Here is a 72,089-nt window from a genome sequence, read left to right as displayed (position 1 = left end):
CAGCATCTAAAACTTTGGAATATGAATAAGACAATTACATTTGCCATTGTCTACATGAAAGAGAACAAAGAGAACATGGAATTTCTACAAGATGGATTTTTTTTTTTTTGTATTAGAAGGTCACTAGGTTATGCCAGATTTTTACTTTGAATATGGCATATCCTATGTGTTTGCTATTTAACCAATTAGGTTCACATCACTGCTATTACATTCAATACTTCATATAAATTCATTTTTTGGTTTGATGATATTATTATTAAAGTAAAGATGAAAAATCATGGTTGTTTCTGAGGGCACAGACTAGAACTTCAGGAATAGAAGAGAAAATCAGGGCTGAGGTTGTAGCTCAGTGAAAGCACTTGCCTACCATGTATGAGGCAGTAGATTCGATTCTCAGCACCACATACAAATAAATAAAATAAAGGCCCATCAATAACTAAAAAATATCAAAAAAGGAGAAAGAAATAAAAGAGAAACTCAAACCACCTAGTGATTTAATTTTAAATGTTAAGGAGGAAAACATGATTCAAGATGATCTTGAACTTTTTTCATTACCAAACATAATATTTAAAGATTAAATACATTAATTCCAGAATTAGAATGTGAAGAATTGCCTGTAGGAAATAAGGTAAGATTTATTGAGAAACTGACACAAGTTTTGTGTAATTATGTCATTTGTTATTATTTTACTTTGTTTTTTGCAATCCTGAGGATCAAACCCAGGGCCTAGGGCATGCCAGACCAGCACTCCATCATAGGACTATGCCTCCAGGTAACAGATCTATTTTACTGATGAAAAATGGAGGCTTTAATAAATTATGTACTTTATCTTATGTCACAGAATTGGTGAAATTAGGATTCTAATATGAGCCTAACTCACTCCAGATCTTATCATCTGTCCAAAATACCACACCACCTCCCTTCCATGATTCTAATATACTGAGAGAAGAATCCTAAAAACAACTGAGAACAAGTTGGCTTAGGGAACTAGCAACAAAGTAGACTCCCTCCCAAACTTTCCCTTTTTACTATTCTATCCATATACTTTCTTTAGATAATAATCCCTAAATCTAAAGTAGAGGGTGGGTTAGGAGATGTTTACATATAGACAGTCTCTGTCATTCAGAAAAATGTTTAAAAGCTGTGTCCTGAAGGAATTACATCCTCCTTTTATTCCTGTGTGCCTGTGAACACTCTCCGCCTCCTCAGTTAGTCCATTTCCTTCTATACTTCTGGTGCACTCCTTTTAATTTGCTGGGTTGACTTCTCCGACTAGTAATTTATTCCTAATCTTTCACACAGGCTGCATCGTATCAAAATATGAGGTTCTATAGGGGGAGTGCTAACAAGTCAGTGAACTACATTTAATGATGTTTGCAACTTCCAGTAAAGTGTTTGGATTTTTTACAGCTTACTTGAAATACAATAGGTTACATATATGTAAAATATATAATTTGAGTAGTTTTACTTTTATACACCTGTACAAACATCACCTTTAAGAGGATAACAGATATTTCCACAACTCGGTAAAGTTTTCTTGTGCCTCCTAAAATACATCATTTTTTTTCTATTTCTGTCCTAAGGCAACAACTGATTTGCTTTCAATTCTTAGACTTTTGTTTATAATATCTAGATATTATAGACTCATAAAGAATATAGAAATGATATTAATGTCGAAAAGCAGAAGAAAAGTTGTTTAACATTTATAGCCATCAGGGAATAAACACTAAAATAATGATGAATATACATGTATTTGAATAAGCAAAATTGAAAAGATCAATGACCATATCTGTTGACAAGGAGGTCAAGCAACTGATGTGGGAATATAAAATGTTACACCACTTTGGAAACAGTTTGACCTTTTCTTAAATAGTTAAACATATATCTATCATATGACCCAGTCAAGATATTAACACAAGACAAATGAAAGCATATGTCTAAATCCATACTTGTGCAAGGATGCTCATGACAACTGAATTTGTAATAGCCCAAACCTTGAAACAACTCAAATGTCCATCAGTATGTGCAAGGATAAACAAACAATGACATATTAATACAGTGCAATGTTACACAGTGATAAAAATAATGAACTATTGACTGGTGTAACACTATGGCTGACTCTTAAAGAGTTTACATTTTTAAAGCCACTAGCCTGCTTTGGGGTTCTCAGTGAGAGAGAAGGAGGCGGAAATGAAGAAGGAAGTGAGATCTAAATTTATTATAATAATGTTAAGATCCGTCCCCCGCCCCCTGCCAGATGTACAGTCGAAATAGGCTCCATTATATCAGAAACAGAATACAAATAAAACTATGTTAGTAATCTCTCTTCCTGTATCCTCTGTTGTCCTTCTTTCAGGAAGTTTTAAACATGGTCCTAGGACATCTAGAAACCTTGAACTTTCTTGGCATGTCTTTAATCAAACTACGCAATTCTCAGCTCTTAGAGTTAATGCTGGATATTGACAACATTGAAATGTCTATAATTTTGAGGCTCCAAAAGGAGAGACTCATGATGAATGACATCTAAGGAAACCCTCTGGAGCAGATAGGTTTACTTGAATTTCCAGGGTCTGCATAGGGAGCAAGCAAACCTGACAGCCAGAGTATATTTTCTTTGGGGCAATATTACTTTAAAGTTGTTCTATTTTGAAGAAACACATTGAATTAATGCAAAATATGAGCTATATAAGATATACAAAGTATGATTTCTTTTAAGACTTTTGTTTCTCCATAGCCTAATTTCTTTTTATAATTTTTCATCCTCTCATAAAGCTTTCCTAATTTCAGATATCCTCTGACGATATACTCAGTCAGGGGGCTCTCTTTTTTGCTATTCCTTCTGAACAAAATAATTTTTCTTCTAGTTATTATAAAAATTTCTTAATTGTAGATTTTTTAATGGTATGTTTTTCTAGGTGACTCCTTAAGACTGTGACCTTTATTTCTTCTCATTAATAGCAATTCCTGACTCCTCTCAGGTTTTCAATTAGAGCCATTAAAAACCTTGCTTTTCTTTACCCCTTCCCTTTTCCTCATTGTAATTTCATCTTGCACTGTTCCAGTAAACAAATCCACATAATTATTTCTCAAGCTGATAATATGGCACATCTCCAGTGAATCCTGTATCTCTATATGTGACCTAGATGAAGGCACTTGCTCCTTCAACTGACCTTCTACATTTGCATGCATCTCATATTCCCTGGTTCTATATTTTTGTTTCCTCCAGATGTTTTATAATTGTTCTCATTCTCTCTCTTACAAAAGAAGATTCCATAATATTAAGTAAGAGTGATATTCTGCTTGGATCAGTTAGACCAACATATGACAAATGAAAACCTGAGGTAACTAGAAGACCAGAATCTTTCTCCAAACTTGGAGAAGGCAGAGTATTGGGAAAGGTATGATCAATCAGCATGTACTTGTCACAAACTAGTAGACATCTTAGTAAGTGTGATATCAGACTAGAAATAAAGAGAGATACACAAAAGTTCCATAAACTTAGCTACAAATATGAATACAATTATATTTTGCATTATTTTTAATATGGGAGGCATTTTAATTTGATGCAGTTATTTCTATAAAAACATATGACAATTTCATTATTTGAAACTGGAAAATGTGATTAAGTTCTTAACTGTCCATAATCAAATCAAATTAGACTGAAACAATTTTTTAAATATGTATTATGAGCTTACTATTTATTAGTTGCTATTAATAGCCCTATTGACTCAATTGATCTCTCACATAATCCAAAAAGTAAGATTTCTAATATTATTAGATTTCTTCAAGTAGGAAACTGAATCTCAGAGGAAATAAAATAAAATAAAAATACACATAATTTCAGCCAAGGCCAAAAAGTCATTGTAAGGGTATAAGGCACAATGGAACACATAAGAATAAAAATCTGCTCCCAGAAAGGGTAAGAAATGCCTCTATCTTATCATTATGAAATGCTTCTGGGAAGGAAGATGTCTCTATCTTTGGAAGGAAATAAAATATATAAATTTCCCACAGAGAAATTTTCTTTCTTTTCCTGGCTTCTGCATATGCAGGCATTCCTAGAAGGGTAGTTCTGGAAAGCATTGGCTAGGAATGCCTGGAAATGTAAAAACACAAGCAGATTATGTAGAATTGTATCTCAAATAAAAAAGAAATAGCTGACATATGTTCAACGTATGTATTCAACGTAAATACAAAGAAGACTGAATTCAGGAAATGAACTTGTAGAGTTTGAATTATCTGAGACCTACTTTGACTATGTATAGTGGGATCAAGGTCATAGTTTTGAGAATTTTGTAGGGTTAGCTGCAGGGTTTTGGAATATGAGGAGATATAAAAGCCAGTTCAGGTGGTTCTGAGGATGTTGCAAATTTTCAGCCATTCTGAGAGGGTAGAATCTGAAGCATTAGAAGAAGAAAAGAGAGAGAGAGAGAGAGAGAGAGAGAGAGAGAGAGAGAGAGAGAGAGAGAGAGAGAGAGAGAAAGGAAGGAAGGAAGGAAGGAAGGAAGGAAGGAAGGAAGGAAGGAAGGAGAGGAGGAGGAGGAGGAGGAGGAGAAAAAGGAGGTAATATAGATTCTTCAAAAGAAGAGAGGCACAGAACAGCAAGGGAGTTTGTGTGGAGGAATGGAGAGAGTGAACAAATATGAGCACAGCATAAAGTTATTTGAAAAAACCTCCAACGACTGTAATTCTACAAGTGTCTCCTATGTGGCCAGCACCACATATACCATGTAAGAAACAACTTGCTTTTGAACAATAGAAATTTAAAAAGATGCTCAAGTGATCATAAAGACAAGAAAGCTATCATGCTAACTGTAAGTGGAGGAGGACCTTGACATGCAAGACACTTCTTGAGAAATCATTTTCTGATGACATGGCCCTTAGTCCAAAATCCCAATTTGTAATTCTCAACCTGAGTGAGTTTAGCTGGATAGGCTTGGAACCAAGGATTTCCCAGACTAAGTAGTTCTCAAGGGCTGAGAATTGTTGTTGTTATTCTCCCTGTTGAGTGAGAGGGTTACACCAGGCCTCCAAAAATATTGGGAACCTAGATTTTTATATAGAGTTAATTCCCCCCCCCCAAAGTATCAAAGTGAAATTTCCAAGGAAATGAATCCCAACTAAGGGGTTAAAGAAACAATATCTCAAGCACACTAGAGATTTCCAAACCTTTTGACTTATAAGCTATATCCGGTTCCTGACTATATTAGGTTTTCATTGATACAAATAAAAATGAACAGAAACTTGAAACAACACAAATTTATTATCTTACAATTCTAGTGAATCAGTAGTCAGTACTGGTTAAATAGGTTTTCTGTTCATCATCTCACTAGACTGAAATCAAGGTGTTGGCCAATGGTGTGTTCTCATCTGAGGCTTGGTTCTTCTTTCAAGTTTAAGTGGATTTTGATATGATTCAACTTCCAAGGGCTGCATGACTGATTCTAGCTTATCAATTGGCAATTCTTTGCTCTGCCCAATGTGGTGGAATGCACCTGTAATCTCAGTCACTTGGGATCCTGAGACAGAAGAATTGCAGGTTTGAAGCAGTCTGGCACCTCAGATTCTCAGAAACTTAGTGAGACACAGTATCAATAAAATAAAATAAAACAAATAAAATAAAATTTCTGGGGATGTAGTTCAGTAGCAAAGTACCCCTGGGTTCAATACCTAGTAACAAACAAAACAACAGAAAAGCTTCTTTGCTATAAGTTTGTTTCCTCTGAATTTTATTCAATATTTTTTCTTTATATTTTATTTTTTATAGTTTAAATATATTACGCCTGGATACATTTTATTTCTGGCATTTGTGCTCATTGTTTTCAGATCTTCCTGGATCTTTGGTTTGGTGTCTAACATCAATTTGGGGGAAATTTTCAATCATTACTGCTTCAGATAACTCTTCATTCTCTCTTCTTCATCTGATATCGTTATGTGTACGTTACACTGTTACACTGTGTTTGTCAACATTTGTTTCTGTGATCAAAATATCTGTAAAGAACAACTTAGCCAAGGAAAAGTTTATTTATTCAGGGGTTGAGTCTGTGGTTGGCCAACTCCATTGCTCTGGGCCTGAGAGGGGGACTATAGAAAATCATGTCAGAAGGGTGTAGTTGAGAAAAGTTGTTCAGCTTAAGAGAAGTAGGAGACAGAGAGAGAGAGAAGACAGGGCCATGGACAAGTATAATCAAGGCCATATCACCCAGTGACCTAATTCCTCCAGTAGTGCCCCACCTGCCTACAGTTACCATTCAGTAGATAATTCAAATTTGATTTCAGTAAATGGCTTAATCCACTGATAATTCTTTTCCTGGCTTCTGCTGAGGAGGTTACAACTCATGAGGTTACAGCTCTCATAATCTAATCATTTCACCTCCAAACATTCCTACATTGCCTAACACATGAGCCTTTTGAGGGACATTAAAATTCTAAACTATAATGGGCACCCGTTGTAGCTGTCCCACAATTATTGAATATTCTACTCTGTTTTTCCCCCAAATGGTTTGTTTTTCATTTTGTTAGTTTCTATCGACATATTCTCAAACTAAGAGATTTTTTTTCTTTAGTCATATCTAGTATACTAATGAATTTCATCAGAGACACCTTTCATTTCTGTTTTTTTTTTTTAATCTCTAGTATTTATCTTAATCTCTACCATTTATCTTATTCTCTTGTTAGAATTTGCATTTCTTTGCTTACATTGTCCATATTCTCCTATGCTTCCTGCTTTTTTTCAATTTGGGGCCTTAGCGTATTAATCATAGTTGCTTTAAGTTCCCAATCTGAAAATTCTTATGTCTTCTGCCATATTTGAATCTGATTTTGATGCTTCATCCATCTCTTCAAACTGTGTGTTTTGCCTTTTTAGTGTGCCTTATAGTTTTTACTTGCTAATTGGGTATGATGTATTAGTTAAAAACAAACAAACAACAACAAAACTGAAGTAAATAAGCCTTTAGTAATGTGTTAGCAAGGGGTAAGAGTAAAAAAGATTATAGTGTGCTGGAATGGGGTATTCCTCCTCCTTAAATAAGATCTGAAAAAAACTCCAATAGTTAGGATTTGGAAACATAGTTTCTATTTTGGAACAGAACTTGTTAAAAGCAGAATTCTCTGGCATATTTAAAAAATAGTTCCTTTTCCTCCTCTCTTGTCAGGAACACAAGTTTTTTCTCCCATATTTGCAGTGAGAACACACAAAACTGTGGGGATCCCTTTATAATTGCATATCCCTGGAATTTTTAACTCTTAGCCTTGTGCACACCAAGCCACCCACAATTTGTCAATTGCAGTTTAGATTTTCATACCCCAGAACTGTTTCATGCAGAAGTTTTTGCTCATGGATTTCTTCTCTAGAACATTATAATTTTCTGTATTCACCTATCAATCTCCAATATTTGAGGTAGAAGTTAGAATGAGATTATCACCTTCATGGACAGAGAAGTTCTTGGTGTATTTAACAGGAAAAAAATACATTGAAAGGATAAATAAGAAGTAGAGGTGATTGCTGGTTTGAATTTCAGACATATTTGAAACATTTTCATTTACAATCAACACAACCTTATCTACTTCCTATCAAAAACATGTTGTAAGTACTCACTGCCACTCATGAGTATCACTTTGCCATCACTACAAGAAACATATTGAAAGATCCACAGATCCCAAACCCGGAATGAACCACACGAGATACTGGCTGCAAAAAGCAGGAGGCGTTTATTCTCACACAGGTGCCTGTGGGTGCACAGCAAAACCTCAGCCGGAGCTTCAGTGAACTGGCACACCAGGCTTTGGGGTACAGATTTTTTTTTATAGGAAACAAGCGGGTTAGTTCTTAGCTTAGCACAGCAAACAGCCTTTCTATTGGTTCCTCTGAATCCAGCCATTGGGTCACCTAGGGGGTAAACTTGTTTTTTCATTTTATGCTCTTGGAAAAACCCTAAAATTACATCCTGTCTTTTCAGTTTCTGTTTTTAAACCTAGTTCTCAAGTTTAACCAGTAGGGCTGTCTAAGAGGAACATCTTGTGGTAGGGGGCCCGTTAGGGTTATCTACATGGAACATCTTGTGGTAACATTGTGCAACACCTGAGGTGCTACGTGCTGCTGGAGGGGTTTTGACATGGGGGTTGGGTGAGGAAGCGTCTTGCAGCTTTGAGGCCTAGGGGTTTGGTCACCTAATGCTGGGCCTGGGTCTTGAGGTCCTACAATATCTTTGCCAAATCTTCATCAATGACATCTGCATCATTAATTCCAATGGCTATTTTCCAGACCTCACCCAAATTAAACTTTCTCCATACTTACTAGAGTTAATTGCTATTTTCTGATTTTGAAATATTCTCTCCTCATCACTGCACAATCCCTAGTCTGGATCCTACTTCTTTTATTTTTATTTCCTTTTCAGTATGTTTTATAGTCTCTTCCTCTTTGTTAAGTAATTGTTATAGTTTTTCAAAGCTGTATCCTAAGCTCCTTTGTCTTCTTCATCTATTACCTTAGATAATCTCATTTGCATCCATTGTTTCTATTACAATCTTGATAATTGAATCTTGATTCACAAATATCTTCCTCTAGCTCAGAATTCCCTGAGCACCACACAAGAACTTCCAACTGTGTACTCAGGTCCACTGAGGTATCTCCCAGACTCCTCAAGTGGCTCATGTTCAAAATATCTGCCATGTGCTCTCTTCCTTAGATTTCTTCCTCTTTTACCATTCCTTACCTCAGCAAGTCACAGCCATACCTGAATCTTCTTCCCCACAACTGTCCTGTATCCCTTTCTATATTTAAGGAGATGAAGTAACCACCAATACATGTAGTGTGGGCCTCTAGAACGCACCATACCTCTGCCTACTTTTTTATTATCCACATGGTGTGGCTTAATTCAATCAATTATCATCTCCCTTTGGGATATTTTGAACAGCTTCCCATTCATCTGTTCAAGTCCATTCTTTCTGTCCTTAGTCATTTTTACACACTAGAGCCACAGTGGTCTTTTTTAATGATAAATCTTGTCATGCTATCCCATTACTGAGCACTTGTTTGTTGAGAGCCACAGCCGAAGGGGCCCCAGCAAACTTCCAGCTGCCAGCAAACTTCCAGCTGCCGGCTGATGATTGGCTCACAGCGGCCCCAGCAACATCTAGCTGATTGGCTCCTCTGCGGTGATGCACATTGGGCTGTTTCCCTGCCCTTTCAGACCACGGAGCTGCTCATTGGGGGACTTTTTTGGCTCCGCCCACGTGACCCAGCCAATCGGCCTCAAGAGCAGGAGGATTGTGGGAGGTGGAGAGAGGCTTGTAGCAGAGAGAGAGGCTTGTGGAAAGCCGGTGGTGGCAGTTGAGGCTCTGAGGGTTTTTCCTGAGAGGCTGTTTTGTTTGGCGTGTGTGGTTCTAAAAATAAAGTTAGTTTCTTTTGACAAGTGGCTCCTGATTGTGCCCAGCCAGACTGCGGCACTTGTTTTCAAACTAAAATGAAAAAATCCTTAATGTTTCCTCACTATAGGATGCTGAAGAGCAGCTGTAGCCACCTTGGTCATTTACATGATCCATGGATTTTTTTTTTTTTTTTTGCCTCAGGGTCTTTTGAACCTGCATTTCACAAGGCCAGGAATAGTTCTCTTCCTCCCTTCATTTTATTATTGCTTTTCATCCTCAGTTCAAATTTAGTTATCTGAGTAGCTCACTGTCTTATATGCTCTGTACTTAGGGAATCAGGGTCATTGCTTTCATTAACATATTACATCTGATTTTTTTTGTGGCATTGATTTGTATAATAACTTTATCCTTCAGAGACTGCAAGTTCTATGAAGTTAGAATTTGTGCTTGTATTTATTCACCAGTATTGATTTCTCATTCTGTAATAGATAAATAATATATATTGATAAAATGAATAAGTGAATGACAATGTGGTAAAGGTTGGAAATATGAACTTTATGGCTTGCCTTCCTTACTACAATAGACGACAAAATTTTGAAAACCAACACTTGTCTTATTACATTTTCATCAAATGGTAAAATTTGATTATACAGTTTGTCCACATTTAAACTGAAATAATGAGTGGAAATAAAACAATACAAATAAATGTTTTGTTTAGATATTTAAAGCAATATCTTCCCTACTTCCTGGTCATAAAAATCATAAGTTCTTTTTCCCTGGTAGAGCAGAATCTGGGTAGGAACCCATGAATCTCCACTTTAAAACAATTATCTCTGGTTCTAGGAAGGAAAATTTAAAAAATAAAGTTTAAAACATTAATGCATTTGTATTAATAATAGGTATCATGATAAGGAAAAAACCCAATGACATTGTTCACACATGTCTTATGGGATCTAATTTCCTATCTTTCTCTTTTACCTTCCTTTCTTTCTTCTATCTATATATTCTTATTGACAGATCCTAAAATAAAAAATGAGTTTATTTCCAATTGAATTGCAAATCTTGTCTTCTTTATTCCTGATTAAGAAGAGCACTTGGATTTCATCTGATCCATGTACTTCTAAGGCAGAAACAGGTTTGTACTCTTAAATGATAAGAAAGTCGCCACTTATATCTTGAGGCAGAAAATACGCTCTTAGAGGTTGAATGTGTATAACGGGCTTGTATCTAATAATACATGACTTATCCTAATCCACCATGGTGTTATTTTGTCTCATACATTTTACTGAATATTCTTTTGAGAAATCTTGACCCAAATGCTAACATTTTTCTAGGTTCAACTGTGTGGGTTAAATTGTCTGGAAAATAGCTTGGCCTCGGAAGTCATGTTAAGATTATTACAACACCATTTTAGTGAAAAATTAGAGTGTCAGGGAAGAATTTTTCTCAGATGAATAACCTCACTTTGATTTAATACAAAGGGGCAAGGGAGAGAATCTTTTCTTTTGTTCAGCATTTTAAAAATCATGATAAATCAGATTAATAACATTCTAATGGTGCTGATTTTGGAAGCAGTAATATTTCTGCTAAAGTAGGATTTGTGTTTAAGCATTACAATTCTATAACTTAGATATAGCCATCTTTATGTTCTGTAACTTAAAGATATTCATCTGTACTTCATGCTGAACTCACTTTGGATAGGATGAAAGTCAAGTTCCTAGAGAATGCCAAATGACCTCTACTTACCCACTATTTTTAAAATTTTATTTTATTTATTTTTAAAAGAAAATTGTTTCACAGAATATTTCCTTATGATAGTTAAACTCCATTTGGTATTGGATACTGGCTTAATCCATTATTCAGGACTTAGTTTTACTAGCTCAGGACAAAGACCCCTGTCCTGAGAACTGGATTTTATCAATCACCAAATCTGGTATTTATTGTGAGAAATCTGTTTTCCATGTGTTGTGTATCAAAAGTAATGCAAGTTGTGCCCTTTTTTCACTGAAATTTAGTTTGTGACCACATCACTTTGTGTAGAGCAGAACTGAAAGCTAGTCAATAAGTAGAAAAAATATTTGAGGTCTTTCCCCCTCCTCCCCATAAGCTGTCACAAAATCTGTGCTATAATTTTATTGCTATTTCATATTGTCTAATATTTCCCAGTCTATATTTTTCAAAAATACTAGCTCAGTAAGTAAGGGCTCCAAAAAGTAAAAAGGAATTCTTATACTCCTTCTTTCTCAAAGATACAGAGCATTAAGGAACATGTTTTCATTTTATTTAATCCTATTGTTTGATGAAATTGATCTCCTCACAGAGTCCAGTCAAGTTACTGAAACAGAAGGTCATAGATGACTTACAAACAACAGAAGTTTATTTCTTATAGATTTGAAAACTGTGAAGTTCAAGATCAAGGTGCTGGCAGATTTGTAGTCTGGTAAAGACTCAGTTCCTGGTTCATACAGAGTTGTCTTTTTGTGTGTCCTCCCAAGTTTGACTGGGGACTCCTTTATAAAGACACTAATCCCACTGACAAAGGCACCACTCTCATGATCCTATTGTCTTCCAAAGATGCCACTTTAAATACCATTTCGGTGAGGATTTGGCTTCAACTAATTTGGAGGAATGCAGATTTCAATAGATAGTATCCTTTGACCCTGATTTTTGCTGAAGTAGTTCAATGTGGGAAATTATGCAATAACAACTTGAAAGCTGCTTGGTGATAGACACCTTATGTTGAATGTTAATCATTCTACAGTGACTTTCAAAGTGCCCATTCACAGTAGTTTTTACTGAAAAATCTAATGAATAAATGAATAAATCCGTAGAGGGATGATTACATAGATGGATGGGTGAATATATAAATATATGAATAAAAATAATTCTTTGGCCTAACATAATGAATATAATTATTAATTATAGTGAAGATAAACTAATGGTTGCCAAAGTCAGATGGTATAAGTAAGAGAACCAATATTTTTAACAGATACTTAAAAATTTATCCTGTAACATACTCCTCTTAATCAAAGCATTAACCTTTGAGAAAATGCTTCTTCCAAATTTCTTTTCCTTCTGCCTCATATTCTTTATCACCTTCTCTTCCAGAAGCAAGTCTTGTTCTCTAATTTTATGAATCCTGCTTGATTTCTATCATAAAACATTACATTTGCATGGAACTTCCTGCCCCCTCCATTGATAACAGCTCATCTCTATCACACACCAGGCACTCTTACAGATACTCCATAGACATTATTCCTCTACTCTAAGCTGCCGCTGTTATCATTTTTCTAATTTTATAGATGTGGATAGTAAGGAGTTAAGGAACTCACTTCAGTCTACAGAAGTACTAAGTGAGAGATCAAGATATAGGACCAAATGTCTAACTGAAGGACCCTTATTTATGTTCTCTCCAATAGAAAAGGTGTTACTCTTTGTTTGCTTCTCTCTAAAGGCAAAGATTGTTTTATCCTGGTAACCTAACAAAGGATAAAATTAAAACCACACGTCTAAATTGAAACTTGAGGTACCATTTTATTATTTTTCATTAAGGAGAAACTATATTGAAACTATTATACTTCAGAAAACAGAATATAATATAGTAGAACTTTTCCTTATGATTCAAGATACCAGGGTTTGAAAAGAGCTAATCCCTTCTAGTCTGAACAGCCTTTCAAGTAAGAAACCCCTCATATAACCAGATGGTTAAAAATTAATAATACCCTTTGAGTTCTAGATGGTGCAGTTTTATCATATTGTGTTCCTACAACTTGTATATCAAAACAAGAGCTTTCCCATGTCACAATTTATAAACATCCATACTTTCTTGTTTTTTGATATCCTTTGTTGGAATAGTAATAAAATATGGGTCTACATGAGTAGTAGTTCTTGATGAAGTGATTTAAAACTATAGCATGTTTCTATATAGTTCTAACATCCTCAGCCAGCTGACAGTTGGAGATTAATGTCACAATTAGTATGTGGATATTTAATATCCCAACCCCCTGAGTTTGGAGCACTTGTAAAATGCTAGGGGCTCAGCTGGGTATTTTGTTGTCATCATTCAGAAAGGTAATATAAACAGACATCTGCTGAGCCTCTGAGGAGATGGAGTTTGAAGATAGGCTTCTTATGGAGTAGGACTTTAGGCTAAAAAAAAAAATAGGAAAAGAAAAAGAAAGATTTCAAAGTGAAAATATTGTTTTCAGCAGGTAAATATCAGAATGCATTGTGTGGAATTTTATATGATTATTAGAAAGTCAAATTGTGTACATTCACCATTTAGGCTCTGTGTGAGTTTTATAGATTGCAAGCTGGTTGTAATCTGGCTTGGTCATTATGCATGGGGAAAAATTTGCCTTTTAAATCTCCTTAAGAAAATAAAATGATGCTATTTATATTTTGGGAAGATAAACAGAACGGAGAGCACAAAGAGTACAAGAGCAGTGAAAATTCATTGAATCTGTCTCAGAATTTTTATTTAATCTTTCATTAAAGATATCCCAGGAATTGTATACAAAAAACAATGTAAAACCCTTAATTAGTTTAACTTGAAGTTTTGAGCTTAAGAAGGACTAAGTAAATGGTAGGGTTCTCTAGTATAAATAATACAAACACTTCTATAATCTATATTTTTCAAAGGTGATTTAGGTGACTCGAGATAATGCCATTCATTATATTCAGCCACTTGAGTTGAAACTTTACAGCAAGAAGACAAAACCTTTGTAAGTTGCAAGGATTGACCAGTTTATAAGTGAACAGAATGACAATAGAAAGAACTGAAAAATTTAAGATGATATCCTAAAATTACATGTGTGTGCACATACGCAAACTCAGAAAAGTATCCATATAATTTCGTCATTACTAGAAATGATCATCTTCAGTCATCTGTATCTAAAAAATAGGTGCACAATAAAATGTTATTAAACTGTAGTATTCTCTTACCATAAATGCATGAATATTCACTCAGATTTTTAGTATTAGAGACATTGCTAAACTTTCTCAAGTTCTGTTGATTTTCAACTGAACTTTACCATATGCAACTAAATATTCTTATACACCTCAGTGAAGAAAAAAGATGTTTTAAATGAGAAATTTAAAAGGAAACAAAAGATATCATAGAAAACTACAAATAAAAGCTGCATTATTATTTACTGAATTTGTAGATATCATAAAGGGTTACTAGCCTGTATATTAATTATCCAAGTCACATTGCAATATTGAAGTTTAAGCATGTTCCAGTGATAGGACTTGATAAAGTAAATGGTTTGTAATCTCTTAGAAAGTTACAGAGAGTGAACACTTTTAGTAGAGGCTCCAATGTACTTTAGAACCTATTGATATTTTGGAGAAAATATGTTTTAGGCTTGTAAAATAGTTGAGTATAGAGTTCAGAATCTGTACCTTATTAAAGAGACAAAAGTTGCTCTTAAAAGGCTCGGAGAGCAGGGAAAAAGAATGGATTTTAAAACTAAAGTTATAACTTTAAATAGGTTACCCTCAAATCGTTGTAAAAATATTATTGAAAAGTTAGGAAACAAAATGTTTCAGAATTTCAAAGCTTGATTGCATCATTGTTATGTTTTGTTGTTTTGAAGGTAGTGCTTAATATCTGATAATTCTGCTTTTTAAAAGCTGTTAAAGAAATGATCCCATTCACATTTCAAGGTTCATGTTTCTTGTATGATGGACTGATAGATTATTACAAACTTTTGTGATGTACTGTGGTTGGTCATTCAAAGCCTCAAAATTCATTTGTTTTGCATGTCTGCTCTGGGTTCAACCACCTCATACCATCCCTTCAGGGACAGCCAGACAATTCTCCATCTACAGAAGCATCACTCAGGGGTGAAGGCAAAAATAGTATTGCTTTCTTCAAAATGCCTTTAGAATTCTATTATTCAATTGTTGTTTTCTTCTCTAGAAGTATGTATGTATCTTTATTGACACTAATGAGATGGAGTTAATAGGTCTGGGAAAGCCAGGATTACTGAAATATTTATGTCATCTCATTTGGAATATAAAATAAGTATGTAAGATTTACCAATTGGAAATTTTACCTAATGAATTCATGAGTTTTTTCAGGTCTTAACTGGGTAGAAACAAATGATGCCTTTTTACTCATGGCATGTTATTTTCTTGAGCCTTTTCTATTATTCCTTCTTTCCCTTCCAAGAACATTAATGCAAAACTAGGAAACTTAAAACATACATACATATGCATACACACACACATACACATAGAGTTTTGGGGAATCCACATTACTATACTTATCCAAAAGCATGTTGTCTGTTCTATGTACTAAGGACAGTGGATGAAAAGAATTTACTTGACTTTGTTATTATGGCAAGGTCTATGAGGAAGAAATACAAAGTGGTCAGAGATAGGTAGCCAACACTGGGCACTTGAGGAGAAAATTTCTGAAAAAAATGGAAAAGCCCCAATATTGAGTTAATCAGTTTATGAACAGGGAAAAGAAAGAAAGGTGTTCCAATAAAGATAATGTTTCTCAGAAAATTTACATTTAAGAATAATAGGAAAACATTGTGTTAAAGAGGTAAAAACATGCCAGATCACGGAAAAGATCTAAATATTATAATAATGGAACATCGGTTTGGAGAACCTTGGAAACATTTGGATTTGTGTAAATGTTATACATTTTAGAAAGATTATCCTGGCAGTTGGGTGAAATGGGTTGAAAGTGGCAAAAGCGAAGGCAACTTGGTCAATTAAATATGATGCTCCAGGAATCTCATGATAATGAAGAAAAGCAGATAATTTAAGAATGTTTAGAATGTGGAATCAATAGAAAGTGTTGACTAATTTGAGATGGTTAAGAGGTGTATGAAAAGAAGGGTAAAACTCAATCAGGATTGATCAACTGAGAGAACATGAAAGGAGTGTCTTGGTAGAGGGGAAAAATACATACATTTAATTTTGAATTGTATTGTCTTATTTGTGTGTATGTGTATTTGTATGTGTGTGTGGCAGGATGAGCTTCCTGAGCTGATTGTTTCAGGGACATAGATACATACACATATTTATTTCTTTTTTCCTCAGTTTTAGCATATTCAAATGTAGTTATTTATTCTTGTCTTTTGAGGGTAAGGATTTTTTTGGTTAGTGTATTTTAGTTTGGTTTTGCATTATTTTCATTTGTTTGTTTCTCTGTTGTTTGTCTTTCTCTGTTTTCTTCTGCTAACAGCCAAATTCTATTATTTTCTCTTCTCTCTCATTACTGTTTCTCCTATTCTCCTCTTTCCTCACAATGATTACCTATTACATCTCTTCTGCATTTTCTCTGTTCACTTCTTGAAGTCATAAACCCTTTTCAACCTTTCTAGCGCATCATCTTTTCTTTAAATTAATTGTATTTTTACAATCTTTTAGAAATAATTGTTTTACATAACTACTATATCTGCCCTTAACGCTGACGCAATTATTACTTATGTGGATGAAATAGTTGACCCCTGTTGTTTGCTTCAAAGGCAGATCTAATTTATGATAGTTTTTACTGTTGATAATTGCTGACCTCACCATTCCTAGTTTTTCAAGTCACAATACCTGACTTCAAATTATACTCTAGATCTATAATAAGAAAATGTATGGTACTGGCATAAAGCCACACACATAGACAGTGGTACAGAATAGAAGATACCGAGCTAATCTGTGTCACCTATAATCATCTGATTCTTGACAAAGATGCCAAAAATATACATTGGAGAAAAGACATCCTTTTAAACAAATGATGCTGGAAAAACTGGTTATTCAAATGTATAAGAATGAAACTAGACACTTATCTCTCAACACAAACAATAATCAACTCAAAATGGATCAAAGAATTAGGAATTTGGGATTCCTAGAAGAAAACATAGTGTCAAAATTCCAGATTTTAGACACAGGCAATAATTTTCTCAATAGGACCCTTTCAAAACTCAGAAAATGATGCCAAGTGTTAATAAATGGGATAGTATCAAATTGAAAAGCTTCTGCACAGCAAAGGAAACAATTAGGAATGTGAAGAGAGAACCTATAAAATGGGATAAAAATCTTTGCTACCTACTTTCTTACAGAGAATTAACATCCAGACTATAAAGAGTTCAAAAAAATTATACCAAAAATAAATAAATAAATAACTCAATTAGTATATGGGCAAATGAATTAAACATATTTCTTAAAAAAATAAAATAAAATTGAACAACAGCAGATGAGGTAGAGAGGGAAGATGGGAGGGGAGGGGAGGGGGGATAGTAGGGGATAGGAAAGGTAGCAGAATACAACAGTCACTAATATGCCATTATGTAAAAATGTGAATGTGTAACCTATGTGATTCTGCAATTTGTATTTGGGGTAAAAATGGGAGTTCATAACCCACTTGAGTCAAATGTATGAAAGATGATATGTCATGAGCTTTGTAATGTTTTGAACAACCAATAAAAAGAAAAAGAAAATAAATGACCAATAAATATATGAAAAAAAAATGCTCAACATCTTTAGCAATTTGGGAAATGCAATACACTGAGATTTCATCTCACTCCATTTAGAATGGCGTTCTTAAGAATACAAATAATAATAAGTGCTAGAGAAAATTTGAAGAAAAAATGAACACTTTTATACTCTTTGGGGACTGTAAATTAGTGCAACCACTATGGGAATCAGTATGGAGGTTCCTTAAAAGACTAGGCATGAAACATGACCCCACTGAATTCTCAGCATTTATCCTGAATAATTAAAGTCATCACACTAGTGATACATGCATACCCATGTTTATTATGCTACAATTCACAATAGCCAAACTATGGAACCAGCCTAGGTTTCCATCAGATGGTGAATGAATAAAGAAAATGTGGTATGTATACACAATGGAATTTTATTCAGCTATAAAGAAATATACAATAATGTCATTTGCAGGAAAATGGATGGAAATGAAGACCATTATGTTACGCAAAATAAGTCAAACTCAGAAGTTAAGGGTCATGTGTTTTCCCTCACATGCTGAAGCTAGAGAAAAAAGGAAAAGAAAGATATGGCTGGATCTCATGAAAATCAAAGAGATATCAGTAGAGGAAAGGGACCAAGGGTTGAAAGGTCGGGGGGGGGGAAGAGGGAAATGCTGAGGAGTGATATTGGCCAAATTTTATTATTATATTATGTATTGTGTGCACGCACCAACATGTTACAACAAGTTCTATAATACATCAATAAAATGTAACTATAATACATCAATAAAAAACTGTGGTGAAAAAAAGAAGTGAATGAGTAGGAGCCAACGAAGGTTAGGGTTGGAGAGAGCAGATCTGGCAGATGAACTTGCCAAGTGCAAATATGTGAAGGTCAGGGTCATATGCCCTCAGTGCTGGAAATACTCCTGAAAATTATTGTAGTACAAGGATGATCTCGGCTTCCAGGAATTTAAAAAAATAATTCTAAATTATTACATTTAGGCAACCAACCATACAGAGAGGGTAGAACTAGATAGAAAGGGATATTAGAGTTTAGGATATTTCCATTTCAGGATGAGTCACTAAGAAAATATGGACTCATTCTTTATGAATTTTAACACTTTTGAATTTCATTATATGTGTGAGACACTGTCAGAAAAAGTAGATAGCATAATATACATTATAAAAGTTGCCTTTAGTGTTATAATTATTATTTATTTATATTGTTGTTGTTTTGGTACCAGGCATTGAACCTAGGGGCACATAACCACTGATCCATGTCTTCAGTTCTTATTATGTTGAGACAAGGTCTTACTACACTGCTTAGGTCCTTGCTAAGTTGCTGAGACTAATTTTAAACTTGAAATCCTCCTACCCCACTTGAAGATTAAACACCCAAGAAACACCAAAGCAAGTGTAGAAAGAAAGATTTATTTAACAAAGTATAGGGACAGACTTCCCTTCCAAAGAGAAGGGGCTCCAGAGCTGGGTATCCTTAGGAGCAGGGTATGTCTTGCTCTTATATATACCCTCAAATGCCCCTTTTAATTATTGCTTTCTCTTTCTTCTCCATGTATGTGCCTGAGAGCAGGGACTTCATGGGTTAATTGGTAGCAACTCAGAGTGCCCAGGAGCATGATCACAGAGGTTAATAATGGTGGAGAGAGATGATTTGAATCATGGTCATTTTGACTGCCTTGTGGCTGCATTTGTGCTGGGAACTACCTGTGCAAAGGTACAGGTCAAAATGGCCCAGTTGCTATGGTGAAACCAGCCTGAGGACACTCTGTGCAAAGGTTCACAGTTATCAGTTGAGACCTTGAGTTCAGGCATGAACTCCCAGGGATAGAGAATTCTGAGCAAAACAAGATGACCCTAATGTCTTGCCAGTGCTGTGTCTTTCAGATTGCCTGCTTTGCTGAAAATTTCCCTAAAATAACATTTTGATGAAACCTACACATTAAATGTGTTGACCTAGCTCTGGGTCAGTCAAACTCCAGTATAGTTTGACAACCCACCTTACCCCAGCTTTTTCTCTGTATGTTGATCTGTTTATCTTTTCTGCATTCCACATTGCCCCTTGTCTAGTATCTTCTTAATTAACAGCCAGGGCTGAGAGATGGGGCTGTGGCAAACAACACATTGTTTTCTCTTTGATTACCAGTCCTTATCCTCTCTCAACCCCCATCATCCATTTCCTACACTGACCTCCATACCTGCCTCAGTTTGCTGAGGAATGTGACACATCCTGTCCACTTAGGCCCAAGGGGCTGTAGACAAATTGCTTTCTCTCTGGAGGGGGAGCAAATGAAGTATGTGATCAGCACAGTGGGCCCAATATATAGAATTATTCTCTTAACCTCATGTTTCTACCATCCTCATCTTTCTGTCTCCTTACCCTATTGTATAATTAGTTTTTGAGTGAAAATTTTATATTCATTTCTTTTAAGCATACAATCCAATACTATTCGGTAACCTTATCAAGTTTTCATGTGATTCTTTAATAAAATTTTTATACATCAATCAATGCATTTTCCTTCCTTTGGATGGCAATATGTGATCCACCTGGTTTAACAACAAAATGTTGCCCTTGTGAAAGCATTTACTAGGGGCTATGTTAAGTGCCTGGTTTTTCTTCCTAGGAAAAAAATAACACACCAAAGCCCTCAATTTTAATATGACAATGAAAGGAAAAAATAGCTTTTAAACATTAAGTCATATGCAAATGTTCATTAAAAATCCTTCATACACTAACCTTCCTACTTTTTTTTTTTATGTAATAATTAAGCTTCTCTAGTATCAGCTTTTAAGATAATATGCTAATTAGGAAGATTAGTCTACAATTGTCTGTAGGGACAGGGGATTAAAAATGACCACTTAAAGTAAATGGATAATGTTCAATGTTCCTCCGGGGTTGGTGATAGAAATAGGATTTAAAATCAGTTCCTCAGTTCCTCAAGGCTAGTTCAGGGTTCTCTAGAGTGACCATGTCACCTGTCCTAGCAGAAAAAATATAATTCAGGAACTTATTGTCACAGATTTCAGAATGAAATATTTGATTAGTAATTTGTTTTTGGAGTCTCAGAATTTAACAAATCTTCTAAGAATGCTGAGTCTAAAGTCCAGAATATTGTTGTCCAGGACACTTCCACTACTGTTTTAAGATTAAAATAGAACAAAACAAAAATCTAGAGAAAATCATAGTAAAATAGTATAGCTGTTGCTTAAGATCATGGAGCAGTCATAGGGGAAAAATATCTTTTCCTTAGTTGTTGCTAGGTTAATGGTTGATACTCCAATGACAAAAGATAGGTTAGCAAAATAAAAGCATCCAAATTTACTTAATATAAATTTTACATGACTTGGGAAACTTCAGAAATGAAGACCCAATGAAATAGGGAAAACTGTTTTTATGCTTAGGTTTCAAGAAGACTGGAAAATTGTATAAAAGTTTGATTGGACAAAAGGGGGTCTAAACCAATAAAATGGGATAAATGTAGAAAGTCCTATTGGTTTAGACTCATTCCTTCCCATGGTGTCTAGAAGGACCCCCTGGAAGGAGGGTCTTGTGATCTACTTTAGAGGATATCAGAGAATTCCTTAATGGCTCAGAAGAGCATGGTGGGAGAAGGTCACAGCTTCTTGCTTCTGCTGTTTTCTCAAATACCAAGGTGGCATGTTTTGACTGAAGTCCTGAACCTCTCTCAGTACTTCATTTCATATTTAGAAGGAACAGAATTATGGAAAAGAATAAGCCTCTGTGTCTGTTTTTATGTAATGTAAATGGCTTATATATACATTTTTATACTAAAATTTTCTACCTTCTTTTTAAAGAGTGGAGATCATTAAACTAACTGCTGTAGGTATCAGTGGAGGGTACATCACATGTGTGAAAAAAGATGTCTGGTTGTTATTGTTTTTTTACTTGAGGAGAGACGAAGCATTTGTGAACTCACTGTGAGGTGACAGACTCTGACTCTAAGGGAAATAAAATTGTTTATTTGCTGGTAAATCATTTCACATACACTGTGCTTTATATAAATATGTACTTTGATATCAATGTTTTAAAATGGAGTAAAATATTCAAATTTTTAGTTGAATAAGAGAACTGTGTAGGGGCTGTGGATATAGCTTACTTGGTAGAGTGCTTGCCTTGCATGCAGAAGGCCCTGGGTTCAACCCCACCACCAGCCCCCCCGCCAAAAAAAATATATGTGTGTGTGTGTGTGTGTGTGTGTGTGTGTATAGCATAGATTATTTTTTTTTCCTCTGGATTTCTGGATGGAGTACTTTTTTTTTTTTTTTTTTAATTTTTTTTTATTGGTTGTTCAAAACATTATAAAGCTCTTCACATATCATATTTCATACATTAGATTCAAGTTGGTTATGAACTCCCAATTTTACCCCGAATACAGATTGCAGAATCACATCGGTTACACATCCACATTTTTACATAATGCCCTATTAGTAACTGTTGTATTCTGCTACCTTTCCTATCCTCTACCATCCCCCCTCCCTCCCCTCCCTTCTTCTCTCTCTACCCCATCCACTGTAATTCATATCTCTCCTTGTTTATTTTCCCATTCCCCTCACAACCTCTTATATGTAATTTTGTATAACAATGAGGGTCTCCCTCCATTACCATGCAATTTCCCTTTTCTCTCCCTTTCCATCCCACCTCATGTATCTGTTTAATGTTAATCTTTTCTTCCTGCTCTTCCTCCCTGCTCTGTTCTTAGTTGCTCTCATTATATCAAAGAAGACATTTGGTATTTGTTTTTTAGGGATTGGCTAGCTTCACTAAGCATAATCTGCTCTAGTGCCATCCATTTCCCTGCAAATTCTATGATTTTGTCATTTTTTAGTGCTGCGTAATACTCCATGGTGTATAAATGCCACATTTTTTTTATCCATTCATCTATTGAAGGGCATCTGGGTTGGTTCCACAGTCTAGCAATTGTGAATTGTGCTGCTATGAACATCGATGTAGCAGTATCCCTGTAGTACGCTCTTTTAAGGTCTTCAGGGAAAAGTCCAAGAAGGGCAATAGCTGGGTCAAATGGTGGTTCCATTCCCAGCTTTCCCAGGAGTCTCCATACTGTTTTCCAGATTGGCCGCACCAGTTTGCAGTCCCACCAGCAATGTACAAGAGTACCCTTTTCCCCACATCCTCTCCAGCACTTGTTGTTGTTTGACTTCATAATGGCTGCCAATCTTACTGGAGTGAGATGGTATCTTAGGGTGGTTTTGATTTGCATTTCTCTGACTGCTAGAGATGGTGAGCATTTTTTCATGTACTTGTTGATTGATTGTACGTCCTCCTCTGAGAAGTGTCTGTTCAGGTCTTTGGCCCATTTGTTGATTGGGTTATTTGTTTTCTTATTGTTTAATTTTTTGAGTTCTTTGTATACTCTGGATATTAGGGCTCTATCTGAAGTGTGAGGAGTAAAAATTTGTTCCCATGATGTAGGCTCCCTATTTACCTCTTTTATTGTTTCTCTTGCTGAGAGAAAACTTTTCAGTTTAAGTAAGTCCCATTTGTTGATTTTTGTTATCAACTTTTGTGCTATGGGTGTCCTATTAAGGAATTTGGAGCCCGACCCTACAATATGTAGATCGGAGCCAACTTTTTCTTCTATCAGACGCAGAGTCTCTGATTTGATATCTAGCTCCTTGATCCACTTTGAGTTAACTTTTGTGCATGGCGAGAGGAGGGGATTCAGTTTCATTTTGTTGCATATGGATTTCCAGTTTTCCCAGCACCATTTGTTGAAGATGCTATCCTCCCTCCATTGCATGCTTTTAGCTCCTTTATCAAATATAAGATAGTTGTAGCTTTGTGGATTAGTCTCTGTGTCCTCTATTCTGTACCATTGGTCCACCCTCCTGTTTTGGTACCAGTACCATGCTGTTTTTGTTACTATTGCTCTGTAATATAGTTTTAAGTCTGGTATCGCTATACCGCCTGATTCACATTTCCTGCTTAGAATTGCTTTTGCTATTCTGGGTCTTTTATTTTTCCATATGAATTTCATGATTGCTTTATCCATTTCTACAAGAAATGCCGTTGGGATTTTGATTGGCATTGCATTAAACCTATAGAGAACTTTTGGTAATATCGCCATTTTGATGATGTTAGTTCTGCCTATCCATGAACAGGGTATATTTTTCCATCTTCTAAGATCTTCTTCTACTTCTCTTTTTAGGGTTTTGTAGTTTTCATTATATAAATCTTTCACCTCTCTTGTTAGGTTGATTCCCAAGTATTTTATTTTTTTTGAGGATATTGTGAATGGAGTGTTTTTCCTCATTTCCGTTTCAGAAGTTTTGTCGCTGATATACAGAAATGCCTTTGATTTATGCGTGTTGATTTTATATCCTGCCACTTTGCTGAATTCATTTATTAGTTCTAGTAGTTTTTTTGTAGACCCTTTTGGGTCTTCTAGGTATAGAATCATGTCATCTGCAAATAGTGATAATTTAAGTTCTTCCTTTCCTATTTTTATGCCTTTAATTTCTTTCGTCTGTCTAATTGCTCTGGCCAGTGTTTCGAGAACTATATTGAATAGAAGTGGTGATAGAGGGCATCCCTGTCTTGTTCCAGATTTTAGGGGGAATGCCTTCAATTTTTCTCCATTGAGAATGATGCTAGCCTGAGGCTTAGCATAGATAGCTTTTACAATGTTGAGGTAAGTTCCTGTTATCCCTAGTTTTTCTAATGTTTTGAACATAAAGGGATGCTGTACTTTGTCGAATGCTTTTTCTGCGTCTATTGAGATGATCATATGGTTCTTATTTTTAAGTCTATTGATGGAGTACTTTTTATGATAAACTCTTCTACTAACTCTAAATACAATCATCTATGTTGTTCCTCCAGGGTAAGGATCTTCATGCATTAAAATATTCTCCACTGTCCTTGATGTTATAATGGCACTTAATATTTGACCATTTTTTTCAGAAGAGAAAATTTGCAGTAGTATACATTAGAAAAAAAATTTTAATCGTATGTGTGCTTGATTTGTTTCAATTTTATCATTTTAGGAAATATAAATGTCTTCCAAATAAAATAATTGCTTTGGCATTATGTCTCACAAATTACTTCTTATCTGAGAGGTATAATAATTAGAGGGCCATTATTGTTTCTATGATGTGAATTGGGCTTTTTAATTTCCCCTTTATTTAATGCAACTCTATTTATTACTTAACTAGTGTGACAAATGTGGCTTGAAATAAAAATGGTGCTATTTTGAATGCAAAATGTGTTAGTGGTGGTAACAGCAAATGTCACAGAGCACTCATTTTCCTCTTGATTTGGTGGAGTGGTGGTTGAGGAAAAGTCGTAATGAACAGAATAATAGAATGGTTCATGCTTTAGTAGAATGGAATTTTACTTTGATTTACTGAAAGGACACACATTAATAAGCGGGCAACTGATTGCAACTTGCAAAACACAGTATTTGTCAGACATTCAATTATTTTTCTTCTACTTTACACTGTGAGCTAATCAGGATTTGAAACACAATACAGATTAATGGAAAGACACATTTTACAAAATTAATGATTTTTTACATTTAAGCAACAGTTTGAAAATGACAAGAAACAGACCAAGAGCAGAGACTATGTATCTGTAAAACACTACAAATTTGGAGCTGTTTGAAGTAGATTTGTTATTCATGAATTTGAGTAAAATATTGCATATTGTGATTATCAGATTATCATATACTACTGAGCTAGAAGCACAAAATGAGTTATGATTCTTAAGAAGATTTTATTCTTTGTTCCATTAAAGGTACTGGTAATCCAAACTCATGTTTGCAACAACTGGGTTGAAAACACATGATGTAAGTGTGCCCCCATGTGGCTATAGATTAGTTTGTAAGAATGTCAGAAAAAGCATTAATGGAAAAAGGGCTTAAATTGGTTACATTTTCCAATAAGAATTGACTAGAACATCCATAGTGAAGTGTTGTCTCCTATTTTTAAAAATTAATGTAAGTTATAGAATCCATAATTTCTTCCATAATTCTTACAAATATTTTATGTTCAGCTATCAAACATTTAACCCGTGTATCTACTTCTGATTTGGAAAATGTAAAGATCCACTAATCAGAAACAAAGATTTATGTTTCATCACAAATATGGTTTTGATTGAATAAAACTTGAGAAATTCTGCACAAGTGTTTTAAAGTACATTTGTGGTTTAAAGTAAATTTGTGGTTAAACTGAATGATGCATGAGGTAAGAAAATTTGTTCTAGGGCAGGCCCATGATCTGAACAACTTGTTTGTTCACATATATGATGTACTTGAAGACTAATTTATTTCTAAATTTTTTAATCCATAAGATACTGGATATTTATAATAAATATTAGTGATCCTACAGAATTCAAAACCCCTTGTCCACAGAATTTATTTGTAGAATTGACAATTTTCATGATATTTTGACAAAAGGTATAATTGCCCAGTAAATTATCTTCATTTATAACTCTAGTCATTAATCCCATGATACAGAGTCTTGTCTGTCAGCCAGTTCATGCTTCTGGAAGAGCTAATACTTAATGACCCTGTTGTGTAAGACCAAATCAGATCCCTGAAGTAGTGCAGCATGTCTGCACTGGACAAATCTTGGAAATGATTGAGTTGATTGTATTATGGGTCTAAGGCAAGCAGGACTGGGGAATATTTTGATTCAGGAAAATAAATCTTGAGCTGAAGAGGAAATTATCAGAATAATGCTAGAATGTGTTTGAGGGGCATTTCTTTTTGTTTGTTTGTTTGTTTGTTTGTTTGTATGTCTTTCATTTGTTTGAACATGGAATTAAGCAGCGAAGACCCAAGGCTGCTTTGGGATGCTTCACATCCAAGGCACAGACTGTATGGTTAGAAGACTGAATTTTCAATCGAAATGGGTATTTAAATCTTAACCAACCTTAACATTGCTGCTCTCAGTGGGCGTTTCTCTAGGTGAAAGCAACACTTCTCATATTTTCATTATGTTACTACCTCTGAGCCCTAAATACTGTACATCTACTCCAAATTCTTATAATAAAAACTCAAAAAGTAAAACAAAATGTAGATTTAATTTTAAAGAGTGCAATCGTAATATAATATAAACCTTAAGTTTTTCATCACCAAAAAATATTTCTCCTTAATTAAAATATATTGGTTAGCATTCAAGAAAAGTTTTTTTTTAGTTCAACCATAGGGCTGGAAGAAATTTAACTTTTAAATTGACTTTCATTTTTAATTTGGTCCTTTAATGTTATTTTAAAAGCCCTCAGACGATAATAATTCATAAACAATATTGATGAATGTCACTTTTTACACAGATCAAAATGAGTTCTGTATTTTCAAAGTAAAAGTTGAATCATTTTTCACCCCACTATTTCTATCTAAAAACGGAACATAATGATAATCAGAGTTAAAAGTCTAAATAGCAATAATATTAATGTTTCAAATATACTTTTTCATTTCTGGAAAATTTTTCTCACACTAAAGATAAATAGGTTTAAAAAGAGTGAGAGGAGACCAAAATGATGGATGAGATTATATTATTTGTAGTATTAATTTAAAATTTCACGGTATGGAATATCTACTGGAGAAGTACTGACTTTATATGGATATTGGTTCCTAGCCAGAAAATTTTATTGAATGTCTGATCAAAATGACTGTTCCAGGTTTTTTGAGCTTAGGCTCCTTAATAATAATTTATATTCTGCAAAAGAATTTCAAATTTATATTTAATAGTTTATTTTTTATTTAACTGTGTGTGTTATTTCCTTTGGCTCTGTGTATGTACATTACTTTCTTTGTGTGTATGTATTGTTTTTTTTTAAAGCCACGGACATGCTAGTCAAAATTATTTATTAAGTTATAATCATTCTTATGTGTGTAGAATGGAAATGTGTTATACAACAATGAAGTAGCTACATCAAGAGACAGAGCTACTAAAATTCACCTGAACTGTAGATGGGAAAATTGCTTAATTTATGTTCCCTGAATCTCACCTTATAAAAATCTAATTAATTCTCTTTAAATAATAATTATAAATCTTATGCTTGACTTAATAGTCTAATTTATATATTACTTTTTACAATTGTAGGATAAATGATATTGAAAGATGTTTTGAGTATAGTTTACAAATGGTAGACACTTTTACAAAGAAAAGAAATTCACCATTTTTTTCTTCACAAATAAAGTAATTTAGTTTATAAGACACCAATTTAGCTTTGAGAAAGTAGACGTTGACCATTAGAGTACAATATACTATTTAGAGTAGACCATTTAGAACTAATAGAGAAAGTCAGCAGTTCTTTTAAAAATCTTCTGTTTGTTCCTACTTGCTACTCATATTCACAAAACTCAAAATACACTAGGCTGAGAACTTTTTTTTTTTTTCATTTTCTCTTGTGGTTTAGTATTGTGTTTAGTATGTGGTCATCATCTGTAAAGATGTTCCCTGCTATTTTTAAAAAGATTTGGGGAATGGGTACTCTACTGAAGACCATTAGGCTACAAAGCTTACATTGTGTGCTTAATTATACATTTTCCCCTCTCTTAACCAGAACTATGTAAATAGACATTATTGAAGTTTTCAAATCTAAACATAACTGGGCATTAATGATTTTTAAGGAAAAAGATAGCAGATATAATTGCACATAATTATTTTTCATATATAATTGCCCATCAACAAGAATATGTATAGTGAACATTTCATCTATAGCTGCTAAACTGAGGTACAATTAACCAACAAAATACTTTGTACCATTTTTGAAAATACAGTCTCTGTATTATTGGCCCAGTTACATTGTCAGAAAAAGTGAATGCCTTTAAAATCTGGCCAATGGAAATGATATTAAATACTCTGCATTTTTTATTACTCTATCTTAAAACAGGCCATTTTCAGAAGTTTATTTCTAAGAAAATTCAGTGTCACTAATATGTACTGTTACAGTCACCAAATATGTCATTTTTTAGACCTGTGGATCAGAATTTCTATTCTCCATGTTACAGAGAAATTGAAACTTACCAAGTACAGGTGATGATGCATTCAATTTTTATGCGTGAAAAATGTTATCCTTATAATGCTAGCTATATTTCTAGATAAGCTAATATCTATTCAAACTAATCACATAGCACCTTTTAGACACATATGTCTTTAAAGAGTACACAGCAAAAGTAGAAAAAAAAGGATTGATTAGAAAAGCCCACAGTCTTTCAGATTCTCTTTGATTATTATATCTGTAACTGCATCAAACACAAACTTGACATTCTGGGTATCAGTAGCACAGGTCATGTGGGAATAAATTTCCTTATCTTCTTTTTTTAAATTCAGGTCTAGAAACTGATTCTTGATGTAGTTCCCTGCATCTTCAAATGTATTTGGCCCTAGTTAAACAAAAAGCAAGTAAGTGTTAATTGTATGTCACAAAGGATAAAATGCAGATAATACTAGTACCTATTAGGTTTTCACTTTGCGTGCTGCTATTTGATATACCATGTATTGAAAAATTAAAATAGGAAGGGTAAATCACCAGAGATTTGTGCAACTTGTACTTGGTGCTATAACTGTGCTTCCCACAGGGGGGAAATCCAGAGGATAAAATAGAATCTGTACCAAAAAGCTCACAATACAGTAGAAATACCAACATATTTACAAAGTAAGTGAGCAAAGCAAACCTGTATATACATCAAATGCTGTGAGTTAGTGTTCTTGTGGATGTGCATGTGTTTTAATACAAACTAATAAAGTGAATGGAAATGTTAGATGATGAGGCTGAAGAAGGAGGTCCTACTTGAGTTGGACCTTGACAGAGAGTTTAGAAGGGAGAAGAGAAAAAGTATGAATGAAACTGAGCAGTGCAAGTGAGAATTCCTGTACCTCTAGCCTTGAGGGTAGAGTTAGGAAATGAATTAAGAGTTGAAGAAGCTCAGCAGATGGAAGCAAATGACTATTGTGGAGGAATTGAAGTAATCAAGATGAATAGATGATATAGGCCAGATTATAGGCTGTTTCTAATCAAACCAAGATGAGAACATGGAAGGTTATAAAGAAGTCTCTGGACTGATGTTTTCACTGAGCAATAACATGAGGAAAACTGTGCATGAGAAACCTTACTATTAGGACATACCATAGGTCACTTGAGAAAATGAGAAATAAAATAGGTTAGCAGACACTACAGGGCAGCATAAAGTGGCATATTAATTGGTTTTATAAACCAAATGTGCTTTGAGAAGACTTGACATAGGAAGGACCATAATAATTTCCCAAGGAAACAAGGTTTAGTCCTCCCTGTCTTTGTTACTTGGAGCAAAAATTTGTGAGAGACAATCTTTAAAACCAAATAACATGGCTGGGTTGGGGAGTAACTCAGTGGTAGAGTGCATACCTAGCATGAGTAAGGCCCTGGGTTTGATCCCCAGTCCTGAAGAAAAAATAAAAATATGTATGAAGATAGGATATAAAAACAAAACCATAAAACATGGCTAAAATCCCAAACACTGGCAGAATCAAAAGCTGATGAGTATGTATAATCACAGGAAACCCTCATTCACTGCTGGTGGGGATGCAAAATGGTACAGTCATTATACAGTGGGCAATTTCTCACATAGCTAACTATAGTCTTACCATGCAGTCTGGCAATTGTGCTTCTATGTGGCTCCTAAAAATATGTCCAGACAAAATCCTGCACATGGATGTTGATCACAACGTTTTTTTTTCATAATTGCTAAAAATTGAAAGCAACTAAATTGTTCTTTAATAAGTGAAAGGATAAGCAAAATGTGGTTTGTTTATGGATTGTAATATTATTTGGGAATTAAAAAAAAGAACTATCTGTCAATAAAATAAAACTTGGAGAAAACTCATGTGCATATTGCTAAGGCAAATAAGCCTGTCAAAAATTCTACATACTGTGTGACTTGAGGTTTATGATATTCTGGAAATAGTGAAACTATAAAAGAGTAAAAATATCAGTGGTTTATACCAATTGAAGGGCAGGAGGATGGTATAAATAGGTGAGACCCAGGGGATTTTTCACCATCAAAGCAGTTGTGTGTAATATGATGATCATGTTCTGGGTTGGATCAACAATGTCCCCCAGAGGCCTGTGTTAAAGGCTTTGTACGCAGCTTGGCATAATTGAGAGGTGGTGGAAATTCTAAGAGTTGAGGTCTTTGGGGGAAATTCTAGTTAGTGAAGGTGTACCCTCAAAGGGGATTGTGGGACCCTTCTTCCTTCTCAGCCATGATGAGGTGAGCACACATTATTGCCATGATTTACTGCCTCATCAACAGGCCCAAAAGCAACAGGCTAACCAACCAAGAATTGAAATCTCAAAAACATAAAATAAAATAAATCATTTTTTCCCAAGTTGACTGAACTCAGATATTGGCTATTGTAGCAGAATGCTTACTAACTCAGGTAGATGTATGGTATGCATACGGCAAAACACATAGAACATAGAACACCACAAAGAGTGAACCCTAATTAAACTTTGGACTTTAGATAATAATGTATCAATATCAATCATTCATCAGTCAAAAGAAATACAAGTTTTAATGACAGAAGAACCTGTGGGAGGGGTCAGGAAAGCATATGGGAATTCTTTGTACTTTGTGTTCAAAGAGTTCATTTCCCTATAAACCAAAAATAGCTTGAAGAAATAAACTCTTATTACTTAAGTATATATAAATAGCCCTTAATTGTGTCTACATTTAATTTATAATATTAAATATGGTATCATGGTTTCATTTCATCACAGAATAAATTTGTAAATAAGTAAATAGCATTTATGATTATGGAATAATAATGTAAGCACTATTTTTTAGATTAACTAATATAAATATGTATTTTTGACAGAATGCTGTGTTCTCAATACATCTGAGACATCCCACACAACTAATGGGTAAAACTGGTTTTGAATTTTCATTTAAAGCATAAATATTTCCAACTTACATAGTTTCATTAACAACAGGGCATCCAGCTGTTTACAAAACAGAAAGTTGCATTTGAATTTGAAAAAAAACACTTTTATGGAACTTGATCTTTATAGTCACTGACTAACAAGATTGACTCTAAAATTCTGGAACCTACATAAACCAGATAAGGCAAAGATGCCACTATTTTCAAATTCATTGATGCTATTTGCCTGGAACAATTCAGACATTGAAGAGTCATTAAGATCTAACATAGCATTACTTGTTTTCATTAGTATGTATGTTTAAATTGCCCATCTGAAATAAAATTTGCATTCCTATTATGTTGAAGATAAAAGTTTGAAATGTCATTGATGTAGTAAGTGTGACTCTCATCTAAAATTTTCCAGTTTGTTCAGTGGGGATATATTTTAAATAGTACGGAAAAGATGACTTATTTTTTCTCCTTAAATGGTCTTTTCATTGACCAACAATCTGTTTATTTTAAAATCCATTTATTTACTTATTTTACACTAAAATACATTTTGACATATTGTACACAAATGGAGCACAACTTCTCATTCCTCTTACTGTACACGGTGCAGAGTCACTCCAGTACTGTAAACATAGATGTATATAGGATAATAATGTCTGTCTCATTCTACCATCTTTCTTATCTCTACAATCCCTCCCCTCCCTCTCCCTTCTATACAAACCTGTTTCTTCATTCTCCCATATTCCACCACCCCACTATGGATCAGCATCCACTTATCAGAGAAAACATTAGGCTTTTGTTTTTTGGGGATTGGCTTATTTCACTTAGCATGATATTTTCTAGTTCCATCCATTTACCTGCAAATGCCATAATTTCATGAGAAGATGACTTTTTATTTGTAAGATCCTTTTCAGTTTGGATCATAGACATGATTAAATTACAATGATAGGCTTCATCCTCATAAATATTAAATGTCAAGATTCAGACAGGAAAATATACATCCACACAACAACTTATAGGTATGGAACAAAAGGAAAAGAATCTTACCAGTATATTCTGGAAAGCAAATGCTAAGATGCACCTTGTTGACTTTTTCTTGAAAGAGGTCTTTTTTATTGAGAAAGAGGACAATGGAGGTGGTTGCAAAGTACTTGTGATTACAGATACTGTTGAACAAGTGAAGACTTTCATGCATTCTGTTCTGTTAGGTATAAAAGACAAGAATGTGTAGCATTATTATTTGCAAAATGTGACAGTTGGGCATCCTAAACAAGGATCTAGAAGTGATATTCATCTTGGAAGGCCTTCATTGAGTTGGGAAATGCCATAGCACTATTGAACAATGAAAGGCTTTGTTATTTACCTTGGTCTTGTTTTCCTTTCAGACTTACCACTTCTTCATCTTCTACTAGGACCATGTCATAGGCACTGAGAGCAGCACAAAATATAATGCATGTAACTCCTTCAAAGCAGTGAATCCATTTCTTTCTCTCTGATCTCTGTCCACCTACATCAAACATTCTGTTAAAAAAAAAATCAAATGAATAACGAATCTTGCAAAGATCTTCCAAAATTTGCAAAAGGTTAACATGGTTATAAATGGATGCTCCTATAGACTTGAAATGTATTCTTTTGATTTTTATGGATTATAAAATGTATCTTATTTGGTCTACTTGCAACTCAAGGACAACATAAAAAATAAAAGTTCATCTTTTTTTCTTGTTGTTGTCTTCTATCTCTATACAGAGTACAGTAAAATAATTTCGACACTGAGCAAGTGGACAATTTAAAGGCAGTTTAGCTTTAATGAAAAAAAAAAGTACTAGTCTTAGAAGATTTGGCCAAACTTTATATATTTATATATATATATATATATATATATATATATATATATATATTCATTCTCTAGAAAGAACAGAAAGCGCAGAAAGATAGGGAGCTGATTTCTTAGTCCTTCTTATAAGCAATTATTTGCATCCTATGGACTAGACACTGTGCTACATCTGCTTACACAAATATGAATAGAAGTTGTCACTATATTCAAAGAATTTGCCATCTCACAGAGGAAAAAGTAAGCAAGTTGTTATAATATTATGTAATAAATATTCAATACATAGGAACATGTCAGCACTGAGGAAGAGTTAAGTCAGCTTGAGGGATCATGAAACTATAGGAGGAGTTTGGATACTTGATCTTCCCTCCACTTCTATATCTTGGTAAAAGGCTGCATCATGGACAGGGAAACACAACAATAATTATCCTTAAATTCCTCCCTTCCCCTTGCCTCCAAATACTACATATCATCCATATAAATACTACCTAATTAATCCATTTCTTTCCAACTCCTCTCTTCTGGTGCAAATTACCAACATTTCTCACCAGGACCCCTTCAAAGTGTCTAACTGGTCTCTGTTTCCACTCTTGCAGTTCTCAAACTGATTCCCACAGCACCCAAAATTTTGTTTCAATGTATCTAATTTGATATTTTAGGGAATTTAACAAATTACTTGTCACACCAGTTTTCCACTTAAAACCTTTTCATGGTTTTCTTTCCTTTAGAACAAATCACGAACTTGTGATGATTGACTTCAGTTGCTTTGGTTCCTGCTCTCCTTTCCAAGCCTATTTCCTTTCATTTTCTTATCCTTAATACTGTCTAACCACAGGGCTATTCTTTTAGAGTCTTTAGTATAAATCTTTGTTTTTTCTGTCTTCTGAACTTTTGCATGGTTTGTCTTTTCTTCCTGTCACAGGGATTTCTTTCTTTCTCATGTGACCCTTTCTTTCACAACTTTCAGGTCTTAGTTTGTTTCCTCCATAAAGGAGGCTTTCTGAAAGGCCATGTAAATTGTATCTCTCTTCACCCCCCTATCTATTTGCTATATATGGCCTTACTCTCTTTCCTTTATAATAGTCATCATAATCAATAATTAACTTTGTAAAATAATTTTTTTCACATTTGATATCTGTCATTTCCCTAATAGAATAGCAGCCCCACAATGGCAGGGACTACTACGATATAAAACTGCTTTATTTTCAGTGCCTTGGCACCATGCCTGATATATAACAGACATGCAATAAATTCCTTCTAAATAAATGAATAGATTCCATGTTAATGGAATGGAGGCAGAAATTTTTGCATAAAACACATGCATGTCATCAAAGCATGAGAGAATTTATCATGTTTGGGGGTCAAAAGTCATTTATATATTTAGAAAAAGATCAAAGTAAAAACATTGAGATAATTATCATTTACTCATTTATTAAAAAATACTTATAGGGCACTTATTATATGTCATGCACCAAAGGTTTAGCTACAGGAAGTTCCTAATCCTGTGGGGGGACGGTGATGGTTGTTCTTGTGTTTGGAAACGAACCTAAAATATCCCCTAGGATAGATAGGGTAGGGCTGTTACTAGAAATGGAGTGACCATCAAGTATGGAAGGTGACGGATGGGTAGAAACCTAATAGGAGATGAAGGATTAGGCTCATCAGATGTCTGGGGAAGAATGTTCCAGGCAAAGGCAGCAGAAGAAAAGATCAAGAGAAAAGAATTTGAGGAAAGAGGAGTATGCTGAACATATTTGGCTACCAATAGATTAACTGCACTTTCATGTTACATGAGAATTTGGATTTTATATCATCATCAGTAGGGGATTGTGGGAGGTCTTAGGTATGAAATTTGCCTTGTGTGTGTGTTATTATCACTTTGAACTGAATACAGAAGATCAATTTGATGAAGAAGAGACCAGGGGCAAACAAATAAGTTACAGGGATGTTGTACCAGGTTAAAACCAAACTATTAATTACTGGAAAGCATCTAAGATATACCATCTTCAAAGAAAATAACTCTACTTGTGATAATAAATACCAACCAGCTGACTTACTAGAGATAATCAAAAGAACTATACATTATACATCACATTTCCCATAGAAACCAAGTAGAGAATAGATATATAGAATACCAAAAATACATACTCACACACATGTATATATTTACTGATAAAAGGGAGAAAACTTGAGATGTTCTAAATTTAGTTACAGGTTAGAGGATACAGGAGAGGAGGGGATAAGAGAAGCAATTCAGCTAGTGGCTTTGTGCCAATCAAAAAGAGAGAAAAAGAATAAAAATAAAAACAAAAACCTATGGCAACTCCCTATGCATGTATTGAAACCTTTGATTCAGAACTCCAGGATCATCATCAAGGTGTCATTCTCATTTACTTATAGCCCCAACCAAACAAGAAACAGGTGTTTCTCTTTGCAAACTCTCCTCCTAATCTAAAACTGTGCCCAATTCACATTGTCTCCACTGTTATCTCTGGTCAATGCAGGTTCGGTATAATCAATGCATGCCTTCTTTTACCCAATTTTTCATTATAAAATATGTTGGCTTCTTAGACCCATTGAACATTTTTTTCAGCTGCTACCCAGCTATGCTGCTTGTGACTAAAGAAATTTGTTATTTCAATCAATCCTTTTATACCAGGGTTCTCATGGTCTTCAGAGTTTTTATTTTATACCAAAATTACACCATCAGTAGCAGATGAAAAGAGAAGAAGCTCATAATATTGATTATAATGGTTAAAAGTTATGTAGATTAGAAATTTAAAATCTGTGTCTATAAAAATATCATATATCAAACCCTCTACAGTTTCAAACATGTAAATAAATTAAGAAGGGGAAGTGAAATTTGGCTTTAAGTTTATATTTATGTGAGGGTTACCCAATAGTTTAATTTCTAATAATTAGTCAACATTCTCTAAGGAAGCAAGGATAATATGTATATATTCAGACATTTAAATATATATTCAAATATTTTATTAAATCATAAAAGCAATTTTGGGATTTTTTGTTGTTGTTGAGATTTTGCAAAAATAGAGATTAATCTATACCTTTATTGAAATTACCTAAAGTATGGGGGAAATGGAAACAGTTCAGATCTTGACTCTTCTTTATTCCTCAAATTCCCATGTCACAAATTGTAATACATTGGTCTTAATTTAACTCACTTAGTAAGAGTTTACTATTTGCCAGACATGTAATCATTGTGTAGCAACTAACTCATTTAAACCTCATCATGAACTTACAACGTCAACACAATTATTTTCTTATTTTTCACATGAGCTGTTTCACAACTTTCTCAGGACTTATTCATTCAATTAATATTTGCTGAGGCTAATGTTTTCTAGGAACCATGATAGGTTATGTAGATATGGTTGTCATCCTGCATAAGTTATTAACAACTGAGATATAATTTTTTTTTAAAAATTTAGACCAGAGATCCCCACAGCTCTCACACCCTTACTAGTGGAGTGGCATCATCTTCACTTTGAACCTTACCCTTCTTTTACCAACCCAGAGAATAGTTCTATGTTGCCAAAAAAGTCATTGGGCAAAAATGTCAAACTCCTTCCTTCTGAGAAGTTTTTTTTTTTTTTTTTCTCCCATCATTTTAATGAGCATTGTATAGATCTTCTGGATTCCAGGCATTCTATATATTCTCTATTTGATCATATTAGGTATCATTTTTATTTATTGGCAATAATGTGATACTTTGATTGAACAAAGATGTATTAGCTTGTGGATTCTGGTGAGGTGAAAGCAATCTATATCACTAGATTTAAATTTATGGTGGGTTTTTCAAACTCAAACCGCCACTCTTAGTCCCATCCACTAGATTTTAAGAACCCCCATGGTTTATCTTCAACTTCTATTCTAATCCCTCTGCAGGGTTTGCTAAAGGCAAAACCAATTCATCATGGAACCAGGATGAAGGTTATTGGATGCATGGAATATCTGTGCCAGGGGAGCCCAATGGTTAGTTTCCACAGTAGGAATGTCTGTGTTATAAGAATTAAATTCTAGGACACCTTGATTAAGTTTTGTCCACTAAATAGAACTTGAATCTGCCCTGTTAGCATTTATTTTTGAATCTCCTTTTCTCAGCTTATTTTATGCCCAACTATCCATTTCCCTCTATTTTGATTGATACTCTTTTAATCACTCATATTCAAATCTCAGAAGTCTGAGAAAATCCTCTTTTCAAAGTTATTTTGAATAATTGCTTAAATTCCATGCATGGGGATGACCAAATGTTTTACTTCAGAGAAAAAGAATATTTTTCTCATGTTAATGGTTTTATTTTGTTTTGTGTTTGTCAGATGGTCTCTAATAAATAAAAACAATAATAAGAATTACCATGTTAAGTCAATTCTAATTTATAGATTCTATGAAGCACATAAATTGCACAGAACCTGGAAAAATAAACTTCATATACTTCCTACATATTTATTTCCTACAACATATATTTCCTACAATATAATAGCCTTGAATGATTTTCCCCGAAATTGAAACATATAAGAAAACTGAGATAAAATCAAATTGAAAGCAGGCCCAGCAATCTCACTGGGTGTTGCCTGACATTCTTTTAAGATTTGACTTCTTTGCAGCTTACTAGTGACACATTAATACCAGGCATAAAAGGTAGCTGTTTTTCTCTCTAGGTAAATGTACACAAATATGATAAATAAGAACAGTGACAATAATACTTTGTGGTATAAAAGATTTATAGGAATTGTGTGATCTTCCTAAGAAGAAAATTCATATCTACTTTTGCTTGCGTGTCAGAAGGGAATATAGTACTGTACCCACATTAAAGGTGATGAGACTGAGTCTTTGAAAAACAAATGGTTTGTTTTCAAACTCACAAATAGTAAGGGCTGGAACTTGTGCAGTGTGACCCTTAACCCAGTGTTCTTTCAGCAAATTATGCAGCTTCTAGGTTTAATAGGCTTCGTTCTTTCTCAAGCAAGGGAGGACAAAGATTAGTCATTCTTTATTGTTATTAATAAAATGGCTTCAGAAAGTCTGAGAGCAAATGTTTATAATCTCATTTATGACTCACTTGATAAAGAATATTTTTTTTTCTGCACAGATTGATGTAGGTCCAGGGAGCATTGAACATTTCTCTAATGCCATCTGCTATTATTGAACTGAAATGCTTATTAGCAATTCAGACCAAGGACCAGAGTTTTGCTTTTGAATTGATCCTCCTGGAAAGCATGCAAGCTCTAAAAACGAGTTAGACTTTGTTTCAATATCATTGTAGGAATTTATTTTTTCAAGTATTTCTGCTTCATCTTAGCTTTTCTTCTAAATTTTAATCTAAGCCTATTTTTTTAGAGATGTAAAGTATTACAATCTATTAAAATAATTTGAAGATTTCTAAGTGGAATATTCACTTATATATTTGACTGTAGAAATATTCTCCAATTTATATATATAGAAAAGCAAAGACAAAACAACTCCATTATGATCATTCTGTGGAAAAACAAAACTAAAATCAAAGAAAAACATAGATACTTGCTGCCTGAATGTTTAGGTTGATGAAATATAATGAACAATTAATGAATAGAATGGACATGCTTGAATATCCTTACTTCCCTTCGTAAAATAGCCGGACCTTTAAGAATATTGAATGGAACTTACAGTGCCAATTTTGTGTACATTTTTTGTTTTTTTTCATTTATTTTTTTGGGGGCATAGTTACTTATTAAGTCTGATTTTTTAAGTTAGGATTCTTTTAATGTTAAAAGGAGATTTTTAAATGACTGATTATGAGATAGCTAAAAATTAACAGACCAGTCTTTTAAGTGACCACTGTATATTAATTATGTATTAAATCATCCATGGTATTAATATAGGGTAAGCCATTAGTGCTGTAAGACTATATTACACAGTTGACTAAACAGTTGATTTTTATAGTTCTGTTTTAGACAACAGGAAAGCTGTTGAGTTTTATGGGTTTATGTTAAACAGTTGGCTAAATATCTGACCACAAAAGATTATTCAGTTTTCATATTAGAATAAATTATTATGAAATAATCTTCCCTTTATAGTTCCTGAAAAATTATTGCATGATCTAGAATAGCTAAAAACATCAATAATGTTTCTACTACTAATTTATGTTAGATGCCTTTGTTCTTCCAATAAGCATGTGACTATTTGAAAAAAAATCAACATTTCTAATATCTTCTCCTATATACTTGACCACATAAAATTAAGATCTAATCTGAGTATGAATTTATTTTAAACTCTTCTGCTGAATGGGGTTTATTTAGGATGTTTGGCTCTATCAGAGTTGGGACAGCTTCCTAAGACAACTGCATATGAGGGTCAACCAGTGAGTCTGTGCCACTATCACGCAGCTGTAGCAAGATACTTTAATTAAATCTTTCCCTTATCCAATTTCTGAAAATAGAGAAGGGTAGATAATTATAGACATCAAAGATGTTCATAGAGGTCATTCTGAACCCCTTAGTTCCTCATGATTTAAAACAGAATTGAAAGCACTTACAACTATAAAGGAACTAGAGTCTCCGTAATTGTCAATGCTATTTCACCACGTGGGTACAGAGCATGTGTGTCTATGTATTTGCAACTTTCAATGCCCACTAGATAATTCTCTGATTATTATATAATTGATTCCATAAAGTCATTAAAACAAATTCTGTCATTTGAATAAATTAGACATCTTATTACACCACATACTCTTTTGTTAATGTTAATCAGGAACATAACTGAAACAAACATAATATACACGAGTTAACGTTCTATGAGATCTAGTAGACAATAACAAAGCTTACCAATAAGCTGAAGTGACTCACACCCCACACAAATAAACAGTAAAATGACTTAGCTTCATATTTCAGGAAAACTGCCATTTATCATGTATCACAGATCTACTCAAATATTCTTGAAAGCAGTTATGTTAAATTTACAAAATTTAAAGCTCCATTGTCATAGTTGCTGACCTCTTTTCTTTGGTTCCTATGTAATGTACTTTCAATTCTAGTTTTTAAATCATGGGATGTTTAGGAAGAAATTGACTTCTCTATAATTGTTTGATAAACCATAGTAGATCTGTTTCTAAGGAGTTATTCTATACCAGTAGAAGGGCTTGTACTTGCATGGAATTTTCCATTTACATAGTACTTTAAACATCTGTAAGAATAATTACAGTTTGACAGTTGGAACTCTGGTTTGAAGAGAATTCTAAGGTAATTTCCATTAAATTAGATAATACATGAACATTGTACACTACTTTGGCAGAGATAATTTTTCATTTTGGTATTCCTATTTAAAATGCAAAGTTCTCTTATTTAAAATGTAAATGAAGTCTTTAGTTTTAAATAGTCATAAGGATGATCTGCACCGTATGAATACAAATCAATGCTAATGTAATATATTTTAACACCTGGGCAATTGCTGAAATGAAGTTGGAAGGTACATTATTCTTATACTTCCCATCTTGAAATATAAAATTTTACACTATACAAGGCTGTGTACATTTGGACAATTTTGTTCAGCATGTGAAAAAAAGGTGATTCAACTGTGAGATAAGTTATGCTCCATGTATATATAATATGTCAAAATACACTTTACTGCAAGTATATCTAAAAAAGATTTTTTAAAACATTTTATATACATCAACTATTGTGACTAAAAAATGTTTATAAATAATTTAAAATGATTCCATAAGAAAAATAATCATTAAAAACTACTTTATATCTCCCTAATAAGCATCCTCTTTCCTCCTTCTCCCAGAACACAATTGTAAATGACCAATAGCATTGGAAGAAGCATTATTGACTCTACAGAAAAAAAAAATGATTTCCACCACAACTTATCCAACAACCCACCAGTGACAGAAAGATGGGCATTTTTGTACTTTGTACTTGATCCTTTGTACTTCTATGTAAAACCTTGGGTAAATCTTTGCCCTCCTTTTAACATTTCTTAATTCTTTACCTACACAAGGACACCACTGCCCAACTTTGGTTCCTTGAAAGTGTAGAGATTATATACATAGAGTGATTGATACAGTACATTTATTCATTCAGTAATAATTGACTATATGCTTACTTTGTGCTAGTCACTATGATAAGTATGGAAGATAGAGCTATCAGCAAACATGCCCCTGACCTCCTGGAGTTCAGGGTGTGTGAGGGAGAAACATAAATAGAAAGAGAAAATGAATAAAAAAAAAGCAATTTCATATATTGGTATTTTTTTTAAAAGGAAAATAGTATGACATGCCAATATTGTAATGGCGATATATAATACTGGCATGGCTCATAACAGCTGTTTATTTATATTTTTTTCCCCAACTCTGTATTTAGTCACATTCAGTGACATTACATTGGTAGGTTAAAATTGGCTATGGTGGGGATGTTTACTCCAGAGAAATTTTCGAGGGCCACAAATTGGGCCCTTCCCACCCTTCCTCCCTCATGAACTCAACCCGCTGCCTCAGAAAGCCTGCTCTTAAATGTTTGCCAGCACATTTCTAGATGTAATGGTGGCAGATGCAGGGATTGTAAATAGATAGGATGATCAAGGATCCAAGAGGACATGGCATTTGATTTGTAATCCTCAGGATAAGGAGATAGTCCTTGCCAAAATCCAGGGGGCCCTGCCCTTAGGTAAAAAGAACAGTAAACACAAAGCTTGGAAAGGTAGAAAAGAAAACAAGATAATTTATCAGTGACTATTTATGAGAAGGTACTAAATTGGTCAGTATGTTAGGGAGTGACCAGGTTTGTTAACTGTTAGATAATCTCTCAATAGATAACATTAATTCTAAAAACTGGTCTGCCATCCAGGTAATCTGGAACCTAGAAAATCCCATTAACTTATGTAACATCAGCTACATCCAGTTATATAACTCTCTGCTAAGACTCACTTGATCTAATCTTTAGAACAAACCCAATAGGCAAGTTTTCCTTAACTCCTGTTGTTGTTTATCAAAGAACCTGGGATTAGAACTTTGGACTCACTGACCACAGGGCCCACACACAGTCTAATGTACTAGTTTTAGTTAGGAATTTGGAGAAGAGAAAGATGAATAAGACAGAAAGCAGAATGCATTGAAAATACTCAGTCAGCTTTAAGATAGCAGAAGGGAGAATAAATTGGACTCGGGTTTTCCAAGGAAAAGTCCAGAAACTGGAACAAAGGTCAGCAGTCTGAAAAAAGTATTTGCCAAAGAGGGATGACACAATAGTGGAGCCAGGACTGACGCAAACTTTTTTTACACTTGCCCAGAGAGGATGTTGATTTCAATTTGTGAGGTCCCTCTGCCCTACATGATCTTTGGCTCGCCTTTCAGAAAGTTAACTGTTTGTGGGCCTGACATTTCATGTGAATTTCAAAACGATTTCATTCATATTAATTGAAAATATCTTATCTACAAAATAGCTGTTCTAATTAGATTTTATAACTACTGTGCATACTTAAAATTAACAATACTTATCTCACTGAGTCAAATATTATGATATTAATTACCATTTGCTTACTTTTTGACACAAGTGGGTTGACACAAATGATTCATGCCAGTTTTTCTCAAGTTATTTTAACTCTTTAGAAATGTTTTCATGAATGACCTTATTAATTATATTGTATTGATTTGTTTTCATTACTAAAACATATAGCTAGAACTTGATGTTAATGTTCAATGTTCTACCTCACCCATAATCCATGTTCTATTTTGCTCACAAGATAAAAGTGTTAAGTATCAAGGGATATCTTCTAATACTATGTTGGGGGTTTTCATTTCTGATGTAGTCAGTGATTTTGCAGTAGAATTGCTAGGAAAAACTCAATAATCCACAGCAATAAAAATAGTGATTCATTTTCATACCCAAAACATTCTATAAAATATGCCTTGTAATTATAGTAAACAGCATCATATTCAAATAAGTCTTAATTATTTGCCTTTTTAAGACAAGGAAACAGATTTAATACAAATATTTCAAGCAAATTGGAAAATAAGAAGGCAAAGGATATAGGATTCCTTGCACCTGTTGCTTAAATGTTATCTAAGTATATTTCCTTTTATAAACCCAAAGTAAAATATCTATTTCAAATATGGAAAAAATAAAATCTAGCTTCCACCTGCTTATGACAGAAGTACTTTAGACTGGGTTGGGGACACTAGGCTTGCGATGAGGCTGGGGTGAAAGATCATAGGAATAAAGGGTCCTGTTACTGAAAATTACCAGGCCTAGTGAGCACACCCAAGGATTCAATGCACCTAACTGTGAGTTAGAGATTTTCTTCATGAAGATCTAACCTGATACACACACCTGTCCACACTTAGAAAAGATATTTGATCATACCTGAAGTTCAGGTCTTTAAAGGAGAATTGAGTTTCAATGATGCCAGTAGTTTTCACTCGTGAATGCAGAACATCTTGCTCATTTGGCACATACCCAGGAGCTGTTATTCTATCTAAATCATTAAGGTAGCTAATAAAAACAAAGGGAGACAGCATTTATATACATTTAACTTTGTACTGGAGAATACTAGGAGCTGCAGAGCATTGAGTGTGGCACACAACTGCCCCCATGGGGCCTTTTCTAAAGGAAACCTAATAAATACCGCCTTAGCCTGTATTTAAAGAGGCTTACATGATAAATTTGTTCATATGCAAATAGGAGTATAAAAGAAAATTTTTCTTTACAGGGTTTGAAATATATGTATATTCAAATATATATACATGTATATATGTATATTGAATTGGTTGGCTTGTGATGCTTGTAATGATAGTTGCCAGTCATTCCTCAAAATTCTGCAGTTTGATTTTAGGCACTTTAGATTTTAAGAAAGGAATAGGCTTAAATATCATTAATGGAAGCCTGTTTGTTATTTTTGTGGGGGTTGCCCCCTTTAAGACTCATCTATTTCCATTATGTGCCATGATGATATAGTTCAATGAAGGAAGTACCTGGTTTTGGCTTGCTGGCACATACTGGAACTAACTCATGAACTTACTGACCTACCCCTGATAACACTACTGGGATCAGAAGACCCAATGCTACCATACCCACTCCCATTCCCCTCTGTCAGTGTGTTGTTGGGCACTGAACACTTCAAGAAGACATGCTAAAGATTCCTGCTTTTAAACTGAATGCTGTCTTTTTTTTTTTTTTTCCTCACAGGATCTTGGGGTGGTGATGAGCAGGAATAAATCTGATTAAGCTTTGTATTCTATGAGTCTGTTAGATTACAGGAAGAAAACTGCTATTACCTCTTCATCCTTGAAACTGGATTATATCTGTAGGTTAAAAGTAAGTGTTTTATTGCTTACTTTTTTTTTTAAAGCCAGTATTCTAGACTTTTTACCCTAAGGCTTCTTACCGATATGTTCACAGAAAGACTATGGACATTTAAAACATAAATCATGATAGATGGTAATTTTTTTATGGCAAATGAGACCATCACATTGAACCAAGTTTGCATAATATCACCCAAAGAAAGGTTAAAGTTAGTGCACTGCCATTGAGATAGAGTTTGAGAAATGGGATTCAGCCAAATGTTAGTTAGTGTTCAAAAAGTGAATTTGTTCAGTTTAAATTGAGGAGCTCTTAGCATCTATACCAATAACTTATAACTTTATTTTATAATTAAAATATATACTTAAAGTAATATAGGCAATTTATTTATGGAGGATCTTTCACTTTTAAGCAGAAAAAAAAAAAAAAAAACCAGAATAAGAAGGTATACCAAAGGGATCTTGGTCAGGTGCAAAAAGAAAATCACATCTCAGAAACTTTATAGTGTGATAATTTATCACCATTTTTTAATTCTAATAAAGATTATTTTCTTTAAAAAAGAATGATAAATTGAGCTATAAGTGTATCCAAGAAAGTACTGACAGATTCTGCTAGTTGTTTTTATTTATTTTCTATTTGGAGAAGCAAATCTCTTAAGGGATTTTCCTATTGGCTTAGTCTGCATTTGCAGTGGGTATACTGTTGATTGTTTGGTTCATGCCTGAGTAAAAAGTTAACTAAACAAGCATACCTATCAAAGTATAAATTGGATTTGTTTTAGTGATAGCTAAATAAAAACTTTAGTAAAGACACATTTTAATGCACTTCTGTTTGTGTGTATAAATGATTTCAGGAAAAGCAGAGGCCTTAGCAGACTGAACAATTTGCATTTAAAATGCTTACTTTAATAAACAAATGCAGGATTTGCGTGCTCTAGCCCACAGATTAAAGCTTAAACCAAACAGAGGTCCTTAAAACATGTGGTTCAAATCACATAAAAATACCTCTTTTTCTAGTCATGTAAAAATTGTATTTTTCCTGGTGAAGTTCATGTTAATTCTTAAAGCATGTGGATTAGTACCTTAGAAGGCCCCGCTCAACCATGCAGTCCTAACTGAAATCTTTGACCTGCTTGACACCACTGTCATGTCTCCTTTATTCAATTTTTAATATTTTTTTGCTAGAACTGATGGGTTGTTATGTTGCCAGCCACAGCAATCCTTTTCTTTACCCTGATTAGATTCAATTCTTTATTAGCCCCTTTGGAGTTTCCATAAATTTGAGAGAATGACAAATATCTTACTTTTGATACAAACCCCGCCCCCACACACACATACATACACACACATACAAGGTAAAAGAGAAAGTAGAAACTTTGCTCTATATAAAGACTATAAATTTTATATTTAATTTTACAATGTGAGTATAATTTGGTATTTGAAAAAAAAATCTGCTTTAAATTTTTGAAAGAAAGCACTGTCTGGCTAACAATTTTTCTTAAACAGAGACATGGGGGGAATTGCCATTTCTGTTACTTTTTGGCTATGCACAATTATCTGAGTAGTCAAAAAAACGTGATAATATGTGCAACATTCCCAAATCTATGCAAGTTGAAATTGTTTAGCTGTATTTAACTTGAAGAACAGATAAATATTTTAGTATGAATCTATATTTGCATAGAAAATATTTTAAACAAAGAATAATGGAAATTTTGAAAAGTCTAATAAAATGTTATTTTGTGTGTTTGCCTCTTTTAGATACGTGAGTTGTAAATAGCTCTTTGCTATCAAAGAGGAAATAATTTGCTAAGCACAGTGGTAACATAATTGCAAGTACATTTCTTTCAACATTGTAAGAAACATCTAATGATTAATTAATTCAAATCTAGTATCCAAATCAAAATGTATTAATTATAGTTTACCCATACCAATCTTGACCAAACAACATTTTATGGGAATATTAGATAAGTTAGCTCCTAACACATTTTGACTGCCTTTACCAATGATTAGAAGTAAGCAATGTTTTACTATACTGCAGGGATCCCTTTTACTATTTAAAAGTGGTAGATGCTGAAATACTTATACAAGGAGTTAACCAGTTGATGTAATCACAAAGTGGTATCCATGCTGACCTTCACCAGAGAAATAAGAACAGCACTTTTCTCCAAAAGCAATGTGCCCACTGGAATTTAGAGTCTATAGTAATGACGAATGGGCAATTACTAAAGATTACACCCAGTCTTGGAATTTATATGGTTCTTTTTTTCTCCATAATCATTCTGTTCATCAGTGAATAAAAATCTGAAGTGTCATGCAAGGTTCATTATTCTGTCCTCAAATGACTTTTTATTTATTTCACTTTGCATTACTTTTGTTTCTTGTTCACTTTATTAAGTGCTGTTAGCATGTTCTGTTTATACATTCTTATGAATTTAAGAAATATAAAATGGGAAATTGGATATTATTTATATACATGTGCACACATTCTTGGAAACATGGTGGGATAGGTTAAGAACCATTTGCTAAAAGGAAATTTGAACTCATGTTGACAATGAAATTGTAAGTAGTGTTAAAACTGCCTAAATTTCTTTTTTTTCACTTCAACTAATTTTATTTATTTTTTATTTATTTCTTACATACATGACAATAGTGGAATGCATTACATTCATAATTATACATTCATACACAATTTTTCATAACTCTGTATATAGAATATGTTCATGCCAAATTATGTCATTATACATGAGCTCTGCTTACTGGATAATAGTAGATGAGAAAATCATATCATCATTCTGAGACTCCAAAAGAATCCCACAGTATACAAATGTTTTGGAAATCATTACATTATTTTCTTTTAGAATCCTCTATTTTTCTCATTAATCCAATGAACCAGAGAATGTGTCAACAATAAAATCATCCTAGGAGATGATTTCAGTAACATTGATTGAATAGCCCAGAACCTCAGTATGCATGTCACCAGTCTCTGCTAATTTTGAGCAGGATGTATAGTTGTTTATTCTTTTTAATTAAGAGAAGATATATGATACACACACACACACACACACACACACACACACACACACACACACACACATATATATATATATATATATATATATATATTTGGGCAAATAGTTTCAAAATTGGTTATTTTTACATCTAATTTATGCCATTTTGTTATTTTTTTCTTTCTCTTTAATTGCTTTGTATTTAACTTTGATAATTTGTAAAGCCATTTACTTTCTTCACTTGTAAACACAAATATACAGTACACAGAATAATAAAATTGTAAATGTTTCAACTGAAATTTCTGTCCAAGTGAGTTCACTTACTAAGCTGCTGAGTCATTGAGCTGGTATTCAGATGCCCTTTCAAAGCAAGCTTGAATTCCTGGATCTCCCCAGAGTCGTTTTATTATCTCAGCCAGTTGAGATGTCATGGTGCCATCTTCCAGGGTATTAGCCATTGTAAAAAGTTGTTGCTGGTCTTCCTAGAGAAATGTTTTGGTTGGAAGGATAAAAATGTGTAAATTTGCAATCGCATTTTGCTCTCTAATAGAAATTTTATGATTTTTATTTTAATCCTTTTGATAATGATTCTACTGAACGTTTGTTTAAAATGTATTAAGATCTACAGAACTGAAGTTCCTTATAATGGTTGGTGGAAGTCCAGTAAAGTATTCCTCTGCAAATTTATAAAATGTTCTATGGAGAAATTACTGTATTTTGGTATACATTACTGACTTCTGAAGATGATATAAAAATGATAACTCTTGGTATATATTTAGTTATCAGGTGTGAGAATACTAGCTAAAAGAATAATACAACTAAACTGGCATTTTGTCTTCCTTAGATTATAATCATACTTTTTTTAAGAAAAAAAATGCCAAGAAAGAATTATAGTAAGAACAGAAGATAAATTCAATATTTTAAATTTGTATATATTTAAAAATTAACATATGATATTAGTTGCCATCAGAAACCTCTTTGTAATCTTATAAGTAAGCAATGATAAACACTTAGATCTACAAAAAAAAGTTTTTGAAAATTCCCAGAGGTGTTTTGAGTACATGTCTTTGGAGCAAGTCAATAGAGCAGAGGTGAGAACTGATTAAGAAATAAAAGAAAAGCAAGTATTGTGTTAGCCTTCTTACTATGATATTTAGAAGTTTCAAGGGAAGAAAGAAATAGAAGTTTACTGAGTAAAAAAGCTCAATTTACAGTACTCTACAATTTATTTAAACTAATAATTAAAACCCTTTAGTGACAAAAATATTTGTTTTAAAGATTAGGAATTTGAGTTTCAGAGTCATAACAATAGCTCAGGCAAATGAAGGAGGAGTCTGGGCTCAAATCCTGGCTGTTAGCCTCCAAACTCCCATTGCATCTGGCTTGGGCTTGTAATCTTTCTGATGAATATTATCACAATATTAAAGATCACATAAACTCTTTCTCATAATCTTCACAATAACAATGAGACAGATGCTCTGTTTTCTCCATTTACATGTCAGGATTGAAAACTCTCAAAACTTAGCTTGCCAAACCAACAAACACAATGAGTATCAGAAGAGGAGTCAAACTCAAACACATTTTGTGTAACGTCAGGTTGCTATGAATGAATTAAGAATCTGCTGCTCTGCTGATAGGATTCAATTTATTTTTATTCTAAATTTACTATAGGTTTGTTTTATTATTTTTATAAAAAAAATCTCCTTGTGTAAAAATCAAGGATATGTCTCTTAATGACTGTTAAGGCTAAACAGCCTTATTTCATCTTTCTTTATAATCAGGTTTTATTATTATAACCAAATTGATTAGATGATCATTGGGTCAGTTGTTAAGTGGCCCCAAACAGGACTTGACACCATTTTCTTGCATCAACTCAGGATAAATTTGAAAAACCCTTCTTCCCTATTAGTGAGATGTGAGAGAACTGCAAATCCAGTGAAATATGATCTGGTCACTTTTGCTGGCAGCAGCCTCTGTGGCTCCTTCCACTATTAAAGTGCCTTTTAGGACAAATGATGCAATGAAACAGCTGCTCACACAGTTTTATCCCTAAAGGGAACAAATTACATGCCTTGTCAGCATTCCTTTAGAAACCAAACAAGTACACTCTTCCCTTTCTTTCAAAATATTCCATTTTAAATTGAAATACATTTTATTTGTATAGGTATCACTGTTTTTTTCTTTTTTGACCATAAATAGCATTTAATTGAACAAAGTACATCTTAGTTCTTGATGTGCTTGTGTACACATTGAAGCATTACTTAAGGAATCAAAATTTATATTTTTAAAAGTTTGCATCTACCAATCAAAATTTGCATTTTAAAAATATATAAAACCAAAATTCAGTTTATTGTGAAAAGTTATCATCCACATTACAGCCAAATTGATTGAAAAAATGAATTCTTTCAGATTATTTGACTCCTGCATTTTAAAAACTCCAGTAATTTCCCACCAATCTAAAAAAAAAAATAACCCATATCCTCCTCTATGGCTCACAAGGCTCTACATATTTTGATACACATCTTTTTTTCCAACCTTATTTCCTGCTTTCCTGTCTCTTCTGTCTATCTCCTCACTCTCTTCAAGCCTCAAGAAACACTGGGCCCCTTGCTGTTCCTTGAACTCCACCAGCTCCTTTGAAGAGGATTTGGATGCCTGTCCCTCAGTGTTTTTGTTCAAGGCTCCTCAAGGAAGCCTTATCCTACCACTCTTCCTTCCATCATTTTCTATCCTCTTTCCCTTTCTTATTCTTCTTCACAGAGCTTATTATTATATATAACATATTATTCTTCATTTTGTCTTTTGTATTTGACTGGAAGCACATGAAGGCAGAAATTGTTTGGTTTATTTCTATATTCTTAAGATGGAGAGCAGAACCTAACATAGTACATGTCCCTAAAATGTTGTTGAATGAATGAGTCCAAATGATAAGTATGCTCATTAGCCCTGAGCTCAGGTTTAAAGAAATTTTAAGAGATCTCCAATATTATCTGCCATATTTTTCTAATAGTGCCTTGAGGGTTGGAATGACATCTGAAGAAGAGAATCTATTTCCTTATCACATATGTAAAGAAACTCGGGAATTAGGGTGACTCTGAAATGGCTTTTACTTTCCAGGTTGTGTAACTCTGGAATTACATTGTGTACAAAATGAGATACACATTTTTGTACTTTACCCAGAACTTCTTTATCAATATTACTCGTCTTGGGTGGTTTTAAGACGTCATGAAATTCTTCTTAACCCTGGAGTCATATTCCCCAAAATCATATCAAAGAAAGGAAAGAATACATACATAGCTTAGTAATTTTGAGAAATGCTAGATTAAAAATACCAGATTTGGTCAACTAGTGGATTTCCAGTCTTTGAGTACTAATAAGGGTTGCAATGTCTAAGTTATAGTATGTGTATATTCCAAACTTCCTTAACCATAAAACTGTGATTGTAGAAAAACTGAGGAATCAATGTTCATAGGTTCATATTACAGGTTCACTTTGAAAAGTGCTACATCGAAGACAGTCAAACAATATCCAAACCACATAGGAAAATTGTTATAATTTTGTCAGTCCAGTGACTGTTTTAGATGGCCTAAAATATACAATAATAATATTCAGAAAGGATTAAGTAGAAATTTACTAAGTGTCCTTATTATTTCCAGTTTCCTGGTTCTTTAGCTGTATGCTCCTTAAACATTCTATACTAATAAAGTTGATCAATCAAATGCTATGCCAAAACAATGAAAAACAAACCTCTTTAGTTGCCCTTCCTCCAACCACACATCTCATCCCTCTTCTCCTCCTCAGCTCCAGTTTCTAAAATTGGTGTCTTTATACTGTTCTCATTTCCTCAACACACTCCATTGGATTCTAAGTCTACCATTCTTCTACACCTTCTCAATAATTCCCAGTGACACCATATTGCTAAATCCAGTTGATCCTTTTTAATATGCTTCCTTCTTGAACTCCTCTCAAGACATTTCCACTTGAATAACCTCCATGGGGAACACTTCTCTTGAATTCTGTGATTCCATGTAGCTGATTTTCCTTTTCTGGTAATTATTTCACCCTCTCATTTGAAGTTTCCCATTCCTCTCAAGTGACTAGAAAATGTTGGAGGACTTTTTCTTTTAAACACTATTATCTAGGTTTTATTCTCCTCAATATAATTTTCTTCTCATTCTCAGCACCAAAATGCCTCCTTTGAGCTTCAACTTCACATTTGCAATTCCTTACATATGTGATTATCTCATAGAATGTACCAATGCAATAGTTCTAAAAACCATGACTACTTAATGTTTCCATTTTTAGTATTTCTGCAAATAAGGATCTAGAGCTCCAATTCATCTGTGCTGCCCTCATGAAATAGCAGATGCTTTGTAATTACTTGTTAGATATCAAGCTTTCCTTTCCTGAGGACAAATATTATTACCATCTCGATTATTGCTTGAGTGCTCGGTGTATTTCCAATATTGAACAGAATGTGGGCCACAAAAATAATTATTTAATTAAAAATAATATTTTTCAAATGATGTCTGATGTATAGATTTCAATACATAAATTTTAAAATTTTACATTATATTACATTTTCAAAATGATTTTTGAAAAATAACAAGATCTAATATTTACTAAGAACTTACATTATGTTGTATTTTGAATAAGTGGATTACTTATGTTTTTGTTTCCTGTTTTAACAGTCATTTTGATTTAAAGAGAAAATCACTAACATTTTGTGTATGAAGAAACTAAAAACTGGAAAGTAACTTTTCCAATCTTAGAGAACCAGTAACTAATACAATTTATGTAAATTTTTTATCAGGAGTTTCTTCAAATGGCAATCCATGCAATAATGCACATGGTTATGGAAAAATACATTCACTTGTATAAATAAACAAATCAAAAGCTAATCAGAACTCTGAAAGTAATGCATATAGTGTTCAGCAATTAATCTGTTGAGTAAACAGTTTTAGTCAGGTAGAGAATGTATTAATCCTACAGTTAAACACTAATGGTGGTGATTGAAACTGCAAGTGTTTACATCAGTTGAAATGAAAATATGAGCTAGGTAATGCTTGACATCAGTGATGTTTTGATATTTGAGGATATAAGTATTTCTGGAAAGTCATGACAATTTCTTAGGGTTGCTTAACTTGCATTCTTTGTACCAAAGTACAGTTTGAATGAATTGTACTCTTTATTTGCTGCATAATGGCAGCAATGTAGAGAATCTTATTTTCATTCCACTTGTATGTCAGATCATTAAGACTCTTAACCAACAGATTCCAAGCACTTAGTGAGATCTGGCTTCTCTGATTTAGGAACACTGGGCCATATGAAGCACACATATTTAAGAAAAGTAGCAACAGAGCTGGGCATGGTGGTGCATGCCTATAATCCCAGTGGCTCAGGAGGCTGATGCAGGTGGATGGCAAGTTCCGAGCCAGCTTCAGCAATTTAGCAAGGCCCTGAGCAACTTAGTGAGACCCTGTCTCAAAATAAAAAAATAATTGGCTGGGGATATGGCTCAGTGGCTAAGCGCCCCTGGGTTCAATTCCTAGTACCAAAAAAAGAAAGAAAAATGTAGCAAAAGGCAAGGTTGTGACATGCAAATTCAAATATCATTAAATCACTGTCAAAGGAATTTGGGGGGGGGGGGTACAGGTAATTCAGTAACTATTATTGCTGGGGGAAAAATATTCCTGATTATAACAAGCATATGAACAACAACAACAACAACAAAACAATCTCTTTATAAGGGAAAGCACTGTAGTAGAAACCAGAAGTGGTTTTTAACCCTAAACTTGAGCTATTTGAGGCAAGCCAATTAATCATCTTTGGAGCTTATCTTTCTCATCTTTAAATTAAGGAAGCCATATTAGGTTATCTCTTAAAGGCCAGTTTAAAATCTTAGGACCCTAGGAAAATTCAAGGTGAGAGATAGGTGAACTACCCTTAGATAGAACATAGTCACTAAGTTTCAGAATGATAAAGAATAACAATAAAAAATTAAAAAAAAAAAAGAATAAAAGGATCTTGGAGTTCAGCTCCTCCAAATTCTCTTTACCCAGGTGAGAAGGAAAGTGAATACTGAAAAGAAGGTAACTTAGTGGTGTTAGCTATAGGGAAAGATAGACATGGAAGTCAGGAGACCCCTGGTCTAGGCCTTACAAACTATCCATAGGAAGAGCATCCTTAGCATTTCCTCCTTTTATGGAGAAAAAAATGACAGAAGAAAGGGGATTTGTCTTTCCATTTAAAATTAAGAATACAGAAAAGACCTTTTTCTTTTCATCCTAATGACTTACAGGGTCATGTGGCTTTCTTCCTTATCCTTACTATACTGTTCTTATATTTTTATTCTTTCTATAACAAGATATCTAAGAATTACATTGGAACAGTTCAGTTGATATCCCTGGAGGTAACCAGATGCTCCTAGAGGGACCATATGGACATGGATGAGCTATTCTTATGGATTATAGTCAACTACTCTTTTTATGAGGGGCATCAACAATTGGTCTTCCAGTAATAATATATGTTTAATTTGCCAACTAGAATGGCCTTATGTGTTTTCATATAAACTTTTAAAGTAAGTGAATTTATATTTATTGTAATGTGAGGTAATTATACAATATAAAAAAGAGAAAAAAATCAAATTATTTAATGTTACCTTAAAAACAAAACTATGATTACTGGAGTATATTTAGTATGCAAGTATTTTATTTATTTCTACAATTTTGAATTCTTTTCTAAAAAATTTACATTGTAAAATAAGAGTTTCCCTTTTGCTATATAAGCTTTGTAATTGTCATTGAACATTAATGATAATTGTGGTGTTAATATTAAAAACCTTAAAAAATTCTCCACAGGATGTCTCACTTTTAAACTAAAAAAAGTGTAGGGATATTGCACATTGAATTTTATGCAGTAAATCCTTTTTTATAAATAAATTTTATAAATAAAGCCTTTTTTAATCCTTAAAAATATTTTTCTTCATTATAATGCAATATTCAATATTAGATTTGATCCTTAGGAAAACAGTTAATGTTGAATAAATTTTATACTGCACAGTATAAAAGAGAAATTTTATTTAAAGGAAAATAAGAAATTTAAATCTGAATAGATCTAATGTTTCCAAAATTATGATTTCATGTTCTTAAATTTTTGATATTGATTAGAACCTCAAACATTTTAATTCCTAACATCTTATGGCTCAAACTCCATTGAAGGACCTTAATTGTCATTATTTCTGTACTTACAGCACTTCTGGGATTTCCATAATCAATCCCAAGGGTGGTCATGGCTTTCACAATGGCTAGGATGGATTGCAATGTGTTACTGTAAATTACTGCTTTGAACTCCATGCATTCTTGCTCACTATAACCATTCTTGTGGATGATCCTATAATTTAAACAAGAAAAGGTTTTCGTGAGTTGAAATATTTTTGTAACCCTAAAGCACAGACACAATAAATTCCTAGAATGGAATTACTGTATATATTCATTAAAAAGGAAGGATTGTAACCATATGTATAGGCTAAGCCCCAGTGACTTTATGCTTTTGAATTTTTATTATCATTATTCTTTAATACAATGTTTTCTTTCTGGGCTACCCATGCTAAATACAAAGAGTATATAGATTTTTTTTTTCTAGGTAAAACTCCTTCTAAAATGGCTAAATTATGATTTTACTTAGACTGTGGATTTCTTTTACTGGAGAAAAATTTCTGAAACCTGGTGTAGTGTTTACAGCATGATGTTTAAAGGAAGTAAAATAATTTAGTAGGACATTCATGTCTTTTCCTATCACTTAAGACACCCTGGAAAATAGGAGTACCCACTTTCTATTTATAGCTTTAACAAAGGCATTTCTTTTTTTATTTTTTACCTACTTTTTAAAAAATGCAGGTAATTGCCCTCTCTTAATTCCTGTCACTCTGCTCTGTGTACGTGCCACAGAGCCTTCTGCTCTGTGTACGTGCCACAGAACCTTTGAGCTGAAATAGCCAGACACTTTATTTGGCTGAACTCTTCTCTTCCTTCCACTCATTGAGTCACAAGTCAAGGTTTTACTAATAGTTTTGGAATAATAACTTAAAATAGTTTTGCTCGTGCTTACTTGACTTTTTTTTTTTTTTTTTGCATTTCGATTGCATAGTATGTCTTGATCCTTTCTGTTTTTTTTTTTAATATTGATTTTGGAGTGTTATATATTCATTTTTGGCTGTCTTATTTCTAAAGATTTTTACTGTATCTGAAGACATAGAAGCTTTAGCATAGGAAATAAAATGAGGACCAATGCCTCTACTAGCTTTGAAGAAATTAAAACCATCAACTACAAAAATATGCAACTAGAAAGAGTGATTATTGAGCTTGGCCAGCTGGCTGGCTGACTCACTCTTTCCCTATTTCCTTCCTTCCTTCCTTCCTTCCTTCCTTCCTTCCTTCCTTCCTTCCTTCCCTCCTTCCCATTTGATTACCAATAAATGCTGCATTTCTAAGTAGGTACATGATCGTCTTGCTGCATTTAACAATTAAATAACTTCGATAAACAAAATGCGCAGAAATCATAGAATAAAAAGGTGATATGTCTTTATGAATAGATCAAGAACAAGTTCATTCAAGAAATCCTGATTAAAAATAAAACTGGAAAATATTTTAAATGTTAAATTAAAATAGTAGTTATGAACAAAGTTGGAACATTTATGTTTTCCTGGTGGAACAAATTCTGATGACTCTTTTTATCAGAAGGCAAAGAAATGTTAAGGAAAATGATAAAAGCAGAAATAAAAATATCCAGTTGAAGCGGATCTTTAAGAAACATTTTTTTTTCAGGAGTTGTGTACATTGATTTCCATAATATAGAGCTCTCTAACTATAAGTTGGTTCCTCTATCTCTTTTCAAATGAGTAAGCTTTATTGGGTATTTTCTGCTACATACTGCATTATTTGCTAAAAAGAGTGAGTGAATCATACTAGTCTCTCCTCCCCCAAAATATATACACTAGAGCCCTACTATATAATACTGTAGACAATAGCTGTATTATTTAAAATTAAAAATAAAAAAAAATAGTTAGTCAATCATACTGGCTGGATTTCAAGTGGTTATTAAAGCCACATGTGGCTAGAAGCTACCATTTTGGAGAGCATAGATATCATCAGCAATGTTCTGTTGGAGAATACTATGTTACAGAAAGGAAGAGAATACAAACAGGGTGTTTTATTTGCGTGTGTGTGTGTATGTATGTGTAATGTGGACATGTATAGCAACATCTGCATGTGATGAGAAGCATTATAAAAGAAAGAGAATTATGAACTCTATAAAGATTGGGTATATGGATGGTGGCAGGAAAGATTTTCCAGGGACAGTGATGAGTAGCTGATTATTCAGATATAAGCAGTTATTCCTACATAGTCAAATGGTCAAATTATCATTTCTAGATGGTAATTATTTATAGATGATTCTAGGAAGAAGGATTGGTATGAACATACAGATAATTTCAATTACCAAGCTTTCAATATATATTAAGCACTGTGGTAAGTGAAACTCTCACATATGTAATGGCTGCATAATATTACAACTGAAGGATGAATAGATCCATAATTTTATAACCTATTTGGCTGTGTTTTCTCTTAATTCATGGTACTTTATTCTACTTCATATTTTATCAATTTAATTAATGATATAAATCTCCTTATACACACATTTTCAAAATTTTGATATTTAGATTATTTTATTTTTGCTTTTGCATGCTTCAAATTGTTATTGAAATAGAAGAAAAGAAATTAAACAAGCAGTGGTTTATGTTGTAACCCAATAGTTTCATCATTGACTGGGGTCATTCCCTAATTTAATATATCTGAAAGAATAAGGCTTTTTAACATTTAAAAATATTCTAAAAATGTATTCCCCTCTTTCCTTCCTCCTCCTTTTTATACAGTGACAATTGTCCCTTAAAATTTTTTAGCAGGGTCAGAGTCAAAGTTTCACTCATTTACCTTAATTTGTCTGTCGCTACTTTATTCATTTTAGATCTTGCCATTTTATTTTTAGCACTTTTTGCCCCTTATTTCTTCATTAATAAATACAGGTCTAGTTACTTAATTATAAGGGACAAAAAAGTATAGAAATCAAAAGCAAAAGTAAATTGAAATCCATTATAGCAATAATTTAAGTATGCATTTCATTTCCACATAGGCAAAATGCCAGGGATTAAAAAATATTGTTTCCTCAAATGGATAACTGACATATTTAAAAATGTTTATTGCTTATGCCTACAGTAATAGGGCCTCTAGATCATTCCCAGATTAAAATAATTAAAACATGGCTGCTTTTAGTATTTATCCTGTTGAGAAGCAAAATTTAAAAGAAAAATGGTAATAGCAAGTATTACTTCTCTGTTAGGCTTTCTCTTGAAGAAGCGAGGGAATATTTGACTAAGAACTAGGATAGCTCTATCACTACTACCTGCTCTAGTAGTGATATGTAGTAGATGAGATTACCAATCAACATTTCTCAAAGCATTTACTATAAGAATGGTCAACTACATGGATTGACATGAAATATTAAACATTTTACATAGTTCTATACTTACTTCATTTGTTTAACGATTGTACTTTTTCCAGATTCACCTGCTCCTGCAACAAAAAGAAGGGAATGTTATCAAGCAATATGCAAAATTGGTATAAATATTAAAACCTGTCACTTTCTCATGTGTAAATTCTAACAGTTGCCTCTCCTAATAATATCTCCTAAAGCAGGGGTTGTATAGTACCAGAACAGAATTGTATCATTGCAATTGAACAATTTGAGACACTAATACCTCCTGGCTTTGCAACCCAAGGAAATAGTCCAAAATTTCCTCAGTCTCTAAGTCACTCTTGCTCTCCCAAAATGTCTCCTCATACATCTTATTTTAATAAAAGGCAAGAAGAAATAACAAGAACTAGGCAATAACTTTTTATTTCCAGATCTGTTCAAAGTCTATTATAACTAAAGGATGGGCTCTTCTCTCCAGTATCTTATTTACCTTGGGACATTGGTGCAATCTCTTGTATTTGAACAAAGAAAAGTTTCTAATAACAGAAAGCAAACCTAAGGAGCCCATGGGGTGAGGATTCATGTGAGAATGTCACAAAATGCCTTATGCATTACTAGGTGCAGCCTAGGAGGATGGTGTGGGGCATTGCAAGTAAGAAACCAGTAGTAGTTCTACAGAGAAATATATTGCATTTATCTGGAATGTGTACTTTAATTGATGATATACAATATAAAACTTTAGTTTTTGTATCAAGCATCCTATAAAGGAATAAAAAACACTCATGACTTTTATAAGATAAAACACGAACCCTGAATGAAAGGAGATGGTTTTTCCTGGTTACGTCTCAGGGTCTTTGGAGGATAACTCTTGAATCTTGTTTGTCATTAACAAGTATTTATTTGGGAAATGAAAACTAAGAAACACTAAAGTAGAATGTGATGAACAAGGTTTGAGATTTGCTTCCATCTCTTTGTGTGACTGTGTTATATCTTCAGTAAATACTTTAACCTCTTAATTTTCTCACTTACAAACTGAGAATAATTACCTCCCAAGAGCACTAGAGAACTCTTATAATAAGCATGAATTCTTCACACACTTACAGTGTAAATATACACGTAAAGCAATGTTATCTGAGGATCCAAGGATCTAAAAACTCTGCAGTGATTCATAGAACAATATAATATCCTATTACGGATACTTCCATGTGCTTAGCAAGTAAAGCTGGAGGAACTGGATAGCTGTATATAAAAAGAACATTGACTCACATCCCAATGTACTAAAAATTAATTTGAAATCATTGATAAACATATATAAACCCCATATTTATAGAAGTCTGAGAGAAATTCATGGAAGAATAAATTCTCACAATCTTGAAGTAGCCAGATTTTCTTGGATAAGATTATAAATTGATGCATAAACAAAAAGTAAAAACAAACAAAAAAGGACAAATTGGATTCAAAAACAAACAAAAAAAGCCACTGACCAAGAGAAAGACTCACAAAATATGTATGTATCAGATATAGGCAGGTATCCATTGGTGTACATGCAGTGGAGCTCAGGGACATTAACATGGAGAATGTTTAAGAGGGCAGGAACACAGAAATAAAGATACTGAGAATGACAATGAAAATGAGAGCATTTGATGAAAATATTTAATTATTGCCACAGTTAGCAAATGATTTCTTCTCTCAGAAACTCAGGTTGAAATTCAATCTCCATGATGGGATATTAGGAGATGAAGTCAGGTGGAATCCTTAAGGGTTGATTAAGGCTCTGCTGGACAAACCTCAGGAATCAATTAATCCATTTATGAAGTTTAGGGTTAATGGGTTATTTCAAGAGTGGATCTGCTATAAAAGCCAATTTGGCTAGGCTTCTCACCCACCCTGTCTCTCACCATGTGAAGCCCTGCACTGTGTTGGGACTCTGCCAACAAGAAGGCCATCACCAGGGCCCTTTACTGTGGACTAGAAACATTGGCAAAAATAAACCATTTTTTTTCTTTATAGCTTACCAGGTCTTGGTATTGTGTTATTAGCAACAGAAAATGTACCAAGTTACTTATCTATGAATTTTAGACATGCTGTGGGTAGGGGTGGAAAGCAGTAAATTCAGGCAACTTCTTGGAGTTTTAACTTTTCTGATTTTACAGATAAAAGTAGGAAGTCACCAAAAATGAGTTAAGTGTAGTAACATAAATTAGATCATGAAATTTTTATGTATTATGTATGTATAAAGTGTTGTTGAAGAAAACTCAGAATTTTATAATTAACACAATATCATATCTTAAATGTGTCTCATAGTTTCATTTATCAACAAAACTATGATATTGAACCACAATGGCCAAAAGCATGATCTAAAATGTCAGAGTAGAGTTTTACACTGTTGATGCTAATTTCTGTATCTCTAGGAGAAGCAAATGGCTTCACATATTAGAACCAGTTTCAGAAATTGGGTCGTAGGACATTTTTGAAGTCTAAATGTACCTTCTTTGTACAGATTTCAAACTTGTGCAACTAGGGCAATTTTCAGATTTCTGAAAATTCAGGATAACAAGTAGAAATAGATATTATCTTTTTAACAGCATAGTAGTCAACTGCCCTGTTTTTACAAAAGTATCATGATTTATATGTAAGCAAAGGTAGCATCTCAAAGTTTTATCCAAATTATACTAACATGTGTATCCACCCTAATTTAGACTTTTACACTGACCCTCAACCACTCTATCATTCTTTCCCTACTCTGTCTTTACTTTTTTGCTAGCATTTATCCTCTTCTACATGCTTAATCATTTTTCCTGTCTGTCTTCTGTCAGGATCTTTGTTTTGTTCATGAAGGTATCCAAAGCATTTGGTACCTAACTCGATAGATTATCAATGAAGCAAATTATTTAAACTCATACTTCAAAAACAAGATTCTGAGGCTGGGGTTGTGGCTCAGTGGCAGAATGCTTGCCTTACATGTGTGAGGCACTGGGTTCAATTCTCAACACTGCATATAAGAAAAATTTTAAAAAGTTAAGATTCTGTCCTTTGTACTATATGTAATTTTTACTTCGTAGGATTAAAATGTTTTATTAAGCTTTGATGAACAGATGTATCTACACCTAAATTTAATTCTGTTTCACAGCATTTTTATCTTGTCCCTGGCCTACCTAAATATAGCTATTTTGTTCAGTTGTCTAAATCAAGGCCTACCTTATATGATACTGAGGAAATAACAATGGTGAAACTATAGTAATAATGTTTCATTGTCTGTGGTGATATACGGATTCTTTCTGCTGGATAAACCTCCACAGTTCTTTTTATGCTTTTGTGTCAGTGAGCTCTATACCACAAGTAGTGAAAGTTAACAAAGTTGATGAATATAAAAATCAACCAAAGTAATTTGCTAATATTTCTTCATTCTCTTTAACTAACATAACTAAACACAAACTGACAGATTGGGTATGAACATTTCTTTTAGTGGAATCAGTAATGCCCAAGAATGAAATATCTAGGAATAAAATAAAATCAGATTAATATATCACCTTGCACATTTTTGGAAGAAAAATGGCTATATTATTATCCATGGCTAAGAGTTTTTGTTTGGGAGAGTGGCAAGAGCCCCAAACAATGAAATTTGCACAATATTCTTGTTTGCTGATTTTAGAAAATTTGCTATTTTGCTATAAGATATACATCACATTGAATGAAAAATTATCCAATAAAATTATAAAACTGCCCTTGATAGAGTTTTTAACTCTCTAACAATGAAAGTGAATGTTAGATATTATAACTTCATCCAACACATATGACAATTTTGTAGATTATCTCACTTTTCCAGTTATACATATATATATATATTTTTTTACAGACTTGAAAATTACAGATATATGGAGATACGAGAGAAAAGTCAGTGGACTCAGGGGAACTTCAGTAATAGCCCATGCAGCTGTATTTAGTGTATTTTGTTCATAGTGGAAATACTGGGGAAAATAATTATGGAGAAAATATGAGATTGAGTAAAGAAGATCTTGTTGCTAAATGTCAATTAAGTCACCTTAAATAATTCAATATTGTCTATGATTCCCACAATGAAGTAAAAACTATTTAGATGTTTTATCTTAAATGAAATAGCTACCTTGAGAGAACGTTTGTAAGAATTTTCCAGAATTGAGACTGGAGTTGTAGCTCAATAGTAGAGTGTGCATGTAGCATACATGAGGTCCTGCGTTCAATTCCCAGCACCACAAAAAGAAAACAAAAAGGAATTTTCCAAAACTATATGAGCATGTGTATCATGAACAAATATTGCATTAAAAACTGCTGTTGGTCAGATAAATTTAATCACAAATAAATTTCATTTTATGCCTATTGTTATAGACTAGTTCCTGTCATTCCTGAGTACCATAGCAGTTTGACTCCAATCGCCCTTGCAGATACTAAAGTCTTTGGAAGCTCAGGTTTATTATATGACATATTGGCTCATAATCTATGCATATTCTATCCACATTTAAAATCTTCCCTAGATTACTTATAATGCTAACATTATCCCTCCTACTAATTTTATAATATATTGCTTAGGTAATAATGACAAGAAAAAATTTAAACATGGTTAGTACAACTGCAATTTCTTTTTGAGTATTTTTGATCCTTGGTTGTTAGAATGCATGCATGTTGAGCCAATGAATGCCAAAGGCAACTGAATAGTCAGTTGGTAATCTTAATAATGACACTAAGACCTGGATTTCTAAAATTATTCCTGAGGCTAGAAGGTATATTTTTACATACCAGTTCTTTGTAATTTAGCTGGCAATTCTTAATGTATCTAAGTTAGGTAGAAAAAATGACTTGCGGCTTTTAATGAAGCTTCATATTAAAAATTAATACTTTTCCCTTAGAATACTTTTCAAAAGGTTTCTGGACCATCCTTGCTCTATGTAGTAACTTCAGTATTCTATGTGAAGGTCCAATATAATCAACTATAATATTAGTATGAAAAATCCTAAAGAAAAAAATTCTATCTAAAATCTCTTTGATTATTTAAAACTTCATTGCAAAGTTATTTTAGAAATGAAGTAAGTGCTCAGTCCCACTCTCACATTGATTGTCGGGTTTAGTTCACAATCACCATTCCATTCTTGCAGGATTAGATCATGTTACAGAGTCAAATATAGACACCATAACAGCATGTTCACATATGCTGAGAGTGTCCTGAAATAATCTCTTCCCTTCAAATAGTGGTCATCACTAACATTATTTTCTAGGTCAAGGGGTACCAAGGGAATTTTAATAAGATATGCATTTGTTTCTCTGAAGCAGATAATGTTTCAAATAACTAAATGTTTAAATTTATACTTCTCAATTATTTTAATACTCAATTATTTTGTTATAAATATAATAAATTAGGGATTTTATTCCATATTTTATGTGCAAATATGAAAAAAAAAATTAAAGCTGGACAGTATCAATGCCTATAACTGAACTTCAGCTAAACCCACACAAGGCTGGATTGCTCATGGTATATAACTTGTGAAAATAGGTAAAATGACATTAACCACTTTGACTTATAATAATATGTAAGTTTTTTTTTAATATTTATTTTTTAGTTATAGTTGGACACAAAACCTTAATTTATTTATTTTACGTGGTGCTGAGGATGGAACCCAGGGGCTTGCAGGTGCTAAGCTAACGCTCTACCGCTAAACTACAACCTCAGCCCATATGTAAGTTTTTTTATAGATGGTCTTAAAAATCATATAATTATAGAGTTGAAACTTTAGAAATTATCCAGCTATGTATACAGTTTTATTATGCACATGAGAGAAATTGTCCAGTAGAGATTAAAGTAGTCATTCAATGTTCATCATCTCCTCAAAACAGAGAAACTATCCTGACTCCAACATTAATGTGCTGTCATGTCACATTCTTTTTAGGTATGCACTGATAAAATCAGTGTTAAAAGTGTTTCAATACTTACTTTATAAATCTTTTTGCTCCCATTTTAAGTTAATGTGAAAAGTGTGATTTTATAGACAAATTGTATTGCAGTGTTGGCTGTCATCTGTTGACACTAAAAATGTTTTGAGGAGTCTTTTTTGAAACAATGATTTTGCTCATTATCCCTCCTTCTAATTTAGCAACATCAAAAATTTCTGTCTCTTTTACGTGACAGCCCTTCAAATAGTCTGGACTCAGAGAAGAAACATGGCATAGGCATCCTTATGGTTTGGGGATTAAATAAAGGCTTACACTCATTTCTGACTATGACTTGTTGTCTTCATTAAATATAATGTCTGTGAGAGTCAGCTTCCTCTTTTATAAAAGTTTAGGGATTGTGAGGATTAAATTATGGATATAAATGACCTAGAACATAGTGTAACGTAGAGTGAGATCTCTATATTTTCTCACATTTGAAGAATGTGCTACCATCTTTATAAAGAGATTTCCCAAGTACAGTGTCTTCCATTCTTTTAATTCTTTCATTGGAGCATGACTGTTAGACCTCTTACCCTCTGAACTGCATTCCATGCAAGAACCAACATTCTTCTGGAATGTCGAGAGTGAAAATTGTGCTGAAGATACAATATTTACAAAGAGTATTGACATCCTAATATAGTAGGATAGGAGTGCAAACTAAGTCTGCCTCACCTGATGCTTGTTTTTTAATAAAATATTCTTCATAATAGAGACTATGATTTGTTTGCTCCCTTCCCTGGGCCTTTTGTTGTTATCATATTTTTCACCTACATAGAGGCTCTAATTAAAATGTTTCTATTTTTTTCACATCAATTCATTCTATATAGCTTATTCCACAAAATGTGTGTATATGAAATATATATATATATATATATATATATATATATATATATGATTAGCTTTTTGATACAGGTTTCTAGGCTTCAATTTTCTCAAAATTCTATAGGTTTTACAATGGTAAAATTTTGGAATGAAGAGATTAAAGCAGGAAAATCATGATTTTGAGTTCAGCCACAGCAATTTAGGGAGGCCCTAAGCAAATTAGTGAGAACCTGTTTAAAAAAAAAGAAATTAAAAAAAGCTAGGGACATAGCTCAGTGATAAAGGACCCCAGGTTTAATCCCAGTAGCAATAATAATAATAATAAAATTAAAATAAAAGTTTTGGGAAAAATAAACAACATTGGGTTATTATTTATTTTCTTACAAATGAAAATATGCAATTTTTTTTGCTCGTATAGAACATTTAGAATTTTGACTTAGTCTATTACTATATCCTTCCCACTAAATCTTACTTGAGTTTGAAATGCATGTCTTATCCACCTTCACCCAAATCCCTGATAGGGGTGTTGAAGAGGAAATGGTCAAGGGCAGGAAGCTCTCATAACAGACTATTTTGTGAACAGGAAACCCATTAATCATTGTAAGTCCTTGTTCAAGATATGTAGTCAACAATGCTAAATATGCGTCATTAAGTATGATGAGCATAGAAGACTTCTGTACATACTGTTTATCTGGTTAAGGGAATTCCCTTCTCTTCCCAGTTTGAAAAGTGTTATTAGGGATGAGTGAAGAATGCTATTATTAATTTTTTAACATCTCCTGATATAATTATGGTGATTATCTCCTTTAATATGATAATATGGTAAATAATATTAACTCATGTTTTGATAGTATTTCAACCTGCACCCTTCCTTGGTTCCTTTTTTCCCCTTACATTCTATACATCATTGACACCAGTTAACTAGTACTTTGACTTGGCTTATGTATCTCTGTCTGTGAGAATGAATACCAGCCCTTGTCTTTGTCAGATTTTTGTCATCAAGTTGTCAAATAATGAACTAAGAATAATTTCTTTAAAAAGTTTTATAGTGTTGAGATGATATGTCCATGGACTGTTTTGTACAATTTACTTCTAAAACAAAATTAATACATTTTCAGATAAATTTATGCATTTTCTTTGACAGAAATAAAGAATAACACAATGCTTATTTTTTCCAAAAAAATTATAAATTTTAAAACCTATAGAAGTTTGGAAACACAGTGCTTTGAAAGCTGCATTTTATGTTGACTTTACCAATTATGAATGGTTTGCCTATTTGCTTTCTCATTAATAGGCATATATACATATACACACTTCTGTATACATTTTTATATCCTTTTTTGCTGATCTTTTGAAAGCAATCAATTTAACCAAAAGATGCATAAGAATGTCTCTTCTAAGAAAAGGGCATTTTTTCTATAGAATTAAATACTATTTTCATGCTTACTGTAAGAAAATTTATATTGATCCAAGAAGGTACCTAAGAAACACTACATATTCAAATTTAACTGATTGTCACAAAAAATGTTTTGTGCTTTTTGTATTTCTTGCATTCACGATCCAATCATAACTTATATTTTTCCTTTGTGGTTATGTTATTTAAACTCTTAATTTAGAAAATATTCTCTTGTTATATTGTCACTTTTTTCCTAATGTTAGCATTTTCCTAACTTATGGGACTATTTTCACATATGTTGTGTCTGCTTAGATTCAATGTAAATATTTTAGCATAGATAACACATAAGTAATGCTGTGGTATTTCAGTGCATCACATTAGCAATTGTATGGTATTTTTATGTTGAGTACCTATTTTTGTAATATAGCAATCATAAGCATCATCAATTTATAATATCCCTTATCAGCCAAACTATTTAAATGTTTTATTTATAGTGAAATGTCTTGTGTTCTATCTTTTAAAGTCATCAGTTTTTTGAATAGTCCACCTTCTGATTTAATGATTTTAAAAAATTGCTGATAATATTCATAGTACCCATTATAACTTATAGTTAATAATACTGTGTTGCATAATTAAACATTTGCTATTTTCTAGATATTTTTATCTTATCATAAAATAATAATAGTAATGAAGAGGGTGGTAAAAACTTTTAGAAGTGATAAATATGTGAATGGCATAGATTGCTGTGTATTATACTTATCACCAAACTCATCAGGTTGTATACATTAAATACATACAACTTTTTGTATATAAATCATACATCCATAAAGTAGTTTTTAAGTGCCATATGAGCTTTCTTGGATTTTGAAAACATTACTTTTTGAAAATGTATTGTTTTTTTTTTTTTAATTTTATATGATCTTTAGGCCAGAAAATAAAGACACTAAAATAAAGAATTTATGATTTGTTTTTCCAGTGCAGAACTATTTTAGATAACTAAATAGCTATTGTCTAAGTGTTCATTATTTTGGGGAATAATGAGAAACACAAATTTTATTATAAATTAATGTTTAAATTTAAAAAGCCCCAATTAATTACTAAGCTGTCTGTGGTGACTGGATATTGGGAAAAAAATGAGAGTCTAAGTGTGTCAAATACATAACTCCTTCTTGAGTTATCCCTCCTAATTTCAAGACCCATATATTGATCTAATAGATATTTCCATTTTGTTGTACTAAAAATAATCATGGATCTATCCTAAATTGTGACTCCATTCCTTTCTTCCCCAGCCTCAAACTTGTCCTGAATTTCACATAAATAATCACTGTCCCTAGCTCTATCCTATTTCCTCCTCTCACTTACCATTCATATGCAATCAGCCCCCAATTCCTGTTGTTTTGTCTCAGAGATAAGTGTATGTTAAATATTTCACAGTGTATGAAAAATGTGTAGGATACATATTATTTTAATTCTTTCAGTTAAATAAATGTTTATTGAACTTAAAATTGTCTTGAAATATTGTTCTCCATTTCAAATGAATAAAAAACATAGAACAAACATAATTCTTGAACTAAATGAATACACACACACACGTTCTAAAATGAATCAAATGCAGTATTTTTTTAAGTGGACAGGTAATAACACAGGTAATATTCAGTAATCTAAATAATATTTTTTATATAATTTGAAGTACCTTGTCATTACTATCTAAATTACTTGACTAATTGATTTTAATAGCACAATTAAATAAATATATTAATTTTGGTTTCAAACCACTCAACACATTTCTCTTCAAACAAAATAATATAGCTATTTATAACTTGTAATTGAAGAATGTTTTCAGTATTAAAAAGCTGACATTGGGAAATAACTAGGATGAAATAAAATGATAAATGCATAAGAGTTTTTTTAGAATAGCAAATTGAAACATGTAATATTTACCTGTTTAACAAAAAATATGTACTTAAATACTAAACATAATAAATTATGAAATATTTACAGTGCATACAAATATGTTTCCAAACACATTTTCATAATAAATTCCTCATAGGGTGATACATTTAAAATTAAAGTTGGAAAAATGTAAACATATCATGTTTGAAGACAAGTCAGTTTTTCAGAGCAATGGGTAAAAAATATTACCTAACAGCAGCAACTTTACAGTTCTTGCTTCCCGCTCAGCATCTTCCTGAAGCTTTTTCTCCAGCTCTTTGGACCTTTTGGCTGACTCCTTGCTCTCTGAACTAATTCCGCTTCCCATCTTGTGCTGTTAGATGCTTGTCAGTTTGTGTGCTCAAACTTTTTCAAATGGAGAATACAGCTCTGGGTTGGACATAGGATTTAGGAGCAGTGCTTGCTCAAGTTGCCAGCAGCCCATTCCCACACACTATAGGATCCTGCTTTGCCTAAGAAGATGCTTTCTGATCTGTCACCTGATCAAGGGGTAAAACCATGCACCCTTGATGAAAGCCAAAGAGGAAATTCATTATGCTTTCAAATGCAATGATCACTTCTGGCCCACCTGCAAAAACATGTCATCAGAGTAGCATAAAATAATGTAGTTATCATTACAATAATGTAGTCTGTACATTCAGTGAGATCTGCTATGTGATGTGTAATTCAGAGGGAATGTTTCTCATCAATAGGCAATCTTTATTACTGACATTAAAAATTATTACTGTCAATGTTTGCATCTTATCTTCAGATATTTGGTTTTTCAAAATTTGTCATAATTGCTCCTGTGTCACAATGAGAGTAATTATCTTATCCTAATTTATCTTACCCTAATGCCTATGCTTGGATTGGCATAGTTATTGGAACTCTCTAAATATGTAAGTAAACTCGAAAAACAAGTACATGTAGTTCCTAAGTTTATGCATATTCTATTGCTAAAAGCATAGAATTCAAGAAACAATTTTCTTAAAGTTACTGATTTTAATTGCATAGACTCCATCTCTATGAATTGTGCTTTTACTGCCTTGGGAAAGTCAATCCATCAACACTAATTGAGGGCCTACTTACTGTAGACACTGACTTATGTTCAATTTAGGCCGTATATTAACTCTTTAGGGCCATTAAGCAACAGCTGCTGTGCTGGAAGAGCTTTTTATTGACTTGGTACCAAGGGAATAAAAACCAATGTTCTTTGAAACAGTAGTACTTTCGTTCTTCCTGAAAAGTAAAAACAGTTAATACACATAAATTTGTTCCTATCTTTTAACCACCCAACAGATATCAGGTACTTCTTGAAAACCTGCAGGCTCCAAGACAGAGAAAATATTGCACTGTTTTTGATTTATATCAAGCATAAAACATTTAGTAGTAGTCAATCAATATTTTCCTTAAAAATATAGTTGTTTGTCTAAGGCAGCAGGTATATATTTCAAGAAATATTTTCAGATTGCTGAATACATTTAACCAGAAATGCTAGAGTGTGGTTAGTTCATCAGCCTTTTAGTGCTGTGTACAGTTTGAACAGGTGTGTTTTTGAATATGCATACCACAAACAAATACCAGATTAAATATATATTCCTACTTTGTTTACTTTTTAAAGTAAAATATTAAAAATATTGGGCCAATAATACATAAACATAGTCAAAACATTCTGGATTTTATGCCTCCAAAGTCATATTATTGATGTTATAAACATTTGGAAAGGTACATATGCAAAGATTTTTGCAAATCATGGTATTGCTTTTACAATGCAAAGGGCCTATCCTGAAGGATGAGACTTGTGCTACCTACTTTAATTTATGCTCATTCTTGGAGACAGACTCACTCTAAAAGCAAAATAGTACATGAGATCATTTTTTTTTGGCCCATTACTTTTATATAGAAATTGAATACACAAATATTCAGGATTCTGGAATGTTCTATAGCAGCCAGTGAACTGACAGGATACATTATACAAATTGCATTCAAGTGTAAATATATACAACATGTACCTTGGTTTTGAGTAGGTACGTGTATGTTTATTAAGGCTTCCTAATTGGATTATTAACCAAAACTGACCAACTCTTCTTGGAGAAAAAACATATAATTTCTTCATTGAATAAAAATGAGCTTCCATTTTTCTGATATGTTGTCAACTTTGTGAGATTATTATTATTTTTCTATCAGTGGCTCTCTCAGTCCTGAGATAGAATTTTGGGTCTATCGTGTTATGAGGAGGGAGGCTGGGGCAAGCCAAAGAAGAAGTAGGGTCCTTTTAGCCCTCTCCCCAAGCATTAGCAATGAGTAGGAATTATTAATATAGCTTTTAGTTTGTATTGCTTTTATGTAGGGATACAGATTTCTGTATCTAAATAAATGGTGAAAATAAAAATAAATATTTACTAGAATTAAATAGTATCCTACTAGCTTGAATATTCTCTACAGTATTTGTCACAGGTCTTGCCATAAGAAATGTTGGAAAATTATTTCATGCTGACAATTTAATAGAAAATGGAAGCCTTTTCCTTTCCTGTGCTCAGTGACAGTGTGAGTAGGCTTTCTCTCCAGGATCAGTGTCATGGTTAGTTAATCTCAGCACACTAGAAGTTTCAGAGAGACTAAAAAATATCAGATTTTTAGTCTAAAAAATTACAGAGAGACTAAAAAATTTCAGAGAGAATAAAAAAATCCCAATTTTATTCCTAAAGAGCCTCAATATATCCAATTTCAACTTTTAGTCCAATATACATACTTTCTCCCTCAGCCTTAAAAATAATAGCATCATGTTTCACTTCAGTTATTAAAAATTAGTAAGCACTCCTAACAACTGAGGGAAAATTGATAACGAATGCTAACAGAAAAATAAACCTAATTGGATGCTATATACGAAATTATCTTTGTTCTTGAAAATAGAAGATTAAAACTTTCAAAACAAAATCATGTTAGAGTTGTTATTAATTGACTACCAAGAGAAACAAATAACACACACACATGTGCATGCACAAACCCATATGTACACACAAAAAGCAAGAATGTAATCATCATTGACAATAACTTATTTATTTATTTATTTTATATCAAAGCATTTGCCCAAATGGGGATATCATCCTTTGGCATTAGCTTGTGGGGTAAAAAAAAATGACTCCAGGTTGAATACAAAGAATAAACCCTGTATCTCTAAAAGCCAGTGAAATACAGTATGAATAATTTTTCTCTTGATATTTTTGGTTAGGTTATCTGTGGAATCTTCTGAAGTGGATATTAGTGTTGAGAAAATTTGAGTGATCACTATTTTGAATTATATTTTGAGTTCAGCATTTACCTGAGGTGACCTGCTTTTAATAACCTGATTTTAACCCATGTTTCAGACACAAAGACATCTGTCTTTTTGTCAAGATTAATAACCTGGTTTTCTACAGTCAACAAGCTGTATCCCTTGGGTTGTTACATGTGACTGTCCAGTGAGTGGCTTCAGTGGCTCAATTCCTGCTTGAAGTTACCAAGCAGGCTGTCATCTGTGTTATTCTTTCTTTTGTTCACATATTTTAAAAGAGGTGTTGATTTCAGGGATTGGGTTCCTTAGTGATTTGAGTCCTGG

The 72,089-nt window shown here is 33.2% G+C and overlaps 1 protein-coding gene across 1 annotated transcript; it reads right to left on the bottom strand.

The window, feature by feature from the left end:
• Positions 1 to 29,009: 29,009 nt before the first annotated feature.
• Positions 29,010 to 68,819, bottom strand: Gnat3 (G protein subunit alpha transducin 3). Its single transcript, XM_046464187.2, has 8 exons — positions 68,702 to 68,819; positions 58,436 to 58,478; positions 55,101 to 55,242; positions 48,175 to 48,332; positions 43,908 to 44,036; positions 33,116 to 33,245; positions 32,772 to 32,925; positions 29,010 to 29,200 (listed from the first exon to the last, which is right to left on the bottom strand). The coding sequence occupies exons 1-8, from the start codon at positions 68,817 to 68,819 to the stop codon at positions 29,010 to 29,012; spliced, it is 1,065 nt and encodes a 354-aa protein (XP_046320143.1).
• Between the last annotated feature and the right edge of the window lie 3,270 nt (positions 68,820 to 72,089).

Source organism: Marmota monax, unplaced genomic scaffold (genome assembly GCF_021218885.2).
Source record: "Marmota monax isolate L192 unplaced genomic scaffold, Marmota_monax_Labrador192_F-V1.1 WCK01_AAM20220418_F8-fsc00065, whole genome shotgun sequence".
Lineage (NCBI taxonomy): Eukaryota > Metazoa > Chordata > Mammalia > Rodentia > Sciuridae > Marmota > Marmota monax.
This window is presented reverse-complemented; position numbering and strand designations above follow the sequence as displayed.

What these genes read in the sequence shown, in the direction of transcription:
- Gnat3 (XM_046464187.2), bottom strand. Translation starts at nt 68,819, where the DNA reads ATGGGAAGCGGAATTAGTTCAGAGAGCAAGGAGTCAGCCAAAAGGTCC. An exon ending in ACAATCGTTAAACAAATGAA is followed by an intron (nt 55,243 to 58,435) that starts GTAAGTATAGAA and finishes TTTAAATTATAG; the next exon opens with GATCATCCACAAGAATGGTT. An exon ending in TTTAAAGACCTGAACTTCAG is followed by an intron (nt 33,246 to 43,907) that starts GTATGATCAAAT and finishes TTTTTTTAACAG; the next exon opens with AATGTTTGATGTAGGTGGAC.